Raw genomic sequence first — 72,089 nt, 5'->3', positions numbered from 1 at the left:
ATGTGAAAAAAAAAAATCCATGAATCCACATGGTAGGATTTGTAAAGAATTTATTCGTAAATCAGGGTGGAAAATAAGTATTTGGTCAATAACAAAAATACAACTCAATACTTTGTAACATAACCTTTGTTGGCAATAACAGAGGTCAAACGTTTACTATAGGTCTTTACCAGGTTTGCACACACAGTAGCTGGTATTTTGGCCCATTCCTCCATGCAGATCTTCTCGAGAGCAGTGATGTTTTGGGGCTGTCGCCGAGCAACACGGACTTTCAACTCCCACCACAGATTTTCTATGGGGTTGAGGTCTGGAGACTGGCTAGGCCACTCCAGGACTTTCAAATGCTTCTTACGGAGCCACTCCTTTGTTGCCCGGGTGGTGTGTTTTGGATCATTGTCATGTTGGAAGACCCAGCCTCGTTTCATCTTCAAAGTTCTCACTGATGGAAGGAGGTTTTGGCTCAAAATCTCACGATACATGGCCCCATTCATTCTGTCCTTAACACGGATCAGTCGTCCTGTCCCCATAGCATGATGTTTCCACCCCCATGCTTCACAGTAGGTATGGTGTTCTTGGGATGCAACTCAGTATTCTTCTTCCTCCAAACACGACGAGTTGAGTTTATACCAAAAAGTTCTACTTTGGTTTCATCTGACCACATGACATTCTCCCAATCCTCTGCTGTATCATCCATGTGCTCTCTGGCAAACTTCAGACGGGCCTGGACATGCACTGGCTTCAGCAGCGGAACACGTCTGGCACTGCGGGATTTGATTCCCTGCCGTTGTAGTGTGTTACTGATGGTGACCTTTGTTACTTTGGTCCCAGCTCTCTGCAGGTCATTCACCAGGTCCCCCCGTGTGGTTCTGGGATCTTTGCTCACCGTTCTCATGATCATTTTGAGCCCACGGGATGAGATCTTGCGTGGAGCCCCAGATCGAGGGAGATTATCAGTGGTCTTGTATGTCTTCCATTTTCTGATGATTGCTCCCACAGTTGATTTTTTCACACCAAGCTGCTTGCCTATTGTAGATTCACTCTTCCCAGTCTGGTGCAGGTTTACAATACTTTTCCTGGTGTCCTTCGAAAGCTCTTTGGTCTTGGCCATGGCGGAGTTTGGAGTCTGACTGTTTGAGGCTGTGGACAGGTGTCTTTTATACAGATGATGAGTTCAAACAGGTGCCATTCATACAGGTAACGAGTGGGTGACAGAAAAGCTTCTTACAGAAGACGTTACAGGTCTGTGAGAGCCAGAGATTTTCCTTGTTTGAGGTGACCAAATACTTATTTTCCACCCTAATTTACGAATAAATTCTTTACAAATCCTACCATGTGAATTCATGGATTTTTTTTTCACATTCTGTCTCTCACAGTTGAAGTGTACCTCTGGTGCAAATTACTGACCTCTGTCATCATTTTAAGTGGGGGAACTTGCACAATCGGTGGCTGACTAAATACTTTTTTGCCCCACTGTATTCATAGTGTTGTCAGTTAGGCAATAGACTAGATCAAAATTTCAGCATCTTTGAATATCACAGTTTTTGTAGATGTCTTTACAGTCCAAAAATTAACAGCCAAACAAAAGTACAGTTAAATGTATGTTTTTGGACTTTTTTATAGTTCCACTGCTCAAAACGTAGCATTTAGTTCTATTAATCATGAGCTCCTTATAGGTAGAGTCAGTGATGCATCTCATTAGCCCATAGTGTGTTTCACAAATGACATTGCAGATGGAACATGGATGGAATTGAGTTACCTGGAAATAAGGTTGTCATTGAAAAAGTATCATAGTATTTAACACTTGGGTATTTGGGTGGATAATCTTTCTGTCTAAATGGCTATCAATAAATAGTCTAAAAATCTGGAGAAATTTCAGTATGCATCCACAAATGCAGGTCGAAGATCTATCAAGAAAAAAAAAAGCAATGTGGGAACATGAAAAGCTTTCATCTTCTTTGGGCCAAAGCTCATTTCAAATGAGCTGAGAAAAAGTGGAAAAGCCCTGTGGGCAGACGAATTGAAATTTGAAATTCTTTCAGAAAATCATGAATGCCTTTGACCTCTGGACTAAAGAGGAGAGGAACTATCTCCATGTTATCAGTGCTCAGTTCAAAAGCCTTCATCTCAGATGGTATTGGGGTGTACCATGCCTGAAGAATTGGTGGCTTGCACATCTGGAAAGACACGATCAATTCTAAAGGGCATGTACAGCTTTTACAACCATGTATGCTGCATCTTTTTTATAGTGAATGGTCTTGCATATATAAGAGTCCAAGTGGTGAAGTGGCTTGCCTCCAGTCCAGAACATTCACCAGTTCAAAAGATTTGGATCATTATGAAACAAAAGGTAAGACAAAGAAGAGCCTGTTAAATATGTTAAATAAATATATATATATATATATATATATATATATATATATATATATATATATATATTAGGGGTGCAACAATGCTCGTATCGATATTGAACCGTTCGATACAGTGCTTTCGGTTCGGTACGCATATGTATCGAACAATACAAAATTTTTAATTTATTTTATCAACTTTTCTTCTGACGATGCTGTCTGTGTTGAGCGCTCAGTGGATCTGCGGTCGACAGTGAAGTAGTCGAACGCAGATTCACTGAGCGCAGGGCAAGCTAGCGAGACAGAAGTTAAGCTCTTGTTGCAACATGGCAAATTGAACCTCCCCCACCCTAATTCAGATGTGGCGTTTGGAACTATTTTGGTTTTCATGTGAAGTATGACCCTGAAGGTAAGTGCGTCATGGACTAAAGTAAAACAGTATGTCGAATGTGCCACACAATGCTCACTTACATTGATGGGAACTAGTGCGTTAGCGCAGTTAGCTTGTTAACGTGTTGGCCGTCCAGTCCCACGCACGGGGCGATCCGCGGTAGCTCGTTAACGTCATTTCAACAAGATTAACGCTGACAGCACTAGTGGGAACACAACGAATATGACTGCACATTTACGCCGACATCATCCTAGTGCAAAGACAAGTGGAAGCAGACAAAAACAACAAGCACGCATGCTACAAACTTTACCCAAGTCAACATATTACTTTGTTGTTTCAGCAACATTAAATTTAAAAACTGTACTTTTGAGTTAAAATATATATTTATAATTCACCGAACCGTGAATTTTGTGTATCGTTGCACCCCTAATATATATATATATATATTAGGGGTGCAACGATACACAAAATTCACGGTTCGGTTCGGTTCGATACTTTGGTGTCACGGTTCGATATTTTTTCGATACAAAAAAATGTTCATGCATTTTTAATTTGTCATTTATTAAAATTATAAATATATATTTTAACTCAAAAGTACAGTTTTTAAATTTAACCCTAACCCTTGTGCGTGTTTTTTATTTTGACAGCGAATGCGCACCTGCGGACCACTTATGTGCAGCCCTGGTTATTTAGCTCGTCATACTGCAGCCACAGAAATTCTTTTGTCCATGAAACCATAAAGCTGCACTTTCTTTTTGCCTTATTGTCTGATTTGTCATAACTTCTCCGTTTTGTGGTAAGCTTTTCTTTGGCTGTCACTTCTTCACCCTGACCTGTCTTATTTGGCTCAGCAGAACTGAAATGCTTTTACACGCTCACTCACATAAGCTCAGCGATTCTCTGCGCGATCAACCTCTCACATGTTTAAGCTGCGGGAGATTTCACTTGTCATGTTTGCATAGTAAGCTAACGATTAATAAGACGATGTCAGAGGAATTGGTGCACAAATTATCATCACTCACAGATCAGTGCTGTCGCTCTCTATACACAGTTCGCACGATTGCAAAGTGAAAGCAAAAAAACAAGCGCAAATTCAAACGCGACTTCAATATGTCACATATTAACAGTGGCTCACCGATGCCAATGACATAATTACCCAGCTACATTTCTGAAAGAATGCAAAAGCATTGACATATATTTTTCCTACAATAGCCCGACGGGCAGGGAAGAGATAGATTTTGGTAGCCCGACTGAAAAAATCGCTAGCTCCGGGACGTCGGGCTAGCGATATTGCAAGCCCTGTATCTGATTGAGGAATCACTCATCTTTGGAAAAGAGAGTTTATTACAGAGAAATGGCTCTTTCCAAAATAAAAGCTATACTATCCGCTTCTTCTGGGCTATATTCTCAGCAGCATAAGGAGAATCATGTGCTAACAGCTGTCTAAATGACTCGGCTAAAGTTAGTAGCATGCTTGCTTTTTTTGTCTGCTTCCACTTGTCTTTGCACTAGGATGATGTCGGCGTAAATGTGCAGTCATATTCGTTGTGTTCCCACTAGTGCTTTCAGGTTAATCTCGTTGAAATGACCTTAACGCCACAACACGGCAAATCTCCGTTAACGAGCTACCGCCGATCGCCCCGTGCATGGGGCTAGACGGCAAACACGTTAACGAGCTAACTGCGCTAACACACTAGTTCACACCAATGTAATTGAGCATTGCATGGCACATCCAACATACTGTTTTACTTTAGTCCATGACTCGCTTACCTTCAGGGTCATACGTCACATGAAAACCAAAATAGTTCCAAACGCCACATCTGAATTAGGGTGGGGGAGGTTCAATTTGCCATGTTGCAAGTAGAGCTTAACTTCTGTCTCGCTAGCTTGCCCTGCTCTCTTCCTTCTGACTATGCCGTCTGTGTTGAGCGCTCAGTGGATCTGCGCTCGACAGTGCAGCCTAGGCGGAGTAGTCGAACACAGATTCACTGAGCGCTCAACACAGACAGCATCGTCAGAAGGAAAATTGATAAAATAAATTACAAATGTTGTATTGTTCGATACATATGCGTACCGAACCGAAAGCACTGTATCGAACGGTTCAATATCGATACGAATATCGTTGCACCCCTAATATATATTTATATATATATATATATATATATTTCAACTACTCCTTAGAATCGAAGATGTTAAAAAACATGGTAGCTTGTTGGTATTGTGGAGAGATATTTTAGCCCCTGCTGTCTGCTTAATGACGATGTTCTGCTTTATTTGTGCATGCTGCATAATGAAAACAACCCAGGCAATCTAAAAACCTTACTCTTCCATCATCTTACAGCGCTAGCATATTTCATTTCATAGCTCAGTAGTTCACTTGCTCAGTGGTGAGATTCTTCTGAGTTCCCATGAGAAACTCTGTCACAAAGGCTCTATGGGCCTCATCATGGAGCAGAAGCCATAGATGCAGAGCAGTACTGTAGGGCCCACCCATCCAGCCTGGCAGGGCATATAATGGCTTGCCCAGAAAGGCCTATTGCCACACTTCCTGTTCCAGCAAAAGTCCATCGCTCCTCTCCCAGTCCCTAGAGACGTCTAGCTGCATCCGGCGAGAGCATAGCCTAATTTAGGCAGTTTAATCTGTTGAGATATAGAAGCCCCAGATAAGGCCAAGGTGAGACTGACTGTGAACACCAAGCCGCCTGCTTTGCCATTGTTGTTTCTCTTCTCTGAAGTTTTCCTGGCTAAGGCAAGACAGGAAAAAATGTGAGGCTGTGAGTGAAGATACATTAAGATGAAATATGAGGTGCTGAGCCCCTGGGGCTCCAGCAGGTTATAATAAATACTGTCTCCTATTCTGTCTTTATACAAAAACACCCTAATTTTTGCAGATATTGTGGAAGACGTCAAGCAGTGGAATATGTATGACTCCATGCATGTGTGTGTAGAAGTGTGCGTGTGTGTGTATGTGTATGTGAGGTACAGCTCAGTAGTGTGTTTACCTGCCCTGAGCCTGCACACACTGTTTATCTAACCTTTTCCACCATTAGCCAGCACAGTCCAGCAAAAGGTGTTAAATCCAAGCATACAGATCATCAAATCAAAAATCAAAAAAATATTCTAAATAACTTCCTGATTTTATTTTTACTTAATAACCACTTTCATACCTACTTGAACCCATCCTCATTCCAAATTAAATGTAACTGTAAATAAATGCTACAAGGTTAACTTTAGTTGGATGGCTTCACAATGGATCCTCAATATTTTGGGGAAAACTAAGTAAGTCAGTTATTGCTCAGATGAGAATCACTGCACTCTGTAATTTAAAATATCCAGCAGTGAATAATGACTCACCAGTGAGGTGTCAACAGAAAGCTCTGCCTCAGCTCAAACTGTCAGGCTGCCTCCATGACTAAATTCTCAACATCAAGGTCACAGCAGAGAAAATGTTATTCACATCCATATATTTCACATTTAATGTTATTGTGTTTACAGCATAATGTACAGTGACTACAGCTGGGGGGGGGCATTTGAAAAAAATATGACCTTTCAAATTTCATAAAATCATGAAGCCTGGAATGATATTCTCTGCTGTTCCTCCCATTCTCTTCCATTCAGTACATGCTGTACAACCGGTAATATAGTTGGCAGTTCGTCTTATAATCGGAAGGTTGCCAGTTCGAGCCCCGGCTCCGACAGTCTTGGTCGTTGTGTCCTTGGGCAAGACACTTCACCCGTTGCCTACTGGTGGTGGTCAGAGGGCTCGGTGGCGCCAGTGTTCGGCAGCCTCGCCTCTGTCAGTGCTCCCCAGGGCAGCTGTGGCTACAATGCAGCTTGCCATCACCGGTGTGTGAATGGGTGAATGACTGAATGTAGTGTAAAGCGCTTTGGGGTCCTTAGGGACTAAGTAAAGTGCTATACAAATACAGGCCATTTTACAACCGGTAACATAAAAGTCCACATGATCATCACTTTCCAATAAGGAAAGTAAGTTGTTTAAGTATTTAATGTCATTTAACATCTTTAAATATAGTTGTTGCTGTTGTATTTTGGTTGCAGTTGTTAGTTGCGTCTTCACCTCTGCTGCAATTACTTGTCAAGGATACACAGAGGAGATATCAGGAGACACAAGGTGGATGAACACTCACATTACATAATGTATGTCCAGATGTTCAAAAAAAGATGTTAAACACACATAAATAAGTACGTCAATATAAAGGATGATTATATTTTCGTTTTTTGCAAGTTGTCCGGGCAATATGCATCATTTAACAAATGCTGCATATTCACATGCATGTCCCACATGCTCCTTAAATATTAATTAATATGAAAAGTAGAATTCATGGGTGTTTTTCTCACACACAAATTCTTAATGCAAAAACAATTTCCCCCATAACATAATGAGCGGCAAAACAGCTGCATGTTACAGATAATCTACTTCATTTAACCACAATTCTACAGTTCGTAATGAGACTTCTTGAATAATAAAGCTTGATGAACTAAATACCATAACCGATTCTTTTATAAATTTAATCAGCGAATGGGTCTTTTGTCAGTATGCATTAATTGTTGCACTTGCAATATGGTGTACAATAAAAGGCATTTCTAAATGTTTTAGTATCCTCCTTATTTTCTGCTGTTTGTCATTCTGTGAACATTCCTTCATAGTTTGTGAAATCATAAAATCATAGCAGGTGTCGTACCGCTGCAGTGGAGATAACACAATTAGTAATAAGAGCACTGTTCCTGTTGCTGTGTATTCTGTTTCTGCATATAAATCAAACTATTTGGCAACTTGATGTCATGATTCCCCAACGATGCAATGAAAGGAGCTGTGTAGCTTTTATCCTTCTTATGTTTCGCTCATTTTTTCTGTAATAGAGAGAAAATGAAAAAGAAATTGTTGTCATGTTGAGCTATTTACCAAAGACATGAGGATACTCTATTTTTATGGTGTTTGGATAATACTTAGACTGGTGCTGTTACAATTCTGTTGCGTTTTTCATACATTATTTGCATTAAATATGGTATTGAAAAAGCAGCAGCAACATGCAGTACTAGGATCACTTGATCCTGAACCTCACTTTCTGAACTCATTATGCTCCTGATTATCTCAGACCTGCAGTCCATTTCCCATTATATTACAGCAGACAGAGATGGACCTCTTTCTCATTCTGAGGAGCCGGCTCAATTTCTTTCTCTCTTTTTTTCAGTAATACTCTCCATGAAGTCTGTGCTGGAACTAAAGGAATGATCAAAGGTAGAGGATCTATCTTCCATTTCCCCTTCCTTCCATCTGTAAGTTTAAACTTAAAGATAGTGTTAGACAGTGGTACGATAGCATGAACAGAGTGCAAAGCCGTGGGAGGCAATAGCAGGCAAATGTCTGAAATTGCCTACTGTGCACAGTAGGGCCAAATGGAGCGCAGCGTGCTGAAGGACATCTAAAGGCTCCATGGCACTGTATTGCTGTGTGTCACATGAACCTACTCGGAGAAAACTTTGTAGAAATGGCTGTGTGGAATTTGATTTCAGAGTGAACACGGGCTGAGATTGACACTTTGTTGAGTAAGCTCTGAAGCGGCCTGGCTGATCCCCGTTGTGTTAAGCCGCACAAGCAAACCTTTCCACAACCTTAATGTAACAGAACAGAGCAGGGAAAATGCATAAGCCAGAGTGTTTTTCTTTTAAAATTTGGGAACTCTTTTTACTGTTTTTTTTTTTCCAGCAGCATTGCACTTGGGTTATTCAATTTCTTGTCTATGCCCTTGCTTAATATTTCAATTAACCCGTTTATCCTCTTCTTCTCATGATTCTGAATTGCGCTATAGTGAATGTTCAAAGGCAACCCAGATGCATTGATTCAGAACGTTTCACAGACCAAACCTTTCTTCCGCAATCTGCCGTTTTTCCTTCTTTGCTGGCAAATCATGTGAGGCTGCTGCAGTCAGGAGCCTGACTTTGAAATAGTGTATTTGTGTGTGTGCATGTGTGTGTGAAGGTTTGTGTGTGTGTGAGGTGTATATTGAGGTATTTGTGAGGCTCAGATAAGCATATGTGTACAGTGGCTCAGCTGCGAAACAGAACTCCCGACTGTGTCGAGTTGATAAGACGTGATGTCCAGTGTTTCTTTTCTCAACCCTCTATTGTGGTTCTTGTTGATTTCATTGGACATTGTGTTGCACTTATAATAATGTGGCTGAAACTATTTTCTGGTTTAGACAATGAACACAAAACAATATATTCCAAAACCACTTAAGCAGTTTTTTTCTTCAAATTACTTAATATTTACATTTGACAGCATTTAATTGCACAGTTACTATACCAACAGTTATTAAGGTTTTATATATAAAAAAAAAACATTCAGCAAAATCTAATATACCTGTTTAATAATTTAACTTTCAACTACTCCAAACCTAAACACATTACTCTAGATAAAGATAATGCATATGTACTGTATTCCACCAAATATGAAATGAATTTAAAATATTAAATTAGCATCATAAATTAGTATCAAAACATGCTGAGAGCATCCATCGGAAGCATTCAGGGAGATCTGTGAGCCAGATGCTGGCCAGTCAAAGTGCAGCACTAGATGGAGCTCTTGAATCAGTGTACACCTGTAACATCACTCCTCATCTCTGAGATGCAGTGTGCTCGTGACACATTCCTGACAATTTTGAAAGTCTCTGCTTCATACTTGTGAGGGTGGGAAGAGCAGCTTGTGATTGACACGCTGATGGACAGACAAACAGTTAAAACCTCAAAACCAGCTGTCCTTGCCATGTGGCCATCTGCCGCTTCCTGTCTAACTGGATGATGAGTGCTCCGATTGGAATGTGCGCTTGACTGCTAAATATTTTGTCCCCATATGTTTAAATTATGTTTTTTTTAGAGTTTCTATACAGTTGCAGAAATGTAGCAGAATTGTTAATAGCCCTGTCAGTACAAGGGGTAAGAGTCAACAGATCATAGCTATAGCTATGATTTATGCCTGTGTTGAAAATATAACTTGGACTGCACAATCGTATAAAAAGCTGTGTTGCTGGCTTGGTGCTAAGCCCCTCTGACACTTTGTTCATTCAACCTTCATGCAGAATTTTCTGGCACTGACATACTGTAAAGATCCAAGATTTCACAAGTATGTAGTTACCTACAGTAATGCGGGAAAAAGCGAGCTTTGTTTACTAAACTCCGACCTGAATTTATTATATGATGGACGTCTCCATCTGGGTATCACTGTATGATCGATACCAGGAAAGATATGAATCATACAGTACAAGCAATTTGTCTCCGGGGCAAATTCATGTTTCTCATTCTACCTGTCAGTCAGATGAAAAATGAAAAATCACCTTTTTCACCATGTATTCCGGTGTAACACTGTCTTGCAGCCCCGCTGAATAATCCAGACATTTTTTTAATAATAAAGAGATTACCACAGCTTCCAATGGAAATAGTGCTTCACCAGTAACATCAAGGAGTTTCTTGCAGTGGTCTGACAGGCAAATAAAAATTCTACTAGTATTGTGTTCCAGCGGCTATAAGAATGAAGGCCATCATTCCCACTGAATAAGTAGAAACGAAAAACTTGTGAAATTCAAATGTCACTGAACATCAGCAGATGAAAAGCATTGTAAAGCTCACAAGGAGCTGCTTCCGATCACCACTTCACATTTGAGTCAAGTGGACCTGTGGCTGTCAGCACTGAACCCAACCCTGTGACATTTAAAAGGGGAAACAAGAAAGGCTTTTTCTGTCCAGTCGCACAAAATGACAGTAATATCTCCAGGTATGTGTGACAGGGATGATAACAGTAGTTGGAATTCAGAAAAAAAAAAAAAAAAAACTTTTTGGGAACATCATACTCATCACCAGGGTATAAAATGACCACATGATTACGGCCATGGGTAACAAGTCTAACAAGTTACCAATAGAGAGATAAAGACAGTGATTCTCATGTGGCTGTCATTAATCAATAACCCCCACATCCCCCCCACTCCAGAAATAAATTTGAGTTGAGAGCCCAGCCTGTAGGAGGTCCACAAGATCACCAAATGGGCAAGTTCAGCCGCCAGATCCATCAACAACAAAGATGGACGGTTGCCAGCTATTGGAGGTGTGGAAGAGGTATCTCTATTAATTCAGAGCACCAGATGATTTGTTTCACTGAATCACCTAAAAAGTCATCCTTGAAACTCTTTGGAAGAGGAAAGGCACTTTCTAAAGAAGTAACATGGGCATGAATTTCAAGTCCATGGAAGTGCAGTGCAGTTTCCATGTTTTACATCAGCCTGTGACAAAGATCTCCCAAATCATGAAAAGTCACATAATAGCTGACTTTTAAAGAGGAATAAATTTACTTACCTGCAGTGTTGGTCAAGTTACTTGAAAAAAGTAATCAGTAACTAATTACTGATTACTTCCCCAAAAAAGTAATCCCGTTACTTTACTGATTACTTATTTTCAAAATTAATTAATTACTTAGTTACTTAGTTACTTTTTAAAAACACGATTTACAACCTGAAGAGGTGATAAAGCGATAGATCTTTCAGCCCAATTCTACTTTTTCTGCATAATCCATCATACAAAATGTAATCAAATGGAAAAGTCTCTTTTTTTTAAACTTGTTTTTATCAGTTTTAATCTTTTAACTTTATGCATCAAGCAAAAATTTAATTATATGCAACATTCTCTGACTTGAATAAATTAGCTTAACATTTAAACCTATTTTCTGCACATTCCAGCACATAAAATAAAATATTTTTTGTGTTTACACTCACTCTTTTCAAATAGATGCAAGTAAAACACAGCAGAAAATAAATAAAGTCAAAGACTCAGCGGTCCTGTTGCTCTATTTTCACCTGTAAAGCAGGACTGGGGGTAGGCGGAGGTTTACCCTGGTGCAGGTGTGCCGCGGTCAGTTGAAGAATCCGCGAGTTTCTCTGTGAATTTCCCATTACGTCATAGCGCATTCGGCGCTTGCTTGGAAGTTTAGGGGGTTTTTTCGCTGTAAAAAGAAGTTTTCTTCCCACGCACGATGGACGCTAATGTTTTTGTCACTTTTTATGGAATCAAACTCAAAATAAGGTCAGTACTTCCACGCTTTAAACGCTGCACGCTCATACTCTCTCCCACAATCGATATATGATCCATTGTTGATCTGCACACAGCTGTTGTCACCAACGTCGCACTCGCTTACGTCACTGTCATGAGACATTCTCGCAAAAAAAAAATCACGGTTTTAGTAACGCAGTAACGCAGCGTTCCTACGGGAAAGTAACGGTAATCTAATTACCGATTTTGCAATAGTAATCCCTTACTTTACTCGTTACTTGAAAAAAGTAATCAGATTACACTAACGTGTTACTTATAATGCATTACTGCTCATCTCTGCTTATCTGTAATTGTTAAACCTTGGATTCATCACAGTGTATAATTCTCTCCACGATGTGATAAGCACATCCAAACAGCGGCCTGAAGGAATTTACATAAGACATGTTGGAGATATGTAAACAACAAGAAAATAGGTCATCTGACTCCTTATGCCAAAGCTGAAGAAAAGGTGATGAAAAGGTGAATCAAAGGTGCGAAAGGTTCTAAATTCTACGAGTTACAGATGTGGTGTGTGACAACCCGATAACTCATCTGCTACGAGCAGCATCAGGTGGAACAGCGGTGCTTTGCAAGCTAGTTCAATGTAGTTTGGCAGGCAAAAGAAGAAGTCTATCAGGACATTGTCCAAAGCCACAGAAAAAAAAAAAGATGATGTTGTATCCCATGAGGGAGACTCCGTGGCTACTGTTGCTGGGTAGCAAGCCAGAGAATGTTCAGCCCCCAGCTGGGTTGCCTAGGAGAGACTATATGATGTTGAAAAACCTGAAACGCCCAGTGCCTCCAGGATACGTAACTATTCCCCAGAATCAGCATCGCCAAAGGTGGATGTGTTAAATTAAAATATTTTATGCTTCATTTCTACCAGTGGCAGAGTGTACAATGATCCTAGGGTCACAGCTATATTATCAGTTTCAACAGTCCTTAGGCAAGTATTGATTTGCGCTTAATGCTAACACCATAATCATAACATCCTGAGATATAACGTTTACCACATTCAAGCAGAATCTTCCCACTTGTCATTGCTATTACAAATGTTTGGTCATAAACAAGAATACTGGGGGGAAAAAAACACAATGATGTAGCCACATTAAAAAATAAAAGTAGTCGTTCTAAAAAATCCTGAGTATCAGTACAACACTTTGTGGTAATCTGTAAAGTTTAGAGAATTGTCAAGGAAAAAACTCGACTGTGATGCAGCTGATAATTTCTGGAGTTAGTGGTTAGTGTCTCCTGGTCCTATAGAGTAGCGGTCCCCAACCCCCGGGCCCCGGGCCACGGAACCGGTCCGTGAGTCGTTTGGTACTGGGCCGCGAGAGTTGAGGCTCGGGTGTGAAATGTGTGGTTTTCAGGGTTTTTATTGGTTTTTAGCGTTATTCTGTTATCATTTTTATCATTAACTCGGTTTTCCTGGGTCTTTTCCCGTGTGTTATGAATAAATCTTTTTTTTCGGTACCGGTACTAGTTTTATTTTGTTGTATTTATCCGCGACACCTTAAAGGCCGGTCTGTGAAAATATTGTCAGGCATAAACCGGTCCGTGGCGCAAAAAAGGTTGGGGACTGCTGCTATAGAGGTCTTAAAGAGGTCACGGATTACTTAGTACCAAATGAACAAGTTTGAAATAAATAAATAGAAAACTCATTATCCCAGTATCCCTACTAGTTAGCTCACATCCATTAGAATCCATGCATTAAAACTCATTAGAACTCATTTGGTAAGGATGCAAGGTCTTTTGCACCAATCAATCAAGGTCATTGCAAAGATGAAACCACTCCAGTACTGGAGGGCTCTTAGACTGATGAGTGTCAGCGGCCTTTGGTGATCGCTGGAGGGCTAATGTTCCCCTCACTGGGGTCCCTCCTTCCCTCCTAACAGATGAGTGCTGTTCTGACAGAGAGAGCTGTAGGAGGAGGAAGGAAATAAAAGCTGACATATCAGCACCCTCTTGACATCTTGTCAGACTTGTCCTGTTTTGCCTCGATCCAGTATCCGGAACTTCTTGTTCTCCTTTTCAGTGCTTCTTTTCCAGTTCCTCTTTGCCTCTTTTCCTTGTCTCTTTCCACACTTCATTCTCTGTGCATTTTGCTTAAAGTAATGCTCCAGTAATCGTGACAGAGGAGGAGTAGGAGGGGGAAGGGTACAAAGAAGGAAGAGGAGGAGATTAGCTTAACAGTTATTTGGTGTAGAATTATTTTCCCCCCGCTTCTTTTTCGGTTCCGAGCACCACTCAGGCTTCTGTTTGACAGCTCTTATCCAGATCCTTCAGGGTGCTTCCTTCCGCAATCAACTAATCATATTCTTTACAGTGCTGCCTTGTGAGAGACTATCTATATTTGGCTCACATCCAAACAGGAAGTGGTATTAAGTGCTCGTCATTTGGGCTGAGATCTAAGAGCCCTAAATGCTTAGATGGGATTTAATTTGGATCGCAGTAATAATTGACATTATTGGGATAGAGAGTGGATTGCATGTTCTCGCCGTGTCTCCAGATGCTCCAGCTTCCTCCCACAGTCCAAAGATATGAACGTGAAGTTAAAATGGTGATTCGAAATTGGCCTGCATTTAATAGTGAATGGTTGTCTGCCTCTCTGTGTTAGCCCTGCGATAGATTGGCGACCTGTCTCACCTTATGACAGCTGAGATAGGCTCCAACCCAGAAGAAAATGGAAGGATGGATAGATCTTCATGGTCTCTTTTTTCATAGAGACCAAGCAGGTCATAACATTGGATACATGCATTGTTAATTTTAACCTCTGCGGTGTTCCCAGTAAACGTGTCACTTTGAGTGTTTTCTTTTAATAACTAGCACAATTTGCTGCCACTGCCATTAAACCTTATATGTTAATGTGAAACATTAAAAACGGAGGAGAACGAAGAGTCCACGAAAGGTAATCAACAGTGCATTTTAGGGAACTGACAATGGGTTCACACTATGCTTGATTTAGGCATTAATTATTCTAATGAAAGCAGGGAATCCACTTTAAGGTCAAGTCGAGCTACTGGCAGATACATTTGGTGTTGAAAGTCATACTGTATGTTAATTAATCCATTCGTCTGCGAGAGGTGGTGTGCAAAATGTTACTTTTTAATGACCTTGCTGATTACTTTTGGTGCGATCTCTTAATGAGGCTGCCTCATTATGATTATTTGTATGGTGTTATTATCCATGTGAAAATAGCAAACAGTCAATTAATTCTCTGTAAATTGCATTCAGTAATCAACATTCACCACTTGACAAAGAAAAGATGGCGACAATTCACGAGCGCTTTAAAATGCTTTACTTGAAATTTGGAAAAGCAAGAAGAAATGTTTAAAGTCAGAAAATATTTTGAATTTGATGGCTGTGACACATATTTAAAAATTTGGAAAAGGGTTATGTTTGTCACTGAGTAGCATCCCCGCTTTATGTAACAAAAGCCTTTGGGAGAGTAATGTTGTAACATTCTTGGATTATACCATTGTAGCTGCTGAACAGTCCCAGCTCTTTGTCATATTTTTTGTTTTATAATAATGCTCCAAATGTTTTCAGTAGGTGAAAAGTCTGAACTGCAGGCAGGCCAAAACAGAGTTTTTTGCTGCAGAGCCATGCTGTTGTAATGGATGCATTTGTGCAGTTTAGCATTGTCGTGCTGAAATGTGACAGGCCTTCCTTCAGTAGATTTCATCTGGAAGAGCATATGTTGCACTAAAACTGTACATACATTTCAGTATTGATGGTGCCTTTCTAGATATGCCAGCTTCTGGTTCATTAGGCACTAATTCATTTCCATACCATCAATGAGGCAATAAATTGACATTTTTGATTTTTTCCCCTTTGTTCTATTGTGAATAAAACATTTTACTGTGGCTACGGCTGTAGTTGTACATTTTCCTTTTTTTTTTTTTTAAGTTTCATGTAAAGTATTTTTTTTAAAGTATTTTCTCAACCTGATTCGTATCAGAAGTCATCAATCAGCTGTATTAAAGGACCTGCGCAGGTGCCCAGCCCTCACCAGATAGTAAGCTGTAACAGAGGGGTAAATGGGATCCCCAGTGTTTCTTCCTGTTCCAGTGCTTCTGTCTTCCTGTTCCCAGCCACTCCGTTCCAAGAAAAAATACGGATGACTCACCCTGGCCACTTACCTCCTTCAGCGGATCCTGTTCCTCCAGTTCGGAAAACGTTTCTTAACCACCAGTTCTCGCCATCCGCCAACCTGCAAGATTCTCCTCCCCCTCCAAAGTAGGCTGGAACATTCTCTCTCACAATCTGCTCTGCATTTTCATCAGCACTCTTCTCTCCTTGTGGAGCTTTCTCTAGACATAAATAGTTCCGTCACCCCCATGAACAAATCCTGCCCTGCCTGCCTTTTAAATTAAATAAAGATTTCAAAACTGCTATTGTTTTTCAGGTTTTTCTTGCATTTGAGTTCTTCATTCTACTCTTGTGGCAATGGTCCATAACACCCTCTCAACATTTTGGGAATTGGTGTTGTGTAACGGGGTGGTTGCAGGTCCATGAAAAGTCCCCAGATATATACATTAACTAATAATTCAGATTGGACGGGCATCATTAAGGCCGTGACATTTTTGGAATATCACCCTAACCCCCATTCGACTTCAAAGAGCAGTAGAAAAGCACCAGAAAACATTTGAAGAGGATGACCTTGATGCTAATGAAGAAGAAGGCCTTGCTATCCAGACTGCTCATTAGTCTACAGAAATGGGAAAATTCAAGTTTAACAACAAAAGGCTTGAGAATAACGATCACTCTTTGATTAAAGCCATTGTTACAAAGCTGCTCTCATTGCCCAAGGTGTTTCAAACAACGGGAGCAATGTCATAGGATTCAGGACAATAACGCTTTCAAACTGACATCAATGTGAAAGAGGGTATTATACTTTAATGAACTTTATTGAAAGTGGTTTTAAAAAAGACTTCAGCTGATTCATTACATTAAATATTCTGTAAAACTGTGCATAGGGTACATTTTGTGCCAAACTGTGTATACATGCATTTTTGTGAAATTAATAACAGATAATTATCAGAAGATATTTTTTGCTTTTTGTTTGGATTATTGACAAATATCTTATAACTATTATTTATTTATATTATTATCAATTAAATGTATGGTTCACTTCAGCCCTGTGTGACTCTGCGAGCCTGTATCCCCCTTTAAATACTCCCACAGCAACATCTTGCTGTGAGTTTCCATATTGTGGTTGTTTACCATCAGCACAATAGCATAAGCTATACTGGCTTGTTAAATGAGGGGACGGAACCAAATTTGTTGAGTGATTAAGTGACATGTTCTTGTCAGGAGCAGCTGGTATGGAAATATCCTAGTCAGAAACTTCAAGCTTAGATGTCTCTTCCCCAATCATGTCTAAAAATGGTCGTTCCCTCTTTTAGAGTTGCCTTCTACAAAAAAAGAGAATAGCTTAAAAAAACAATTAAAAAACCCAAAGCATTTACTTCTTTTCAACTATTAATATAACAGTTTATTTCAGACAGAAATGAACTATGGTGGAGTATATTGTTCCATTAGAGATTCACACCTCACTTTAAAAATGCACATTATGCCACGTCTCTAGGACTTCTTGACTTGTGAACATGAGCATATGTGCTGCTGTCAACACTGGAGTGCTCCTGCATCAACTAGAGAAAGTATGTATGAACTTTGTGAACTTGCAAAAATGTTGGTTTGAACTTTTGCACCACTTACTCCGGCGCTAACAGCTTTGAACCAGAATGCAGACCTACAACCCATGCTCTTCCTCAGCCACCTTTTCCATCTTTTCTAATTAATTCTCCGTGGAGCTTCACACCTGCGGGGGCCAGAGCGACTCTGCTCTCTTGTTTCAGGCTACAAGAGACAGTAATGGATGTTCATCTATACAAAAAGAAGTATCCCAGGTCGCAGGGATGGGGGACAAAATGAAAACTGAAGCTCGCTGTAGAGCTGTTTTTACTGTGGATTCATTTGTTAGAGTCCAGAATTGAACTGTAACCAAACCCCCCCTCCCCCATGACCTATCCCTACTGGTCTGCTTTTTGGACTTGTTTGTCAACAAAGACTTGTTGTTAGCCTGTGTTGCCAAGGAATAAAATTGGCACGAATTTCGAGAGAGCCACACAAATAGCTAGGATAAGAGCCTGACCACTCATGGGCAACCGAAAAGGGGGGGGAAGCAACCAAAAACAAAGCAGGTATCCGAAGCGTAAGTGTTTACACCTGTCGCAAATAGCCACCTGGCATCATAGAAAGGGAGAAGTGCAACAATTATGCAAATAACTGTGCAAACTTTCTTTTCCAAGGCATTCATATGGTACATATATTTGCCTCAGTGGATTAGGTGTGTGAAGAATAAAAACAAACCAGAACTTAACTTAAAAAAAAAAAAGAGTTGAAATCCTGAATGATTTTGTTCATGTAAAGTGTAATCACCAGATTGTTGGTTCTGCAAAGCTGCTAGCTCAAATTCCGATGTCGTGAAGGTGTAGTGTAGTGGCCTCTTTTTCAGTACCACTCGAGAAAACACAGTAAACGTTTGCATGCTGTTGTCCTGGAAGGTTTCTTTTTTTCCTAACCAGACATAAGAGACATTTTTATCCATCATGTTTTGTTCCTAACTGTGCCATTCAAAATGCAGAGAGGACTTTATTTTCTACATGAGTGGAAGCACAGTCTGACTGCACATGTAACCTGCTGTGACATGAGCAGAGCTAATCTTGTGCCACTGTGTTTCCGGAAAAAAAACACTTTTGCCCTTTTACCAACGTTTCAGGCAAGCTCATCACAGATTCGGGTGTGCCAGCCAGCGTGAAAGTGCCCTAAATTTCATCCCCTTAAACTGCTGGCTAAAGATGCCACCTTGGCCACTCACACTTGGCACCCAGTTGTTTCTGATTGGGGGCCACATAGAGCGGAGCCAATGAAGCGGAGCGTCTCATTTGATCTGCCCGGGCTCCATTCCCTCATCCAAACAGAACAGTGTGAAAAAGAAAGGCAAAGCTAAAAAAGACATCTATAATTAGTGAGTCAGTCAGGCTTCGCCTCTCTCCAGCAACACTCTCAGCTGGCCGAGACCCCCAGTACAAACACGCAGTCACTCACACCCACTCTGTCCACCCCACGCCTTAGATTCATCTAGACTCATACTCTGGTTTGTAATTGCTTCACAAGCCTGGTTATTGAGAGCCAGCCTATTAGGAGGGCACCGGAGTGGAACATAACATTTTCAGTTTCAATTAGGTCCACGAGGGCACACATAATCCACGGGGGAGGTTTGGTCCCCTCGGAATGGTGAACTGATGAACTCGTGGGGAAATGACGCAGCAGCGGTTGAAAGAACTGAGCTGAGCTGACTGTTTCCCTTGCATATGGCTGCGAGATTTGTCAGCCTTAAGTGAATTAGTGTGTGTGCTCATTGGGATGTGGAGATAAGTTTGGAGGGAGCGTTTCTGTGTGCAGTGAGAGAGCTAAGCCATAAGAAGGAGGAAATTGCACCAGTCTGAACAAACTGAATTACATTTACGCTCATGAGGCTACAATTACCTTGTGTGGCCTTTTTTTTATGTGTCTAACGTGCAGCAAACCCCTACAGATTGGGACTCCTATGTCATTCAATCTATCCTGTTCTATTGCCTTTAAGTATAATGCTAAAAATGACAAAAATCACTTATTCTTCTGTGATATTTTTAAAGCTAATAATCCATGAGTCAGAAGTGCTTAAACAAGTCTTCAATCAATCCCTGAAGTGTATTGATTTCTACTATATTTGCTATACGAACAAAGTCAGTGGCAAGGACTCTGAAATAAGTTGAAGCTCAGTTAGTTTCATGCTTTTTATTGTGGTGCCTACTTTATGTGTTCAGATAAGTAACATTAGCAGCATTAGAGGACACAGGTTTGAGGGTCGGGTTCTTGAAAAGGGAGAATTAAATTTGTGCAGAGCAATAGGGTATATTGCTCTGCACAAATTTGGCCTAAACCTAACTCTCTATGCAACAATAACTGTGTGCCCTAGTGTACCTCTTGCATCCATTCATGGCCTTCTTTTCTCCAAGAGTAAACCTTCTTGGGTTTCTGTATTAATGAATTCCCCTTGTAAATTCCAAGCGCTTGCATGAAGTTTTGTAGACTTAGGAGACAGATGCTCTGATTAAATCTGAGTGCGTAACAGCCCCTGGTGCTCAGATAGTTTCTGTTTCCCCCCCTTTTTTGATAATGTGCACCCTCCGGCTTCTAACCTTCATATCTGTGCCATCCTTGCTGCCTGCCAGTTAACTAACTTCGCAGTATCTGAACTCCTTGGCTTTCCTTCACCTTGCAGTCCCTCGTAGCCAAAAAGTCTTCTGAATCACTCCACCGGCTTCCTCCTTCTTGCACTCTCACATTCATTCTTCCTCCTTACAAGCATGATGTGTCAGCCTGCAGCAGTGTTGTATACCATTATAAAACTTTTCACCAGAGTTGAGCCAGTGCCCATAGCGGAATATCTCTTACCTGTACTATGTAGACTTTAACATTTACAGATCTGCTCCCAGGAGGCTGCTTTCACATGTAACGCTGTGAAAGGAGGAGGTAGCTAAACTAGCAATTGTCTGGTGAGGCTAGGCTACACTTTAATTAGCATAAACTGTACTCACAGAAACATGATAGGCCGTGTTATCCATTACACCATCATCTTTTATATCATTATTGTCTCGGACTGTGTTATTTTGTGCTTGTAAATGATTGCGAGGTAAAATACTTTCAGCTCTGCGTGCCAGTGCTGCAGTTGGGTATCGCTTTACATATAAATACAGAAAAAAAATTCCAGAACAGCAATTATCTTTAAGTTATGCGCATAGTGTTTTGACAAATTGAAGCTCCACCCCCTGAAAAAAGCCCCCAAAACAGTATACTGAAATTCCCCAGTACAAAAACCAAACTGTTTCACATGGGTGAAAACAAGGAGTAATCATTTCTCACATTTGAGGCTGCACAAAAAATATGTGGATCTATTTTTTTTTTTTTTACTCCTGTCTAGCAAACCTCTGTTTGGCAGATCTTATGTCACTCTTGGCATGAGTGCCCAGTAGAAGTTCACTTATGCAAATAAGCATTTCTTTTTTTTTTTTTTTGGAAAAAGAAAGAATACATTTAAAAAAAAAAAAAGCAAAATAAAGCAGTAGCTTGTTTTTGTAAAAGCATGCTACAGAGAAATGACTCTGCAAAGAAAGTTCTGCTTGAAAAACAGCAATTACTACATACAAGCCCACGGCAGTGAATATGCGCGTAACCCCCTGCCCCCCACCCAAACAAACCCCAAACAAACAAAAAACTGCTTCGCCACTGTTTTTTTTTTTTGTTTTGTTTTTTTTCAGAGGCATGGCTAGTGGCCTCTGGCTACCCCTGAGCTCTGTCCCTGGACAGCCCTAATATATAAACATAATGTTTGAGCAGGATTGATTAAGAAAAAGTAATTAAGCATTACAAAACAATGAAGTAGGTGGTAAGGAGAAGAAGGCTGTTTAATTAGATGAGTGTCAGGAGGTTGACATGATTTAAGCTTCTTCCCATGGGCCATCAGGCCACTCAATACCCACAATAAACTTTAAGCAGTCACTGAACATTGCTGATCCCTGTGCAATATCTATGTAAGTGCAATAAGCAATAGTCAAAATACCTCCATTGGCTACCTATGTTATTGTTAAAGCTGCTATCATTAGAATTACAACATTCATAGTTTTTATTCATAATAAAATTAAACATGTTCGTTTTTTTTTTTTTTTTTTTTAAATCTCTTATTCTAACTGTATTTGTTAAAGAGTATGTTTATAATTCTCTTTAAAGATTAGCAGGGCTTCCAATTTCATTGTATGTTTGTGCTTATAATGACAATAAAGATTTTCTTACCTTCTGATTTTTAAAAAGAGGGGCAAAATAGGGGAATTTTGCACAGGTACTAATGAAGGGTTAAGCTTGGCAAGGTGTCTGATGCTGTGTTGAATATTTTCAGTGTTGTCCCACTACCATTTTGTCAGACTTCTTGAAAGCCCAGATTTTTCAAATTTTGCTGTTTCTCTTTTTGTGACAGACAAACAAACAAACCCTCACTTTAAATGGCATTGTGTTGTGTGACCAGCCGCAGAAAGCAATTGACTCTAGCAAAGACTGACAGCGGGCAGCAGGCCCACTCACCAACGAAGGCGAGCTCTTTTATGTGTGTATTTATGTGATCGGTCAGGCCAGAGAGGCCAAGCGTGGCCGGGTGCCCGCCTCGGCCGGAGCAAACGAGACAGGACAGAACGAGCCATTTTCTCAAAACCCCCTCTGGTTAAAGTCCCTATTTTCACACCAGTCACCCTGGGATTGCTCTGTCTCTCTCTATGAGCGACATCCTGATGGCATAGAGGGCAGCAAACCCAGAAGGCAAAGAGGGGGGAAGCCAGGGGCAAGGCAGCAGCAGAGAAATGTGCGTGATTAAATTAAAACTTGAGGCCACAGAGAATATTTTTGTTTGAATTGTTCTGTTTGGGCTTCTTCGTCAGCTTTTAGTAGAGACCAGCAGACATAGCTCTCCGGGGCACTAAGATCATGTTGACATCTATCATGCTTATGTTCATCAGGCGTTGTTTACTCAAGTTAAACACAAATGGAGCCAGGTTGGATGTTGTTGTCTTGTCAGGACTCATAGGTGTGTGTGTGACCTTTCCCTGACCCCAGTCTGAGCCTGACTGACCACGGGGCGCACTTTAACTCAGCAAGTTGAGCCTCTCTCCCCCAGGTCCTCTTCACCACCGGAGCGGAGGGTCAAAGAGCTTGGCTTTTCTTTAGGTTCAGACTGAATGTCCCGAGGGCTAAATTGTTAAGAACACATTGCCTTGTGTGTACCACTGATTGCTTGGGAAGCTTTCCAGGTATTACAGCACAGGGCATGAAGTTTGTTCTTTGATAACTTATCCACTGTTTTGCGTTTATTTGTTCAGTATTTCATGCACTGTTGTTTCTTTGTAGTTTCTTTGCCACTGCTATGGGTATTTGCATTTTAAATATGTTTGTATTGCATATATTGCACTCACCCTGAGAATGCATAGGACTGCAGCTTCAGGAAACACAGAAAATAGAGAATAAAAAAAAAACCCTACACAACACAATTAAGAAAAAATCTTTATTAGGTGGAAAATGCATAACAAAACCACATAGACAAACACACTGCAAATACAACATAACCAAATACAAAGAAACACTCTTTTGAAGTGAGTCAAAAAGGTAATGAACTTGTTGTTAGACCTGGCAGCCACAAACAGTACAATTTAACAATTTAGTGCCATACTTGATTAATGTAGTGCGATTCACATGCGATACTGCTAATCATGTTATCCTGTGTTCGTTTGTCTATGTGGTGTCACTGTTCTGTGTTTATGTGTGTGTGCGTGCACCTCTCCACTCTACACAAATAGGAGAGAAGAGAAAGACAGAGAGAGATGACATGAGGGAGTTCATTTCCCTCTCCCTGCCTGAAGAGAAAGTAACATGTCTATATACCAGTGGGAGATCACCAAATCATATTTCACCTCATTAAGTGATGAATGGTTTACCCCTCCTCGATTAGTGGATATTGTTATATTGTTTAATCAGCTGAACAGGTACAACAGTTTAGTCATATGTTCATCATAACTTTCCCTTTTTATTAATTCCCATTTAAAGTATGTTTTAACTGAAAAAAAATGATTCCCTCTTACTTCTTACTTCCTAAAAGCAATCCAGTTATGTTACTTAATCTATATTTTTGGAGAAAGCAATACGTTACACGCCTAATTATATGACTTTTGTTTATCACAAATCACAAAGCCTAAAATGCACTGTCAAGAATTATCAGTTAACAATGTCAACCTTTGACTACAATCCCACACACCAACACAAATTTGTATCCTAATGAGGACACATACAGCATGCAATCTTTGTTTTATTTTTTATGTATGCACAAAACTGACAACAAAAGCAACGTTGAAAAATTGGCTGAAGAGACTTTAAAGCGATTATCAGTCAAAACTCCTCGGATTTCCGTCAAGGCTGTTGGAAAACCATTTCAGGTGACGACCTCATGAAGCTCATTGAGAGAATGCCAAGAGTGTGCAAAGCAGTAATCAGAGCAAAGGGTGGCTGTTTTGAAGAATCTAAAATATAAAACATGTTCTGAGTTATTTTACACTTCTTTGTTTACTACATAATTCCATATGTTTTCATTCATAGTTTCGATACCTTTAGTAAGAATCTACAATGTAAAGAGTAATAACAATAAAGAAAATCCATTAAATGTGAAGGTACCAAACTTTTGACTGGTTGTGTATACGTAGAAATGGAGGCTGGATTCTTACAAGCCTGAATGCTCATCACAGCCTTTGTGACCTGTTAAAGTTCAGGCTCGGGCTGCTTGGCTGGGGTCTGCATTCATCCAGCTTTAACGTTACTCTTTGTTCTTCGCTAGGTTTGTGTTAGCATACATATTTTTGTTCAGGTGTTAGCACAGACCTGCACAGCTGACACTATGTTAACAGTATAATGCAGTTGTTCTTGACCTACGCACAGTTTGCATTTTATCATTTCGCTTTTGTGCTTTCATGCATTAAAAATAAAAGTAATTGTTTTTATCTTCACCTCTGAAAAGTTTTAAAATATCACTGACATCAGCTGATTGTAGTGCAAGTGTGCAGGAAGATAAAGACATTATAAAATGTTTATGTTTTTCTATTCACCTGTCATTCAGATAACAACATAGCTGTAACTGTAATGTAATTATTGAATTTAGTACAGTGTTTACATAACTGCTTTACTGAAAAATGTAACGTTATTACAGTAACATGTTACTTTGAAACAACTGTAGAGAACCTGTTACTGATGGAGATGTAAAGGGATAAGCTAACAAAACAAAAGATGATTTGTAACTAGAAGTCAAGTGATGAATTACTTGATCAAATGGAAATTAATACTATCATCACTGCTTACAGGTAAATGTAGATTACAAACAGTGCAGGTTTACCAGAACTGTCCAAGTACGCACTTATTAGACAGCTTACTAGTGACTTCACGTGCCTAAGACAGATATAAAAGATTCAGTAATCTACTGAATCTACCAAGGCTAAGAGGCTTCATCCACTGACTTTAAGAATGTGGAAGTCCTCATAAATAATTGCTGTCCAACAGTAAATCGATCTTTATGTAGGCTGACTTGAGAAAGAGAGAGTATTCTGTCTTCTTCCTTAACTTAAGCTGCACAACCAATATTGAGTGTAGGAATTAACACGTTACAGTCTGCAGGCATTTCATGTAAATAAATAATTTCTCTTGAGGACCAAAAGCAGTAACAGTAACACAGGGCTGCAAACTGTTTGATTAAAAGGAGTGCGGGATTCTGCTCTCTGATGAATCAAACAGCTATTTGTTTGAGCTTATGTGTTATGTTAATTGATTTTGCTATGTGGTATCTGCAGTCCCCTGTAGTCCACACCGAGCCTGGATTTTAATCAGTGCAAAGCATTGATCTTTGTGTTTTGTACTAATACGTTTCCACATTCACTGCAAAATCAAACATGTTAGGAGAGGCACACACGGATAACATAAAAAACATACACACACATAATCATTGTCACACATATACACACAAACCCCACAAGCCCCATGTTTAGATCACCGGAACATTTGCGCAATAAATATGAAAAGTAATCACATACATATTAGCCGTTTATGAATTATCAGTGATTTTTCTAACAAGCCACCAGAGCCACGTTAATAAAGTCTTATTGACCGATATGATTGTTTTAATGCTGTATTTAATGTGTTCTCTGGTGAACTTGGAACTATGAAAACCCATGCGTCTACTCACATTCGTTTAGTCATGCTTCCTTACTGTATATGCAAAGGGCAGACAGGAGTCACATTATGTGCAATAACACAATATGATGAATAATTGATTCCAGGCTCTTGGGTGACAGAAGGAAGATGTTGCTAGGACAACCATTTAAGCACTGCTCTCTGTCTCTCTCTCTCACACACACACACGTGCGCACAAACACATTTCTACAATAAGGCCCTCTAACTTGCTCTGTCTTGTCTATCTCTGCAGGTTCCCATCCAATGGATGTCATTTAATTCTTTAACTTCCTGTACTCATGGACACACACACACACGAACAATATCCTCTGTTTTTGCCATACAACCTAAATATGTCACCAATGTGTGAAGATGCATATGCTTTGTACTGTCTCCTTTTATCTGCAGAATTTTATTTCATTACCAGTGTGAACTTTTTTAAAACCCTACACAGTATGCCTCGCAGTTCCATCAGCATTTCATCAGTAAGACTTGCTAAGAATTTTAATTATGGTGCCCGTATTTTTATAATTATACAGCAATTAGCCATCAGGACGATACAGTGTGCATAACTGCAATGTTTCTAAACTGAAAACTGGAAGCTGGGCACTTATTTTTTTTTTAAAACTCTAGAATCAACCAAATCCCTATGTTGAACAGCAGATATTCCCGGTGGGTCAGTGACAAGTTTATTAGTACAGTAACAAAATACTCTAAATGAATTACCCCTGTGTAACACTCTAATTACAAAAGAGATTCAATCTAAAGCATCAGAAAAAACAGCTAATTGCCTCTCAAATCCAATTCGTGGCTAGTCATTGCTTCTGAGAAACTACCAGGTTTGGTAATACAGAGATTTAAATGCAGCAAATGAAGAAGAAAGTTTCATATAGCTCCCAGCCCATAATGTAACACACACACACAACCTGTGAGGGCATGGAGGAAGTGAAAAGTTGCAGTTATTCTTGGAATGTAGTGATTCTGACATCCTTTTCAGAGAGTGCACTGGTGCTGGAAGTTAGTATGTTATTAATTAGTGAGCTTAAAGAAGTCTTAAGAAAACAGCGTTATGCTGTTATGCAAGAGACGCTTTTGTCTTGCAGTGAACACTTTGATCTGATCGGCTGAAAAATGTACTTAATGGATAAAGGCGATGGGTCCAATAGAGAGAGAGCAAAAAATGTCTTCCTCTTTCCTATGGTGAAAAACTCGTCTGCTCAAAGCACCAGATTCCTTTGATGCTTAATAAAAAAAGAAAGAAAAAAAATCCTAGGTGCAGCTGAATGATGCAATGTCGAGCCGTGCCTGCTCCTGTCAGACTAAAAAAAAAAAAAAAACAGATGGAGAAAATGAGCCTTTAATTCACACAAAACTAGACGGGGACCTTCCACATATTCATGTGTGTAGAAGGGGAAGAGACGGCAGATGCTCTGACTCTTCGCATGAGTCCTTCTTTCCCCGTCTCTATCTTCCTTTTTACCTCTGTTGCTTCATTCATTAATCAGCCTTTTATTAAACAAAAGTAGCTTCCAGCACTGCCTAAAAGCTGCATAGATAATCTTGACATAAAGACAGTGTATTTACCCTCCTTACCCTCTACCTCTGCGTCGCATTCGGCATGGTAATGGAGGGAAAAGCTCTTGCAGTACATGAAGACTGATTGAAAATACCAACCTTTGTAAATATTACATACAATTCCATTTAATGGTCTGTGAGCTATTTTGCCTCAGAAAGCTGAACATCTGCTGCCAAGTACAGTCTGTGCAGAAAGAGGTGATGTGCATGGACAAAATGAATGGGGAGGTGAATTATCCACTGCGGAGAGAGGCTGGAATTTAATTACCGCTGTTTGACACTGACTTTAAGGACGCGGGCAATTTTCGAGGGCCATTGTCTAACTACTCACAGGAAAAGCGATACAGCCGAGCAGGACAATAAAGCATTGCACAGCAGAGAAAACTGGGCCAGGGTGTACTTCCTTTGAACAACAGACAATTTAGAAGTTCGAGTTTACTAGTCTATGGCTGAGGCAAAGGCACTCAAAGGGGTGGCGGGGGATGGTGGGGAGTGTAGTGTGTAAAGGTTTGATGTGTATAACAATGACAATGAGCAGTCGAGCTGGAAAGGAGCCCTTAATAGGTACCTGTCTGCCCTGGGGACCGTACTCTCCTCTTATTGGTCATCCATTCACAAGACAGCGGCACATTCTCCTCACCGCCAATCAGCCAATTACAGGCTCTATAACAGGAGGCCTGCTGGCAGAAAGGCAGTCTTTACAAGCCCTGCATCTCAGGCAGGGGAGACGACCCTGTCACCGGATCATAACTATGATGAATATGGCCGTAGGTTTATGGCAAAGCCACTGTTTCTGGTAATGTGAGGAGGGTGTGAAATGGCCATTCATTGGGACCAGTCAGCATGACCCTATCTGAGACACTGGAAAAACTATGTCAAATACTGTAAGGTGATGAGACGGGTAGGAGGAGAAGTGATGCTAATCCAGACATGGGGAACACTTTGTAGTATTAGAAGAAAGTGGCTTTATTCGTTTTGCTTCTCAATTCCTGCTAATGAAGGCAGTAATGAGAAAGACGCTCGTTAGGTGCTGAGCAGAAGGGCAGAGAGAGAGGTTATATGTTGCTACCCTTGCTTTTAACATTCAGCTTTTTATAGAGTAGCGGCAGTCCATTTCATCCTGCAATTATTAATCTGTCCATTTCAACAAGGACTCTGATTCCAATCAGCATTAGCTGCTTGCCTATTTCGCTCGAGTCTATGTCTCTTTGATTGCTAGTGAGTCCCAATAACTCTGCAGCACATTATCTACCCTGCAAGTGATGCCATTCGTTTAGTGAGTAGGCAGATTTTGATGTCGGAAATTACAGCATCTTCTGACACTGCAACATTTGGAAAGTATGGCCTGCAAATTCTATATTTGATATATACTCTGTGTTATTGAGTATCAACTCCTAAATAGTACACACGTTTGCTTCCAGCACAACAACGAATTTCTTCATCTATATCTTCATCTATATCTATCTATCTATCTATCTATCTATCTATCTATACATATATATAGATATATGCTGACAACATAGGAACACTCACCTTCTAATCAGGCATCTGAAGTCTTTGAAATAGTTGCCTACAGAGCCAAATCCATAAACATGTTGTTGTTTACATGCACTTAATTAACGTGCAAACATTTTGGGTAACTAGGACAAAACAGACTTTCTATACTATTTTTGTCCAAGCGAAAACAGAGCAAAGACTTCAAACGGGAAAACAGCAATGGCTCTGACAGCGGTGTGGGGAAATGAAAGGAGGGATCATTACGCCCAAGCGTCCTTACATTCGACATAATTTTCAATTTAGAGCAAAACTGAGGTTAGGAGGAAGATTGGATTTCGCCCAACCAATCAAATCAAGTAATAGAGAACAAAGCATCGTGTTCAAAGAGCGACGATAGACCAATCTTTTCATACGTCAGTGATATTAGTGTAACTTTTTACAGCAGGACATTTTTCTTAGAAAGACCTTGATACGGAAATTTGGAAAAAAGGTTGTGAAAGGTAAAAATGCAATTCAGTTTATTTCAGTTTATTTATTTATTTCCCGAGGATTCACAGCCTCAACTCAAGGCGTTTTGCATTGTAGGGTAAAGACGATACAATATTACACACATATAAATGATCCACAGAATGAATAACTGGCCCGTATGTCACATTTCACAACAACATGTATAAAGTGTCCCATGTGTTTACTGTTTACGTTTCTTTAGTTCTGTTTGTGGTTTCACATGTTTATGTTGCCATTTATAGTTGTTGAGAAAAAAAATGTAAGCTCGATATCATTACTGTATGTATTACAGTATCTCTGTATTTCCAGATAGCTTAATATTTGTAATTTTTTTTCTCTTCTGCTTGATTTGGTTTTGAATCACTTATGTGAGGCTATCTATTGATTTGTTACTGATAAATGTGAAGCCCTGGACATCAATATGGCCATATATTATGAAAATAATTCATTATGTTAGAAAGAAAATTAAATCTATGTAGCACAATGCAATGTTTATGTAGCCTAATATATGAGTCAAACTGTAATAATGTTATGGTTTTGGATTTTTGCCATAACTGCTGTTTAAGTCTTTGGCCTCGATTTGGCTTCTTTTGTCATTGCAGTTCTGAATATTAAGCTTTTCCACCAACACAGGTCCATGAAAATCACAGAGAACATGTCCCGAGGTGCACAGACCTGTCTGCACAAGAATACCCAGCAGAAGGTAATCTGTGTTTGATGATATCATCGTGAGATATCATCACCGTTGCTCTTTGTGGGAGTGTTTCCTTTGACTGTCTTAATTAACTGCAGTTTCATAGGGTTACCTACAGGGTCCATATGGACATCACCAAAGAGAAAACACTTGCATTTATTTGAGCATGTTGCACAGCAGGCTATGAATATTAATTATTCATTGTAATATTTTATTGTTCAAAAACAGAATGACTCAGTATTTGCAGTTATTGCCACCTCTCTAAACACCTCCATCTGCAGTGCTGCTTTAAAAGTTGTTGAGTGCAAATCCATGAAGATGTGTCCACAGAGAACCTCTTGCACTGAGTTGTATGTTCTCATTAGTATTAAGTACACCCCCCCACAGGGATCTGCTGCTAGTTAGTTAACCAAGCTCATTTTAAATTAGCAAGATGACACAACCATCTTAGTATCTGTGCATATATGTTATCAGCGATAATAGCCTGCTTTTCCTCATACATTATTCAAGCAGCACACAAAAGATATGTAACTCTGTGTTGCTTGAACACCATATTTCTGGATATGTACTGTACATGATAGTATTGGCACAAATTTCCTGTGCTTAAGTCTACTGAGAACTTCTTCTCTGATATTTTGCTTGAGCAGTTTTTAATGCGGTTGGTGGACTGGTCAACACAGTTGGAGAGAGATGAAAACTGAAGATTACTTCACTATCAGCTGAGGGGGTTTAACCACTGGCCACTGTGAATAGTGCAGAGCAGAGATACACTGGACCTCTGTTGACACAGGTATAAACTTGCAGCTCTTATCTGTTTAAGTCGAATGGAGCAGAAGATGATAATGCATTATGCATTTTACAAAAGAATTCTGCAGATGCAATGTTCTATGCATCACAAAATTCTCCTACACAATATATAAATTCTAGCAGCATGGCTCTGCCTGCGCATACATTTGTCAATCTATCGGGTCAAGACCAATAGTATAAAAGGTCTTAAAAGACCTTAAACATTTTGCAACTAGTAGTGACTTGAAATTACAAGTCTCATATAAACTGTGTACTGTTTTTTTTTTTTTTTAGCTTTATTTTATGTGGGTGGTTGTAACTTCGGAGGTAAAGCAGGCTATCTACTAATTAGAAGATTGGTGTTTGAGACTAGTCCCGAATATCCTTGGGCAAGATTACTAACTTCAAGTTGCTCTTTGGCACTTACACATAGAAAGAATTGCTTGTGTGAAATGAGGCATATTGTATAAAGTGATTTGAGTGTAAGTCACAGGCCTGAATATGTACTTGAAGCCATTTATAATTCTTAACTTGTTTGATCTGCTGATTGCCACAAACAAGCACAAGCAGAGATTTTGGGCTTTTAACTGTTTTTTCATAAGTTTTACACATGATAAAAATCTCCCTTATGGCCATCCATACTACACTAAGTAATTAGGAAATAACAATTAACCTGTTGAACCCCAATGCCCCCGATATCGGGAGGAATAGGGAGAACATCTGGTTTAACGGGATGTACCACCAGATGTCTTATTTAATTATAGACATGTGTGGTATCCACAGAAATGTCAGAATCTCAGCTAAAGGTCACAAAAACATTTCAAAAACCACCAAACAGCTAAAACAGCAAACGATTAAAGAGCAGGTTAACGGGTTCGGCACAAATGCGTGGATCTTCCTGTTTACCTGACGGCACGTACACAGATATGTGAACATTGAGCTATTAAGAACTCTTAATTTAAGTCCACATTGTCACATCAGGTGTTTCTTTATCATGTAGAAAATCAGTTAAATATGTAACTTCTTTACACTGACAGAAAGGGGAGTTTCACTGGTTTGGCCCTTTTAAGAACAAAGTTAGATGTATGTGACCCACCATGTAAAATGAATTTGACACCCCTGATGTAAAGAAACCAGGAGTGACTTGAATCTTGAGGCACAGTACCTTACAATAATAATAATAACTTTATTTATATAGCACTCTTCACAGGATAAGAACCACAAAGCGCTTCACAATAATATAAAACTGATATACATGAAACAACACAATCGACTGCTCATCCCCCTTGGGGACCCCTCACTTCTTCACATATGTCTGAGTGACGGTGATCTCAAGTTAAGATCCCAACTTAACATTTGTCAGTGACGTGGAGTTCTATTGCTTTTCCTGGGTACTTTAGTGCCAGACTGGATGTCATACGAGGACAGTCTCAAAAATGTGGATGACAAAACTATCACCAAAATGTAAGTGTTGACAGATGTCAACATCTGCTCGCTCTTTGGGGAACTGCCTCATGTAGCTCAGAACTGCACTAAGTAAAATCTGGCGTTTTCTCAAATCACAAAATAAAAAGTGTGATTTGAAATACAGCAATACGAGGAACTTGCTGTGGGTTAAGTAAAAATCTAAGTAAATGCCCTTTTTGGTCAAATAATGGAAGCTTGTTATAACCGTGAAGCACCTCATAAAATATGACTCTTGGAGTCCATCTGGTGACTTTAATATCATAAAAATAATCATTCTTCCTCGCGCCGCACCTTTTTGACTACTTTTTTTATTACTTCCATCACTTGTCACCAGAGACAAGAGCGATGCATGCAGTGTATCCCTGGCTCTGTAATCATCCCACTCTCCTTTTTTTCCTGAGTGAGATGTGCTTCCCCTTTTGCCATCAGTCTCCCGCCTAACTCAACCCAGCCCAAAAGCCCTTTGATGTGTCACTCCACATCTCACCCTCAAAGCTGTGAAATCTCAATTTTCTGATAAGAGCAACCTCAATTTGTCAGAAGATACTATTTATAGATCTGACAGAGATAGAGCTGCATGAGCTGCAATAATTCTTAGCAAGCACTTAGAGGCCATTGTCACTTCTTCTGTGAAGCAAAAGCAACGCTGCCCCAGTCGATTCACCCGATAAAGATGCATTGAGGAAGTAGATTTAAAACGATGCTCAGCAGCACTTTTATTTTGCCCCGTTATTAGACACGGGTCCAGCGTGGCCCAGCTTCCTGTTTGAACTCGTGCCTCCTGAGGATTGGAGCTCTTTTAATATCTCGTTCAACCCACTTTGTGGTTAGATAGTTCTGCTCCTTCCACACACCAGTCAAGAGAAAAGGTAGTAGTTTCAGCAGCCTTTGGCATAGGGCAGGCACATAGTTTCACACATATGCACACACACCACTTCTGGGACAGCTACTCTGAAATTCCTAAAACTTGCCATTACTCATACAGAACAACAAAATCTGGCACTAATTATAGGTAAAATGGAGACATATTTCAGTTGGTATGCTCCCAATTAATTCTACCTAAATCCTACAATAGGGTAAGCCTGACAGGCTTTTCAGAATCTGACGGGAAGGTGAACATGCAGGGTGCCAAAGCTAGAACGTATTTATCGAATCCTTGCTCGTTTACAGCACTGGCACAAAAATACAATACATACACAGATGGGAGAGCAATGCATTCTTCAAACTCTTGCTTAACGTGTCTTCACATCACTGATGACCATCCTCCGAAGTACACCGTAAAGTACAAGATTCTAAGAGATTTTCCTGATCCTTCTCCAATCCCCGCAGGGAGCTTGTAGTGAAAGAGACTTAACAAGAGACTTAACAAGTACCGGCTGATTAGCAAGTAGGCTGTGTACATTTGACATCACGGTGGTGAAAGCGAGCGAGTTCTTACCGAGTTCTTTTCAATGCTTGGAAGAACTAGAAATGTGTGGAAAATTGATAGTGTGGGATAAAATGATTTTGTGTGTCATACAGATGCATACATAAAACAGATGATTTAAGTAAGAAAAACTTTTTTTGTATTCATACGGTGGGGACACAAACCAACTTGCAAACTGCAAAAAGCTGCCTTGTGAAAGCAAAAAAAGGAAGAAGAAGAAGAAAAAGTCATGCAACTGCGTGATAATGGGCCCTAATCTGAAGTAAGACATGAATATGAATAAGCATGTTTGCTTGAATAATAATCACAAAAATTGAGTGCCTTTCATTAAGTCATTATTTTGAAGATTTCAAATGACAAACTTTCAAAAGCTGTCTAATTATAATTCTGATCATTCACACTGCAACACAGACATTAAATTTCACTTTGGGCGAGATGTGCTCATGCAGATTAAAGTAATTTACAAACATTAATATTTTAATACACAACTCTGTTGATGGTTGTCCAGATGAGTACTAGCCTGGAGGTGTAAAATAAATGAATAAAATCATAAATGATCTAGTGGTGCCAGAAATGTTTGTCAGCGGTTAAATGATTATTATGTGATGAGGGAGTCCTTCAATTTTCAAATTAAGAACTAGAGAAAAAGTCTCCGTCTCCTTGGAGGAGCTATGAATCCAGACTGCATGCTTCCAGTTTCTCCTCCTCAGTTTAAGGTTACTGCCACACAAGGGGGACAGTGTGTAAATACCCATGAAAGCCTTAAAAGCATTGACTTGACAAAGGAGAAACAGAGTGCTGTGATTTACAATACAAGTCATGTTGGTTGTTGGTTAAAGCTAGGGAAGCTCATTTCCATATGCCACTGAAAAAAAAGTGTCCATAACTCAAAAATTTGAGTTATTTTCTCAGAATTTTGACTTATTAACTCAAAATTCTGAGAAAAGTAGCTTGAAATTTCGAGTTAGCTCTGCAATGTCAGTAATAAAGTGAATGACGCCACTTTTTTGTTACCCTGAAGGATATCGCGCAGAGGAATGCGCACTCAAAACTGGATCGCAACAAACCGGCGCTTTTGAGAGTATGTTTGCTGATAGTAATGCCATGTGATTCAGCTACAAGGATTTCATCATTTGTGAAGCTAGGCTGAAAATACTCAGCAATTTGTGCATTCATGCCCAGCTGTAATACTGGTAGCTTAGCTGTAGCATGTGTAGCTGAGGGCTTTAGCTTCTGGGTAACAAGGAAATGATGTCATTCACGTAGATTCCTGATTGGCAGTGCTAACTCAAAATTTTGAGTTACTTTTCTCGCAATTTCGAGTTAATAAATCAAATTTTTGAATTAATAAGTCAAAATTTGGAGAAAGATAACTCAAAATTTTGAGTTATAGATGCTTTTGTTGTGTGTGGCTGAAACGGGCTACCATAGAAACATGTGCAGACCAAGAATGCATAGATTTGCAGCAGTACATCAGCTGTCTGCTCTCTTATAGAGACGGTTCAAGATGGTTCAGAAAGGTCGTGTTCCATATTTACACTGTAAAAAAAAATTGTAATATAAAAGTATTGTACGGTGTATTTTACAGTTTTGTACTGTTTTTCTAGAATATCATTAAATTTACATAAATAGACTGTGATTTCACAATCACTGTAAATCTAATAAAACATAATTTTCTTGTTTTTTAAATATATTTGTCTGTACATATGCATATTTAGATTGTTAAAATACATTCACAAATGTATCATAATTTCATAAATATTTGTCCGTTATTTGAAAGATTGAACTGTTAAATTCAAATGTAATACTTTGGAAAAATATATAAAATGATTCTTATAAACTTTTTTTTACATCAAATATTTAGGGTGATCGTGGCTCAAGAGTTGACAGTTCGTCTTGTAATCAGAAGGTTGCCGGTTCGAGCTCCGGCTTGGACATTCGTCGTCGTTGTGTCCTTGGGCAAGATGGCAGCCTCACTTCTGTCAGTCTGCCCCAGAGCAGCTGTGGCTACAACTGTAGCTTGCCTCCACCAGTAAGTGAATGAATAGTGGAATTGTAAAGCACCTTTGAAGGTCTCGAAAAGCGCTATATAAATGCAATCCATTATTATTAATGAGGCTAAATGAACCAATTTAAAGATTGGCTAAATTGTTGTTTTTGCCATAAAAAAAGTTTTATTTTACCCAGAAATTGCTAGAATTCAGCTAATGCATGATGACTGGTGAGTTAATGATTTACAATGGGACATATTCCTTTGATGGCACCAGTTTATACATTTACAAATATACAGTACAAACCAGTCAACAACAGAAGCTTACATGATTGTGTATATGTGTATATGTGTATAATGAATAGTGGAATTGTAAAGCACCTTTGAAGGTCTCGAAAAGCGCTATATAAATGCAATCCATTATTATTATTATTTAAACCAACTGTTAACTGTATATTTCTGTACATTTAAGTATTATTATTCATATTGCCACATTCATTGACCTTGTTTATAGGTAATTTCATTGTTTAATCACATTAAAATGTTCCTAATTTAATGTTTAAAAGCACTTGAACAAGGCAAAATCCCATGTAAAATTAGGGCAACAAACTGTATTGTCATTACTGAAAATAACCGTATTTCTATGAGAAAGTTATTTTCTGGTATTATTTTGGCGCCCCAGCTGCCGGAATATTACTGTTTTTTAAGGATTTTTTTTTTTAACAGTGTAACCTAAGAAAACCTAGAACCTTAACATTTAAATAGTCTGCCAGTATTATATTGGGGTGGTCTTAGTAGACACAGAAATGCTTGAAACTAGGTAAAATGTAGGGTTACCATAGGAGGCATTCCACTGCTTTCACTTCATAGGTACAAGAATTGACTTCAACTGGAAAAGGTGACACAGATAATCATGAAGACAATGCAATGCCAGTGAACCAAGCCTGTGGTTCTCTTCAGTTGAATATGACTGGAAAATGTTTCTGAGTGGCCTGGAGTTGGATAGATATTGTCTTCATTTTGTCTTCGGCGGCGGCCTAGAGGGAAGCGAGCCGGCGTCAGGAACAGGCTGAGAGCTCGTGCACACCGCACACCTCTGCCTAGCATCCTGCTCGCCAACGTCCAGTCACTGGAGAACAAGCTTGACGACCTCAGGGCCAGGGTAAAGTTCCAGAGAGACATTCGGGACTGCAATCTCCTCTGCTTCACCGAGACATGGCTGAACCCAGCGGTGCCGGACCACGCCATCCAGCCGGCCGAGTTCTTCTCGGTTCACCGCATGGACAGGACACGGGACTCGGGGAAGTCAAGGGGAGGCGGCGTGTGTTTAATGGTGAACAACAACTGGTGCAACAGTGCGAACGTTGTTCCTCTCACACGCTCCTGCACACCAAATCTGGAACTACTGTCCATCATGTGTCGTCCTTTTTATCTACCTCGGGAATTTACATCGGTCATTATAAGTGCCGTTTATATTCCACCACAAGCGGACACGGTCACCGCCTTATGCGAGCTGCATGAGGCACTCACACAGCACCAGACACAACACCGGGACGCTGCGCTTATTGTGACGGGGGACTTTAATAGCGCCAACCTCAAACGCGCAGCGCCGAACTTTTATCAACACATCTCCTGCCCCACCAGAGGTGAAAGGACACTGGACCACTGCTACACTACGGTCAAGGACGGCTACAAGGCACAATCCCGCCCTCCTTTTGGCAAATCTGATCACGCCGCCATCTTCCTCATCCCAAAATACAAACAAAGGCTGAAACAGGAAGTTCCGGTTCAGAGGAAGGTCGCGCGCTGGACGGATCAATCGGTGGCCGCATTACAGGACGCACTCGATGACGCAGACTGGGACATGTTCAGAAACAGCTCCGATGATGATGTCAACGTGTTTACGGAAGCGGTTGTGGGATTCATCGGGAAACTAGCGAATGATACCGTGGAGACAAAGACTATCACAACGTTTCCCAACCAGAAGCCGTGGGTGGATAAAACCATCCGCGACGCTCTGAGATCCCGCACCGCTGCCTACAACACGGGACTCATGACGGGGGACATGGACCCGTACAAAGCCGCGTCATATAACGTGCGGAGGGCGGTGAAAGAGGCGAAGCAGCGCTACGGGAGGAAACTAGAGTCATAACTCCAACAGAGTGACTCTAGGAGCCTGTGGCGGGGACTAAGGACAATAACGGACTATAAAGCACCAACAACCGGTATGACGAACGCGGCCGTGACTCTGGCAGACGAGCTGAACACTTTCTACGCTCGCTTCGAAGCTGCAGCTAAGGACTCCAACAATGCTAGTGCTAGCGGCGCTAACGGCTGCAGACAGGAAGATACTGCCAGCACCGGAAACGTGCTCGTCATCTCCGAGCATGAAGTAAGGAGAGCCTTCAAGAGAGTGAACACCAGGAAAGCAGCAGGACCAGACGGCATCCCAGGTCGTATCCTAAGAGACTGCGCATACCAGCTAGCTCCTGTGTTCACTGAGATATTCAACATCTCTTTATCTCAGTCGGTGATCCCCACATGCTTCAAAGAGTCCATCATTGTTCCTGTCCCGAAGAAACCCCACCCTGCTTCTCTCAATGACTATCGCCCTGTAGCCCTCACCTCAGTAGTGATGAAGTGCTTTGAACGCCTGGTCAGAGACTTCATCATTTCTTCACTACCAGACACACTGGACCCACTACAGTTTGCTTACCGTCCAAATCGTTCCACAGACGATGCCATCTCTCATCTCCTCCACACATCACTCACTCACTTGGACACTAGAAGGGGGAATTATGTTAAAATGCTCTTCATAGACTACAGCTCTGCATTTAACACCATAATTCCCTCCACACTCACCACCAAGCTGGAGCATCTGGGACTCAGCTCATCTATGTGTCTGTGGATCTCCAACTTCCTAACTGGCAGACCACAGGCAGTAAGGATGGGCGGACATGTCTCAGCCTCCACCACTCTCAGCACTGGAGCCCCCCAGGGGTGTGTTCTGAGCCCCCTGCTGTACTCTTTGTACACATATGACTGTGTGGCCACTACCAGCTCCACCACCATCATCAAGTTTGCTGACGACACCGTCGTGGTGGGCCTGATCTCTGATAACAACGAGACGGCCTACCTGAAGGAGATTAGGAATCTGGAGAACTGGTGCCAGAGGAACAACCTCCTTCTAAACGTCAGTAAGACAAAGGAGCTGATAGTGGACTTCAGCACTAAGCAGGAGAGGAACTACCAGACCCCTGTCATCAACGAGTGCCCAGTGGAGAGAGTGGGCAGCTTCAAATATCTCGGAGTTCACATCACGCAGGACCTGTCATGGTCCTGTCACATCAACACCGTGGTGAAAAAGGCCCGTCAGCGTCTCTACCACCTCAGACGCTTGAGAGACTTCCAACTGCCCTCCAAGGTGCTCAGGAACTTTTACTCCTGCACCATAGAGAGCATCCTGACGGGAAACATCTTAACCTGGTTCGGGAACAGCACCATGCAGGACAGACGAGCTCTACAGAGGGTTGTGCGGTCAGCTGAGCGCACCATCCGCTCCGAGCTCCCTGACCTGCACTCAATCTACAGCAGGCGGTGCTGGACCAAGGCCAGGAAGATCGTGAAGGACCTCAGCCATCCCAACAACAGACTGTTCTCTCTGTTGAGGTCAGGAAAGCGATTCCGCTCCCTGAAGACCAACACAGAGAGACTGAGGAGGAGCTTCTTCCCGCAGGCGATACGGTCTCTCAATCACACCACCACACAGTACTGACCCACACATACAGTTCTTACACACACTGGACATTGTTTTCACTTCATTACTTAAATCACGCTGCTGTTATTGTGTATATGCTGCTGTTATTGTGTATATATTTATTTATATTTCTTCATACATTCTTATATAGTTCTATATTGTGTATTTTGTTGTACAGTTATTTTATTTTCAACTTTAATTTATATATTTATCTTATTCTTCCCAGTTAAATTTACCCTTCATTCTAATTTGTGTTGTACAGTTATTTCATTTTTAACCTTAATTTATATTTTATTCCTTCCTAGTTAAATTTACCCTTTTTAATTTTTCATATTTATTTCCTATCTTATTCATAGCCTTTTCCTTTTTTGTTTTCTTTAGGTCACGAGCAGTTGTCCAAGCATTTCACTACATATCGTACTGTGTATGACTGTGTACGTGACAAATAAAATTTGAATTTGAATTTGAATTTGAATTTGAATTTACTGTGAGGGTTGCAAAACTGAACTGCTTGTCTCCATTGAGTCTCTCCTCACATATTCTCTATGCATGGATATTCTTTAAGAGCCTGAGAATAACAAACAGACCCAGCTGGTAATGCAGGATCATGAAAAAGCAGTTTAAATCAATTAAATGTTTACATTCCAGAGCAGTAACCCATATACTATATAAAAGAGTGGCCATAGCTCATTGATTTTCTCTGGAGCCAAATGGACCAAGATCTGAATGAGATGGTGGAGCTGGTGTATCAGTAACATGATAACACTGGTTTATTTGAGGTTAATTTGAAAAAAGAAAGCATTTTGAGGATTAACATCTGATAAATGATGGTACCTCCAGCATATTTTCGAGAAGTGTGTTGGAGATTCCCTGTTAAACCTGGAATAGATCCTGAATGAGCAGGGCCTATAATATCTTAAAGACCTTTTGGTATTAGATTATCCCAACAGAGCATGGCGCTCACAGACTGCAGGATTACCTGTTTCTAAAAGCAGAATGGGAGGAATGCCTGCAGCTTTCAAGCAGCTCCAAGTTTGAGTCTTAGAGACAGACACCCTTTCTCCTTTTAAAATTAGGGTCCAAACTATTCTTTTTCCTTCTTTCTTTCTGTTTTTATAAAGCGTATAGTTAGGGCTGGACCAGGTGACTATGAATCATCCCTTATTTATGCTGCTATAGGCCCAGGCTGCTGGAGGTCTTCTCATGGTGCACTAAGGACTCCACCACTGCATGTCATTAACTTTTGTCTAGTCTCTCCCATTGTCTGGATTTTGTCCTTGTTCACACAAGGAACATTCTATCTATTCTTACTGTAATTCAAGCCAAATCCTTAAAAAGTTCATCTAAAACCATTGATCAACATCAGACATAATCATCAGCAAAACAGAAGCGAAGCAGCAAGTCACCAGTGAGTGCAAACTTTGCAGGTAAAATGAAACAAGCTTCCTTCGGCCTTCACCACAACACGAGGGCAGTCAGTTTTGGGACCCATAACTTTTCCCAGAGGTGCCTTACTCTGTAATAATCGCCAGCTACACCACACAGCAGGGAACCCCTGCTTTTAATGGAATGGTAGCTAAAGTAGACAGGCACAGCATAATTTAACAAAAAAACAGCTTAACTTTTATGGTGTATATGTATTGATTTTGGTCACTTTGATCAAGTTTTGATATTAAATAAAAAACAAAAGTCTGTTTAGTTTATTTAAAATCCCATGATGTCAACGTCTTTATCCAGAACTCCAAAATAAGTTTTGTTATTACTAGTTAATTATATGGTCTCCCAGGTTAACCCTGCAAAAAATTTAAATGTGAAGAATACCTGAAAACATATATTTTATTGTTGCTGATGTTATTGGGGGTTTTTTTTTGCAGGTAATTGTTTTTGCCATCTGAAGTGTGTTATCCTTGCACAGTGTGCAACACCACAGTCCAATTAAACAAAGTGGTATCACAGATGTAACGGCTTACTTTACTGTAACAAACACAATGACAGTTCAGATTTAACCCCCTCTGGCTTATAATTTGCAAAAATCAGGAATAAAAAAACAGATATGTGAGAATTTAACACTTTGTTATATTTTACATTTTTACCTTGGCTCTTGCCACCGTTCATCTTGTTCAGGGGATTAATTGGCTGATTAAAGTAATTGATCCTCGTTTCCAATTCGCTAATCACAAATAATTTCTATCTACACAGGACTATAGAGATCTTTCACAATTTCACAATTGAGTGACTATGTCAGTGTTGTTTATGTTCTCCTTTGTTTACATTTAATGATTCTTGAATTCTTATTGAGGGCATATACACAATATATAAAATAAAAATGATATATTTCATTTTGTATTAGTTTTAAGGTACATTTATTATGTTCAGCTTCTGACAATAAAGATATAATACTGAATTCAAAATTAACCCTATATTTTCACTCATGAGTAAAAATTTGCATTTAAACTGGACATAAATGATTTGATTTATATTGTGACTATATATATATCAGTGTCCACGGATGTGAAAAAGGAAAAAAAATGTGGTTTGGTTTTTCATGTATTGCTTAGCTCGTTCTAATATCTATCCATTAGAGTCCGAAGAGGCCTGGCTCTATTTGTTTGTAGAAAATGCTTCATATCGTAGGCTAATGCATGTCAATATGCTTTTTACATGCCCTTTGTAAGTAGAAACTTGAATATTGTTGTGATTGTGACATTGTGTGTGTGTCTATGTATTTCCAGGGGTTGTTTTTCTAATCTAGTTCTAATCCAACTGTATGTTGCCCACTTCCAATAATTTGTCCTAAATTGCAACATGTAACTCCAAGAAGTTTTTGAAGATGTTTAGTCAGATTGTTTCTTTCTATAATTGTGACCTAGAGGTATGACATTTTGGATAGGGTTGTCTCTGCAGCTGCGCTATAGGACACAAATTGGTCAAATTTGTCATAGCACAAGCAAATACACAAGATAAGCACGGGCTGGGAACACCAGGGTCAGGGCCGCGACGGCTGGCCGGCTGGCCGGCTACTCGCTCGTTCCACTCTCTCTCTCCCCCTCTCGGAGCTGTCAGAGCGGCATTTTGAAAGTAGTCAACCGCTCCATGGTCAATCAGTCGCTCACGACTCCTCAGTAGGGGAGGGACTGGAAAAGTCCTTAAGCAGCAGTACAGAAAACACAGACAGAAAACAGCCCACACATGGCCACAGCCGTAACAATTACGTGAAAATCATTTTAGACCATAAATGTGTGCATTAAAAAATGATCAGGCATCTTTATCCCACAACCAAAATAGGTGTGTTACAGTGGCTTGCTAGTTTCTGAAGAAATGATGAAAGTATGCACCTTTTTTGTCACAGTGAACATGGAGTGAACATGGAGTACATCCACACTTGTTTGCAACTAGGAAGAAAGCATGCTCACTGACTTCACCAGTCAAAGGCAGTCCAGAGAGGGACCTGTGGGCCAGCTCTCTTCTTACTTGGTAAGCAGACAGCGCTGATGTCAGTGCATAACATCACCATTCAATGCCAAGATAAACAAACAGCAGCTTGACTCAAAGGAAATCAAGGAATTCAAGAGGCTTTGCCAATCACTGCCCCCACACAAGCTGTGTTTTACAGAACAACAACTTCAGCTGGCCTCTTGGGGGTCACATAGAGAATACACATAGGGTGGAGAGAAAGAACATATATGATTTCTTAGTTACTTTCTCATCTTCCCTTTTGACAGATTACTCTCTTTAATGGCACCACTGTAGATCAGAGGGAATAGAGAATGTTTAGTTTTCATTTGATTTTTTTTTCACTACAACTGTGTCGCAATTTACCTTGTACATGCAGCAGAAATATTTTTTATACAAGACTGACTGCAAATGATCTACAATAATAAACCTAAACTTTAAAGCCCAAGATGCGGTGGCAATATTTTTCTGCTGAAGGTTTATAGTAATTTAAAATCGCATACTTTTACTATGATGGCTTATGTCTCCAGATATTGCACTTTTATAGTTATCATTGCTACCTTACCGCAATGTTTCACAGGCAATATTGTGAAATAGATATTAACATAAACTGTTTTTCTGCCAATAAATGAAAATAGCATTCTTAAATGAATAAGGGTGATGACAAATATGACATTAAAGTACCAAACCACACCAGTCTATATCTCAGTGGAAAAACTAATATTAATGCCGCAATGCTGGACTGACGTTTTATTGTTATATATATATAACACATCTATTGTGTGTTGGATAGTTTCCTCTATTTTTATGAACAGGGATGCAAAGGGATGAGTCAAACATGTGGTCAGAGGGTCATCTTCAAATTTTAGTACCTGTTTTGGAAATAGCTCTATTTTAGGCTTTAATGAGCTTTACCTTGCATGAGTACACTGCGCCAAAATGTGATGCAGCCTTGTTTGGGGGCGGGTTATGTAAATGGCACAAAAGTAATTCACTGCAGTGAGTCTGAGAAGTGGGGTGAGTCTGAGTACAGGGTTTCACCTATGCCTCTAGTTCTTTAGAGAATATTACACTATGCCATGAGAGGAGATGATTTGACCAGAGGGAACAGCAGAATGATGCACGTGTACCAGCTTTCCCACTTTCAGTAATATACAGGGTGTGGGATTGGGCACTTCTGACGCACTGTGCCTGTGTTTGAATAGTGGCACCAGCATGGCTGAATGAACTTTTTCCATAACCAGTCGTGGAATTGAAATGTCATTTTTAAGGACAAAAGCATGCTTTGCCTAACCTTTGGGCTATAGCTGGCCCAATTTGTCTGAAATGGTAATGTGTGTCCATCAATGAGGAAAGACCTGTTTTTACGCTGTCGTCACACAACTCAGATACTGTACATTTTCGTAGTGTACACAGCTGCTCACTAAGAAAATGTTTCTGTGTAGATCAAAATATTCAAATTGTATTTTGATGATGCTGTTGTGGAAAATAATCTAATCTTTAGGCTGTTAATCATTTACACGAAAAACATATTCAAGTTCATTCAAAGGCTTTGCTGGGGACAAAAAAGAAGTGACTTCTACTAAACTTCAGCAAAGTTTTAGAATTACAAGGTTTTTGCAGTTTGAATGTAACTTTTAAATAAATGTCTCTTTAAATGCTTTTGAATCGTCACAGGTGAAACAAAATGATGCTCTGTGACTTTTTATATGTAAACAATGCCAACATCCATCCCCATGATAAGAGTATGTAAACATTTGATATAAAGACGTGAGAAATGCTTCACAGGATCACTGTAACGGGAAAAGGTGCTTGTGTATGCTTGTCCGCATGCATGTGTGGTGTCCCTACTGTGTCCCTGAATGGGATTTGCAGTGACAGGCAGGTGGATTTTGAGATGAAGTCCCGTATGCATTTTTAATGAATCAAAGATAATGCATGCTGGACTACTGGTTTGTTTTGTTTTTTACTTTTTGTTGTGCCTCTGTGCTTATTTTAAAAGAGGAAAGAAAATGGCAGAAAGACACGAAGACAAATAAAAAAAAGAGAGAGAGAGAGAAGGAGAGCGAGAGGCAATGCAGCCCGGGGGCAACATCATATTACCTTCTCAACGTGATGCAGCATTCAAAACATTGGACTCACATTCCACTCGAGAAAGCATGGTGCTATTATGCCATGTATAGAAACATGCTGTCGTCATGTATCAATTTACCAGTGAACCATAAAAAATGCCTCAGCAGCAAGAACTGACCCAGAAATGTCAAACGACTCTCGCACAATGTCCTAAGATGGGAAGAAATTATGCAAGGAACAAACCTGCTGGCAGAAGTGATCAACTACAAATTATTCTATTCAGATTCACAAAGCACTGGCTAATTTGAAGGAGTGACACCAATTTCCCACAGGCCAACCGGCATGCCTTTTTTCCGCCTGTATTTACTATTAAATACCAAAGAGTGCATCTAGCGATTGAGCACGAGGGAGATATTAATGAAGGATGGATTCCATCAAGGCCCCCACACCACCCCCAGCCTTTCTTACCCACTCATGATAGTTACGCAGCCTTTACAGATTTGGCACATATCTCCTAGCAACCACAGCTCATGCCAATAACCATAGAGTGTCTCTGCATAATAACTAGAATAAGAATCCATATCTATCCAGATCGTTGAGCTTATATATCGGCACAGTGATCTTTTGATCATAATGCTAATGCCTAATGCTTACAATGACACTGTTAAGTTTGTGATGCTTTCTATGTTAACTTGTTCTTAATTCAGGAAAGAGTCAAATGAAAATTGCTATTTTATCTGGCAGTGTGGCTGTGTCTTCAGACCTGTACAGCTATGACACTAAGTCAGATGAAATGGGGTGGAGGCAGGTTGCAAAGAGGCTTGCCCGTTTCCAAGTGCTGTGGTAAGCAAAAGCACCTTAAAAAGCAGATATCCAAGTGAAGTGAGTTCAGCTGATGTAGGAATATGACCAAGTGGGAGTATGTGGTATACCTGAGCTAATGCCATGCTTGGTTTTTGCATCGGGGTGGCTGTAGCTCAGAGTGGGTCACCTACTAACCGGAAGGTTGTTGGTTTGATCCCTGCTGCAGTCTGCATGCCAAATGTTCTTGAGCAAGATACTAACCCCAAGTTGCTCTCCGATGATATACGATGATACTATATGAAAGAGTAATAATATAGCACCCTGAACAGCATTGCTTCGCAGAATGACTTCTGTTCAGTAAATCTAAACGAACTTTAAGTCAAATAATAATTCAATAGCAATTCAGTTAGCAAATAAATTGATTATTTCTTATATTATTACTTGCTTTCTTACTATTACTATTACAGCTAGTTATTCTAGCATTTCACTTTGAAATATTAGTTCACCTACAGTTTGCCTTGGAATCTTCCTCTAAGACAAATAACAAGGAGTTTCCTGTGTTCAATTTTTAATTAATTTTTAAAAGCAACAGTTTGACATTTTTAAAAGTAGGATTATTTGCTTTCCTGTCTAGAGTCAGAGGGCAAAATCAATCCTACTGACATGCCTGCACTAAATATGAAGCAAAAGTCAAAATATAGCTCACCTCAGCATAAAGGCTGTGGGTAAGAAGACATAAGGAACCTGCTACAGATAACAAAATTGTCTTGTTTGTTTGTTTTCAGCAAAAATGTAAAAGTTGCTGTGGATCAGACATGCACAATACACCACTCACCACTGAGTGCAATGATCAGATTTCCAGCATGTAAATTCAGGGCCTGTTCTGCTCTTTCTGCTGCTTAACATGTCTTTACCTTCACATGCACAAGTACGTCTACAAATATGATGATAGGTTTTGGAACAAGAGACTATAGCCAATAATGCTCATTCAGTTCCTTAGACCACTGTTACAGCACGATCAGCGGGGCCTATCGTGCGGTGCCCCGCGCTTCACTCGGACTTTCTGACCACGTCATGATCCACCTGATCCCCGCGTACAGACAGAGGCTGAAGCTCTCCAAACCTGTCGTGAGGACTAAAAAACTGTGGAGCAACGAGGCTGTGGAGGAGCTTCGCACGTGTTTGGAGTCTACAGACTGGGACACAATGAAGGCTGCTTCTAACAGCTTGGACGAGTTTACGGACACTGTCACCTCCTATATCCACTTCTGTGAGGACAGCATTGTGCCATCACGCACCAGGGTGAGTTATAACAATGACAAACCCTGGTTTACTCCTAAACTCAAAAAGCTGTGGCTGGAAAAGAGAAAGGCGTTCAGAAGCGGAGACAGGGACTGCTACAAAGAGGCCAAGTACAGGTTCACTAAAGAAGTGGACATTGCTAAACATCAGCACTCTGAGAAGATGCAGCAGCAGATCTCAGAGAATGACTCGGCCTCTGTGTGGAAAGGTTTTAGGAATATCACAAACTACAAGCCTAAAACCCCCCACTCCACTGACGACTTGCTCTTAGCCAACACCCTAAACGACTTCTACTGCCGTTTTGACGAGCCATCAGGCAGCCTTCACACCTCCAACGGCCCCAACAATAGAGACACTTTGGACACTCATTCCCCCACCTCTCCCCCCTCCATAGAGCCATCACCACCATCAAACACTTCACCTACAACACCCCCCTCCTCACCCCACACAAAGGAGGATTTCACACCACCTCCTCCCACCACAACTCTTCATATTCATGAAGCAGATGTGAGGAAGCAGTTTAAGAACCTGAATGCTCGGAAAGCTCCCGGCCCAGACGGTGTGTCTCCTGCCACCCTCAGACACTGTGCAAACGAGCTGGCCCCAGTGTTTTCTGGCATTTTCAACTCCTCACTGCAGGCATGTCATGTGCCTGCCTGCTTCAAGTCCTCTACCATAACCCCTGTCCCCAAGAAACCTAGGATCACTGGACTAAATGACTACAGACCTGTGGCTCTGACATCTGTGGTCATGAAGTCATTTGAGCGCCTGGTTCTCTCCTACCTCAAGACCCTCACGGCCCCCCTCCTGGACGCCCTGCAGTTTGCATACAGAGCCAACAGGTCTGTAGATGACGCCATCAACATGGCCCTACACTTCATCCTGCAGCATCTGGACTCCCCAGGAACCTATGCCAGGATCCTGTTTGTGGACTTCAGCTCTGCCTTCAACACCATCCTTCCAGACCATCTCCAAGGCAAGCTTTCCAAGATGAATGTGCCTGATCCCATCTGCCGGTGGATCACTGACTTCCTGACGGACAGGAAGCAGCATGTGAGGCTGGGAAAGAATGTCTCGGACTCCCGGACCATCAGCACCGGCTCCCCTCAGGGCTGTGTTCTTTCTCCTCTGCTCTTCTCCCTGTACACCAACTGCTGCACCTCCACCTACCAGTCTGTCAAGCTAATCAAGTTTGCAGATGACACCACCGTTATTGGACTCATCTCGGACGGGGATGAGTCTGCTTACAGGAGGGAGGTTGAACGTCTGGTGTCTGGTGCAGCCACAACAACCTGGTGCTGAATGCCCAGAAGACAGTGGAGATTATTGTGGACTTCAGGAAGCACACAGCTCCACTCCCCCCCATCATCCTGACTGACACCCCCATCACCTCTGTGGACTCATTCCGCTTCCTGGGTACCACCATCACCCAGGACCTGAAGTGGGAGCCCACCATCACCTCCGTCATCAAGAAAGCCCAGCAGAGGATGTACTTCCTGAGGCAGCTGAAGAAATTCAACCTGCCAACACGGACGATGATGCAATTCTACACCTGCAATCATCGAGTCCATCCTCACCTCCTCCATCACCGTGTGGTACGCTGGAGCCACTATCAGGGACAAACAGAGACTGCAGCATGTTGTGCGCTCCGCTGAGAAGGTGATTGGCTGCAGACTCCCATCTCTGCAGGACCTGTACACCTCCAGGACACTGGGGCGTGCAGCTCGGATCTCAGCTGACCCTTCTCACCCTGGACATAGTCTGTTTGACCTGCTCCCCTCAGGCAGGAGGCTCCGGTCCATTCGCACCAGAACCTCTCGCCATAAGAACAGTTTCTTCCCCTCTGCTGTTGGACTCATGAACAATAACCATATGACTGTTCCCACCACTAACACATGACCCTACGCTGTGTTCACTGCATCATTCCATGTTTGGCATTGATCACCACCTGCACTCATGTATACATCTATCTACTTAGCACTTTTAATTCTTATTCTTATTTTTATTTTTATATCTATTTAAGTGTTTATGACAGTATGTTTGCACTGAAGCACCGCAGCAATTTCCTAATGTTGTAAACCTGCTCAACATTTGGCAATAAAACCCTTTCTGATTCTGATTCTGATTCTGATTAAACTAGCCTGTATATTGCGCCATATAGCACAAGAGTTTAGAGCACCCGCCACACATTTCCTCAACATTTTATCTCTCTCTTCTTCTATCTTGCTTTCAGCATCTCACTCTTTTTTGCACACTATATAAATGAAAAGTGTGACAGCACTCCAGGGATCATTTTACAGCAATTTCACTTCACATCAGATGTGACGATGTTCATAAGAGGGCAGCAAATGCATATTCACTGCATCCACTGCTTTTTGATTTAGTGTCTTGGTCAAGGACACTCCAGCTAGTACATTAGAGATGTGCATAGAGCTTTTACATTTGTATTTTTTCAAACAGCAAAGCATTCTGGGTTTTTTGTGTGCATGTGTGTTCATTTGTTTTAGTAACAGATGAATCTGGCAAAGACAATCCAATTGTTGTTTTCATTAACTTCTAATTTAAAGACATTTAATTAATATTAATCTCCCTGAAAAACTATTATAATTCACACTAATGTCATATTAAATATTAAATTGGCACTAATATTGGTTTACAGTTTTAATAAAAAAGGGATTTAACAAGTTAAACTGTAAACAACATGAAAATAAAATCACTTTAAACGGCACTCAATTTCTCCCACGTGAAACCTGCATCTGTGTGACACACAGCCCAACCAAGCAGTAAACATAATGTGATGGTTAATTAGCTAGTAACTACATGCCCAGACTTAATGTGGGCTAAGATAAGGAAATACCTCAGCAAACAGGCATAAAGTATCGCAAATAACAGAAACAAAGACTTTTGAACGCAATGTTTTTAATCCAGTTTAGGTTTCTGGTTTTTAGAAGTGGTTAGAACATCCTACTGCTTCCACCAGCTTGCCTTTTTCCCGTACATGCACACGGCTGTCAGTGATGTAAAGAAAAGATGACTCAACGAGGCCACTTTCTTCTATTTCTCCACGGTCCAGTTCTGATGGTCACATCCTCATTGCATCACAACCAGCATTAAGGTTTTCCACTAATTCGAGCTGCAGCAGTTTTTTTTTTTATTGGACCAGACCACACAGCCATCCTTTGTTCTCCACAAGCATCCATGAATGCTGGGCACTCAAGACCCTGCTGCCCGTTCGCCAGTTACCTGTACCAGTTGTTTGGTATCATTTTGGTGCTAACTGCTGGATAATGGGAACACCCTCAAGAGCCACTGTTCTGGAGCAAGCAGTAACCTCTGTAGCTGAAAAATAAAGCCAAAGCACAAGTACAAAAAAACTGCACGTAGAATTCTTGTATTGACAAGTTGAGGATGGCTCTTAAAGAGGCAATCCCCGCACAAGCTCATATGACTACAAGGATTACATAGATTAAGTCATTTAGTTTGTGGGTTTAAGATTGTCTTCTTTGATTGACAGACACCTGTAGCTTGTCCTTGTCTGATTAGGCCTCTCCTCTGCTAATGTAAGTTGCACTTTGACTGTATGCATGGTGCTGGTAGTTTTTTGAAAGATTTTTCAATTAATTATATGACTAACAAGGAAACCAATCATGTGCATTTATTTTACTTTTGGTATGTGACATCCTTTATTTCTTTCTTATTTATTACTCATTAACAGATCTGCAACTTATGGATGGAGCTTGCTAACCAAATTGGCTATAGTTAGTTAAAAACTCCACTCATTTTTTTGTGCATAAGACACAAAAAATGCCTGGAGAACGACAGCAGGGAGAGAACAAACTTTAGATGACAGAGAACTGGATGCTGTGCTTGTTGAGGCGGTCGACTAGTGTGGTCTTTGCAAACGCAGCTCCTGGAGTATATACTCAAAACAAATTGCCCAGTTTATAGCATCATACTAAAAATACTGTATGTATGTAATTATAAAGGCTGTAATTGCCAAAAATGCTCTGGATACTTTCTGGATGAACTGTAAAATCTCTTCTCCCAGAAATGTTTCATTGTGGTCAGTGCAACTACTTGTAGCAAATGATTGAGTGCAACAAGATTAAGAGTGTAACTGGAATTACGTGACCTATATGACAATATGTTTTGAGCTCACTAGCTGAATTGGCAAAATAGCACAACAAAGATCCTGCATATAGAGCTTAGTTTAGGCTTAGGCTTTAGGTTATGGTGGGCAAGTTCAAGCAGAGTCAAGTTTTAAGGCCTGCTAAACGAGTCCTTGCACCACAGTGCCGACTGCGGTCTTCTGCAATGTTGTGATTTGATTGTGGTTTGCTATTAAAGCTCTCTTTGCTCATAATGGCTCTTCTTTATCCACTATAATATTATTCAAATGAGAGCCCAATGGCACACTTCTCTAGGGTATAGAAAAATCCACCCAGGCTTCAGATTAGTTCGAGGGCCCCATGAGAAATAGGCTGGCTAAATGGAAAGCCGTTAAGTTTTTAATTTCTATACTTTCTGAAAGAGTAAGAAGAGAAGGGAGAGCTGTTACAATGGAGGAGAATCTTAATATAGAAATATAATGACATTTGAGCAAGTTGTGAGCAGTGGTGCCTGTCTGCGTGCAAATAAAAAGATCAATTTGGAGGGAAATGATTTGTTATGCTAATTTGTATTTTGTGAAGTCTCAGCTGAGATAGGTCCCTAATTAGTAGGAGAAACGGCAGCAGCAAATAGCCTAAAACAAATGTGCTTTTAGCTTAATCCATGCACATGTACACAGCTTTACAGATGGCTTGAAATGATAAGATTCAGTGGGAATGATGTCACCTTTACATTTGCTGTTTTGCCACCAATGACCAGTTATTACCAATAGGTGGCAATCTGTCCTTGTCACTCAATGTGTGCTGTGCTGGAGCATATCTGAGGAACTTTAATGTATCCCAACTGAGATTTTTATAGCCATGTTTCAGGGAGAATAGGTGAGGACATGGAGAGGGGGAAAAGCCAGAGAATGGTTCAGAGGAATGAAGGAAAGACGACAGGGGTGCTGAGTGGTCAAAAACTACACCGTCTCCACCTGCTACACCTTCTGCCAGAGTAAGACCTAACCCCTTTGGTGTTTTAAGATTCCTCATGAGGGACTAACCCTCAATGAATGCCTCGCCTCTTTGTGATTCCTTGTCACACTGTATGTCAGAAGTTCGTCTATTCTGCATAAAGGTTAGCGGCAAGGACGCAATGGGTATAAGTCGTTTTGGCTTGTTCCTCATTAAAAGGCTACAATCAAATGAGGACTCGGGGGCACAGAGATATGGCTTATGATTGCATATTTTAATGAGGCAGTGGTTGTGCCTGCACAGCTGGCTGGCACAACACACCAGGGTCTCAGTCAAAGCCCATGCAAAACAAACAACGCCAGTCAACCTTATGCCTCTGGATGCCTCTCTGTGTGAAGTCAACTCAACTCAGCACAGGCGGGGTCTTAAAAGTCTTCTCCTTGGCGTTGCTGGCTCCCATGTTACTGCACTGACCTGAAAGCAGACAGAGGGCAAAGCAATATAGCCAGTGTCTGCTTGAAAATAACAGTCTAGTAACTCCACTTACAAGCAATTATGCAAACACTGAATCTCTGGTTCCTATTTTTAATGTGGAAGGAGAGACACCACACGGCTTTCAAACCACACGGAGAACTGCCAATCCCACATGGGATGTTAATAAGACTATTTTCTGCCACTGACTATAAAAGTAAGACTTTGAATTCGAAGTGAACTGTAGGGAAGGGCACTCGAAATTGCATTTTTTTGGGGGATTTTTTTTCAAGCACGTAGCAGTATACTTGATGAAGACTCAGTACATCTTAGATTTCTTTCGGAAGGATTCCCTTTGTATTACATCAGCATATCTAATTGTCTATTTAACCTTTTATTCATCAGAATTTGTAATGAGATGCAAAGTAAAACCTATCTTTACCTACTATAGAATTGTTCTTTTTTCAAGTGTGTCAAAGGCCTGCGGTAAAGGTTAAAATAGTTGAGACATTCTCCTCACAAAGATGCTGTTAACAGTGAGGGGCCAAAAAAACCTGCTCTTTAGGCTTTACGCTCTCACAGGAAGGGCTGCATGTTCTCCAATGAGTACATATGCACGATGACGTAGACTGTTAGGAGAAATGCAGCACGAGTTCTCGCCTACATTCAAACATTGACATGAATGAATATTGACAGAGATAAGGTGGTTTGTCATTTATGTCCTACACAGAGCTATACGTATCAGAGATATATGTTTAACCTGATGAAATGAGACAAAAAAACAAAACAAAATTGTATAACAAAATATGCACTGATCAAATACATCTCAAAGGCCTTACTCACAGTCTCTCTCCTGACTAAACCCAGCATACTAGAATGAGTTGTATTTACATCCAAAAGATAATATTATGTACAGTCAATCACTGTAGGGATTATATCTTTAATATTACATTATCGTTCACCATCGCAAACAACGTTCCACGGCAGATACGCCAGCGCAAAACATGATATGGCAGTAACATGCTATGCTGATTAAGCCATCTGTTATCTTCATATCGAACATATCGGGCAAACGTTAACTTCCTTACAGCTGTATTCTGAACACAAGTAAATTAGATTAAGATCTGGGAAGATTAGAGCTTTGCTATACAGTATGACACATTTAGCTGATACGGTTTTATCTAGAACATCGGTTAATGACAAAAAAAAAAAAAGACAATGTGACTTATTACCTCCTGACAAAGATGACTGATTAAGTGTTTTTCGCATTACAACCATGAAGGTTGAGGACCTTTCTGTTGAGGACACATTCAAACTACAGTCTAATTAATTCAGCATTAACACATAGCTTGTAACAGGAAAACTGCATTTATTATATTTCTTGCAAACAATCACTTATAACATTTGCAATTTTACAGTATTTCAAAAACATTTTAAAAACACATGAAATGTACTGGGTCAGGCAAAGTACTGAAGTAAAGCTCTGGTGTTTTAGTGCACTGGCTCTTTTGCTGTCAGCTGTTAGTTATATTCATGCAGGTGTACAATATGGCCACTGTAACGTCACACTTCTCATTTTCAGCTAATTCCTTCCCTTTTCACCCTCCACAAAGTACAAACAAATTGAATTTTGAAATACGCAGGGCACGTTATGTCCTTGTTTATGTAATTCCTGCGTGCCTGTATGGCAAAACGACACGAGCAGCACAGAAGAATGGGTGTCGCTCGACTGGAAAGAGGTTAATGACTGTAATGTGTCTGAAAATGTGGGTTGTTACTTACAGCTTGCTGTTGTTAGCCTGCTCCTAGCCATGTTGGCTCCCATGGGATGCGCTTACAATATTACCCACACCTTTTCCTGACCCACCTGCTTTTTGCTCATATCACATAGGTAAATTTTGCCTGAAGAAATCGAGTGTGAGGGCACCTTTACTGTTTCGTTACATTGCATGCCACTACATTTTGCTGCCACAGCTCCCTCCATCACCTTGACCTTCTCTGTTAAGCTTTTAGTGTACTCAAATAGGTTTTGTTTTTTCAAGAGTAGTTTTGTTAAAGGAGGGTTAGTTCTCCTACAGTATAGTTTTCCTCTCATACACCAAGAGTTTTTACCACAAAATGAAGCTAGAGTATGCAACTGTTCGCAAATAATACATGTTCAAGTTTTCGTGCATTTGTTTCTGCCTGATATACTCGGAAGCTACCAAATAGCTGTTTCTCCTACATGCACAGATGTACATCAATATTAATTTCACACACACAGTTACACAATAACTACGGATCAAAAACACAGGGCTGTGTTTTTTTTAAATCTGAAAACATTACCATGAATGTCTTAGTGATGCTCTTGAAATGAAGCACATAACACACATTTTCTGTTGATACAAATCTGCCTAATAATATCATAATTCATCTCACCCTCGTCATCTACTGTTTGAACTGTTACCATCAGGGAGATATGGCACAGAACAATTAAAACAAAGACAATCAGAGCAAAAAAAAAAACCAAAAAAAGAAAACCAAAACAGGTTTTATCACAGAGCTATACAAGCTTTAAATGCTGCAATGTCCACTTGAATGTGTTCTGTGCATTTTGGCAGAATGGAGCAAGGTTGTTTTTGTCTGTTTTTGCCTCTTACATAATTTTATAACATTTGTATGACTGCACTGTTGAAGTTGCACTTAATTTTGCTATAAATGTTACAATGTCAATAATACATATAATCATATATAATTATATATTTAGACATATATAATTCTATGTCATTACATACAAGGAGCTTGGAAAGAAGTGACTGCACATCTTTAATTTCTTGAAGACCTTTCCCCTCTCATCCAAGAGGCTTCAGTTTATTAACTTCAGTTGTAAACCCAAATGGTGGAGAGTCCCAGGTATTTAAATGCTAGCGGGTGTTTTCCCCTAAGGAGGTTCTTTGACCCACTATTTATCATTTGACCCATCACATCAGCCAAGGTGTGAAAAACAATACCTGGAGCTCCCCATTATTTGGTTATAGAACTGAACTTGATGAGAGGTGAAACATCACCTAGTCACTTTCTTTCTGAGCTCCTTAGAGTACCATGACCTGGGTGACTGAGAACCTACACAGATATTCTGTTATATTAGTCACACAGGCCTAGAAAACAGCTAGCAACCCAGTATTCTCTAACAGGGTGTCCCCAACGACAATGGAAGTTCCGTAACTGGTTGTCGAGTGGTTGCTGGATCTTTAGGTTGAAACGGTTGCAAAGAAGGTAAGGTGTAGCGATTGCTTTGTTGGCCATCTGATCACGAAACACAAGGGAAAAAATGTGTATTTCTTGAACAGATCGTGAATTGTTTCTAGAGGTTGTTAACGGTTGCTGCGAATTAAGTCATTCTCTGCAGTCCCTTAGCAAACATTCAGCAACATATCTGTGTGACTGGGGCCTAAATACATAGTTTCTTTTTTTTTTTGACATGAGAAAAATACTCCAAAGCAGTTCTGTTAGTGGCAAGCGTACTGAATAGTAAAAGTAGCCAAGTGAAATATTGTGTTTTTTTGCATAGATGGCCACAACTTTCATTATAGACAGCATGTCTGTGCAATTAATCTAGAAAATAATACAAAATGTGTTTCGTGCCTGCCCATGTATAAAGCAAATCAAGTGTTTTTGGTGCCTGTTTTTTGCAGTAATATACCTGAGTAGTTCTGGTGCCTAACTGCAACCAAAGAGTAAATAAAAATCCATCTGAAGCTCGATGAAAGAAAGTGTAAAACCTATGGAGCAGAATGATCTATGCCATCTCCAACCAGCTCAACCTCAAAAATGGACTTTTTCATGCTCCACAGACAAATTTGTCTGCATGTTTAAGAGTAAATTAAATTTGACCAGCATTTCACAAACTGCGTTGCATTATCAAATGTTACTGACTTGATGATGCTTTTAATATTCTGACTTAAACAAACTCATTCTCTACCAGTTGTAATGAAAACTTTTTTTTTTCCTTAGATAGCCCTTGCTTTAAATCTGTACTAGACTTTTTTTTCAGTAACTCACATGAACCCAGCAGCACACTTCAGGATATTCTTTGCTGTGATTAAGGGCATTTCAGTGCCACTGACACTGCCTCGGCTGTTCTTCATGCTTACTGTATCGCTAGTATGTTAGGTAACTTTCACTTGCTTACTGCATTTATTAAAAGCGCCATTTCATCCCAAGATGTCAGAGTAGAAACTAAAACTCGGTGAAACTATAATTCAGTACTCCATAATCCTCTGAGCCTTTCGGACCAGGTTGTCAAGCCTTTCACTGTTGCAATTTTATGATTTCTAAGAAGTGACCCTGTATGTGTCAGTTTGCCTTTACATGCTTTGCTTGATGGAGCAATTAAGTGAAAAAATGCTTGTCACTTCCAAGCTGACTGGTCAATAAGGCTTGGAAACAAATCTTAGTGGACAGCGTGCTGACACTTATGACTGTAGTGGAGCTATAGCTCACACTACAGCACTGCCACCTAATTCCAAGTCATGACCAGAGCATACACAGACAATGGGGGGGGTGGAGGACTGTCATTGTCATCCATGCGCCACACAGTATCTCCATATAATGAGCAGTGGTGAGTTGCTTGTCTCCACACCATTGAATGTTTCTGGCCTGGGCACAAAAGTCAGTTAAAGTAGTGACAGGACTTGAGGGTACTGGATGAATGCCTGAGCAGCTGCTGTGACCCCATGTATTTGACAGTTTTCTTTTCTTGCAGAGGAAAAATGGGGCATGTGAACTAGGCAGTTCCTTTTAGATTGTCTTCATAAGATGGCATGGGTATGTGTAGTATATATACAACTGGAATTCCCCACAACACAATGCCATCTATTAAAAAAGCGTTTTGTATTGTTCGACCAGGCTTAAAACTTGAAACTGAAAATCTTGATTTCCATATGAGGTGTGCAAGTTGAAACAGACAGTGAGGGAGCAGACAGGGAAGCAGAGAGAATGTGATTGGATCATCATGTAACATAATACTAAGATCAGCTGACATTGTCATTCTAAGGTAGCTGTGCGCTGAAGATAATGAGGAAATGAGAGCAGTAGGAACATCATCGGCTAATGAGCACATTGAAACCGTCTGGTGGACAGGTAAGGAATGTCAGGTCTCCAGGGAAGTGCATAAAAAAAGTATAGTGAACAATGAAGAACATTAAATTCCAGTGTTCTGAAGATAAATACTACATAATAACCTATAAACCTCTATGATCTTGAAACTCCTCATTTCAAAAATTTTTTCTAAATAACTTTAAATTTTGATTAGTGATTCATTATAATTTACTCGTGAATAGTTAGAGAACAAAAACATCCTCGGCCATTAGTAATTAGAGATTAAGTATCGGAATTTCAGGAGCGGGACCACGCCTCCAAACACGCTCCTTCTGGTTCTCATCTATATAGGTTCCCCCACTTCTACAAGCTGTTCATTCTCTTTTACGTGCCCCACCCTCACTCCGCTTTGCAATTCTTTAACTTCTTCACTTCTATTTAGTAAATGGGGATCTGCCAGGCCCGGGAGCCGCCGCCAGTCCCCTTCGAGGCCTTCCCTAAACCGCAGCTCAATTCATGTCCAAGACATTCACCTTTACCACTAAAACGCTGTCAAACCTCAAATGAGGACGTGGACCCAGCTAGTGAATTAGCTGGTGAGTCTAACACTCAACTAACTTTCTTTATCAAGGTGTATGACATAAATGACAATCAACCACATAAACATAAGATTTTGATTAATATTTAATGAAGTTTTGAATTATGTACAACAATACGGTCTCTATATGTGTTTTGTGCTGTTGCCTCACATTATGAAGGTCCCGAGTTCAGCTCCACCATCTGGCTTGATTTGCATGTTCTCCCCATGTTTGAGTGGGCTCTCTCCAGGCACTCTGATTTCCTCCCACATTCCAGCATTAGGTTAACTGGTGAATCCAAATAGCCCATAGGTGGGAATAGTTGTCTGTCTATCTGTGTTTTTATATATATATATATATATATTAGGGGTGCAACAATACTCATATCGATATTGAACCGTTCGATACAGTGCTTTCGGTTCGGTACGCATATGTATCGAACAATACAAAATTTTTAATTTATTTTATCAACTTTCCTTCTGACGATGCTGTCTGTGTTGAGCGCTCAGTGGATCTGCGCTCGACAGTGCAACCTAGGCGGAGTAGTCGAACGCAGATTCACTGAGCGCAGGGTAAGCTAGCGAGACAGAAGTTAAGCTCTTGTTGCAACATGGCAAATTGAACCTCCCCCACCCTAATTCAGATCTGGTGTTTGGAACAATTTTGGTCTTCATGTGAAGTATGACCTTGAAGGTAAGCGCGTCATGGACAAAAGTAAAACAGTATGTCGGATGTGTCATGCAATGCTCAATTACATTGGTGGGAACTAGTGCGTTAGCGCAGTTTGCTCGTTAACGTGTTGGCCGTCCAGCCCCACGCACGGGGCGATCGGCGGTAGCTCGTTAACGGAGATTTGCCGTGTTGTGGCGTTAACGTAATTTCAACGAGATTTGCGCTGACAGCACTAGTGGGAACACAACGAATATGACTGCATATTTACTCCGACATCATCCTAGTGCAAAGACAAGTGGAAGCAGACAAAAACAACAAGCACGCATGCTACAAACTTTACCCGAGTCATTTAGACAGCCGTTAGCACATGATTCTCCTTATGGGGACCTGTTATGTTTAAAATGCTGCTGAGAATATAGCCCAGAAGAAGCGTATAGTATAGCTTTTATTTTGGAAAGAGACATTTCTCTGTAATAAACTCTCTTTTCCAAAGATGAGTGATTTCTCGATCAGATAGATTTATTATTTTATCCCTTTTGTTTCAGCAACATTAAATTTAAAAACTGTACTTTTGAGTTAAAATGTATATTTATAATTTTAATAAATGACAAATGAAAAAAGCATGAACATTTTATGTATCGAAAAAATATTGAACCGCGACACAAAAGTATCGAACCGAACTGAACCGTGAATTTTGTGTATCGTTGCACCCCTAATATATATATATATATATATATATTTATATATTTTATTTTATTGTTTACTCTATTTAATTTGTAAAATATGTATACACACACACACACACACACACACACACATACATATATATACACACACGTAGATATACATATTTATTTAGTATGCACATTCAGTAACATGCATACACTCTTATATTGTACATATATTTATTCATATAATTCTCAGATTTCGCCATCCTTATATTTTGCTTGTTCTTATGTTATTGTATTTTTGCACAACTCTGTTGCTTGTGAAGCTCGCACACAAGAATTTCACTCACATGTACTGTACCAGTGTACCTGCACATGTGATGTGACAATACAAGGGATTTGATTTGATTTGTGTTACCCCATGACAGACTGGTGATTTTTCTAGAGTCTACCATGCCGCTTGCCCTGTGGTCACTGGGACAGGCTCCACTGCTGCCACGACAATGACAAGCACATGAGATTGAATGTAGGATCTTTGCTAACTGAGCTAGCTAGCAGCTAACAATTTGACTTGATCCACAAAACCATGTCAGATGAATGTAAATATTTGGTTTGTTTGAAGATTTTGATTGATGGTATGAATTCATGTAGTGTGCATTCTTATTTTTTAAAACAAATATAATAGAATAGGATAGAATAACTTTATTATTCACATCAATGGAAAATTGTCTGTGGTTCACCAAGCCATAAACAAATCATCAACACACATTCATACATACACACATACAAAACTTAAATACAACAACAATAAAAACACATCACATCATCTCTTATTCAGTATACCAATTGCTCTTAGCACAAATGATCCCTTCCACACCTTCTAGCTAGAGACGTCTTAGATGAAACTTTATTAATCCCTTGGGTGGGTTCCTCCAGGAAATTCGGTTTCCAATAGCACAGCACCGACAGAAGTTACAAAATGTGAGCAGAAATATACCATATATACATATATATAAATACAGAGACATATATAAATACAGAGTATACAAAAGGGATAAATAGAATAAATAGGAATAAGAATACAAGGGCATTGCACATTTCAAGTATTGTGAGTCTATTGCACCGTTGGATATTAACAATTAAAGTATTGCACAGTGAAAAGGCACTACAGCTTAGTTGTTCCCCCCTCCTTTGTCCTCCTGTTTCCCCTCCCTCTCCCATCCAGAGAGAAGTTAGACAGTTTGATGGTGTGTGGGACAAAGACGTTTTTAAGTTCTTTACTTTGGGAGAAGCAACCTGTCACTGAACAGACTCCTCTGGTTGTTTATGGCCATGTGCAGAGGATGCCCAGCATTGTCCACAATGTCCAGCAGTTTCTTTAATGTCCTTTTCTCTGCCACTGTCACCAGAGTGTCCAGCTTCATGCCGACCACAGAGCCAGTCTTCCTGATCAGTTTTTCCAGCCTGGATGAGTCCTTCTTTGCTGTGCTGCTCCCCCAGTACACCACAGCATAGAACAGTACTCCATAAACCACTGACTGGTAAAACATCCTCAGGAGCTTCCTGCAGTTGTTAAAAGACCTCAGCCTCCTGAGGAAATACAGTCTGGTTTGGCCTTATAATGGTCTATAATGGTCTTATAATGTCGTCCTGAGAGCATTAATTCAAATTCAGAATAAAGAGGGTGCTCACGGTCAGCAACAATAGACTGGTCTTCCTTCAAAACAGCCTGATGATACAGCTCATCCAATAATTTGTCCAGTGGTTCTGACAATCCTTTTCAATTTGTTCGTAATTGCCACAGTTAGGTTACCATACCAGACTGAAATATTGAACATAAGGATGCTTTCAATCAAGCCGACATAAACTCTTTCCAAAACATTGTGACCAGCTCAAAAGCCTTTTAACATCCTCATAAGAAACAATCTCTGATTAGTCAACATTAACCTTAAAATTAAACTTGTCATCAATATATGTTCCCAAATACTTAAAGCTACTAATGACTTCCACATACTGACCAGAAAGTGAAAGACCTGTTATGGGGCCTTGGAAAGTTATTTAGAAGCAGTGATTCTGATAACAGGTCAGGTAAAGCGCATACATTCTGAAAGCTATTGATACATTTAAACACAGAGACCAACAGAATACAGCACAAGCACATGAACACAAGTTGAACTGAGTCAGGAACCATACGAAGAGCACATGAATGCAGGGTTAGTCACCAGTGCTTCAAAAAGAATGCTTGTCATACTCCCACAATGATAATAAAATAATGGCTTTGCGTGTAGAAATCCAATTAGTGCTGACTGTAATCCCTGAGGTATTTTACATAGTTAAGTCCATTGGGTAAATGTTATTTTATGTTATGCTCTAATTGACACTGATTGTTGTCGTAGGTTGAACTGCCATTATGTAATAATATTTTTCTGTTGTTCAAACGGTGTCATTTTAGATTTTGACCTACGGTACCATTAAATCTGTTCAGGGAATACCCCCTTTAGATTTTCTAACCTTTCAAGGAGAGCCACAGCTTAGAAATTGGCTCCACATCCTCAGTAAGCACTTCACCACCTGTAAGTAACATCCTCTGTGGAATAAATGTGCAAAAACCCAGTAAGTGAGATGGGTTTGAGTGGAGAAATGAAGGGTTTTGGATGATGAAAATAGAAATGCTAATGTGTAATGTCTAATTGCTATTTGCTTAAATTGGCTGACACAAGCACCCATCTGCCGAAGGTGTGCAATGCTGCAAAGTGCTTGCTAATTAAAATACTTGAAAGATAATTTGGGGAATTGAAAATTATTTAATGCTCATTTGTTTAATTCCAGTGGATTAGGAGAAAACGGCATGAAAACATGAGCTGTGTTATTATTGGATGCTATTGTGCATGTAAGAAGAAAGGTAACAGAGGAAGTTGGGGTGAAAAGGGATAGATGGTGGAGAGAAATGCACAATATTTATGAAGCACTGCCAGGTTAATGTCATGCAACATTTATTGATGCAGTAATGTTTAATTTAGCATACGCTCCTGTAATAAGCCATTAGGTGTTGTGCTATGATTAAGAGTTTGGTGCTGCTGTAATGACAATCAGATGCCCTTGAATATCTCACTAACACCGTGTCTGCTGCGTTTAGAGGCAGAAAATAAACATAAATCAAACGGAAAATGGACTTAGATGCAGTGCAGTTGTGCTGGCTATCGATACCACGAGGATCTGTCATTCAGTGACTGGCTATAAAATATTCAAAATTTCAGGCAGGAACATCATTGGATTAGCTTTGATAATGGATGCCATAAAATCCAGCAGCGCCATTTTAATAAATCTGTCACATTGTCAGAGGGTTGAAATTATAAAAGCATCCTGTAGAGCAACAGAAGAATTCTTTCTGGCCAAAACTCTCACTCACACACAACAAAGAGAGGTCTTGGTTACGACGTTATAGTTAGATTTGTGGAGGATCTAAGTTTACCACCTATCACAGCCTTACAGCAACAACAAAATGACCAGTGTCAGCTCAAGGAGGGTTGACCTTGCAGATAAACCAGCAGACTTTCCAGCGTTGGCTGTGATTGCATGGCAGTGTGTAAATGGCCCGGTGTCCTTTTGTCCTCTGTGATAAATGCCCTTCATTTGCTTTTAGTTGACCTGACAGATTGTATATGTTTCAGTTGTCTCTGCTGGGATATTCCGGAGCATCTCTTTTGACACTCAGAATGGCTGACAGTGATTTACATCAGGATTAAAGAATAGATTATCATATCAGACACTGAGACGGGTCGCTGAAATAACTCAAGGAAAACAGAGCTGGATCAGCTGGATATGATTCTATGCTATGCTATGACAAAAAAAAGGGACACATTTCAGTATCTCCATCCATATGGATGGAGATACTGAAATGTGTCCCTTTTTTTTGTCTGCTCTGCAAGAAGGCTTTCTGTTGGAGGCAAGCTGACCCAAAGCTATTTCTAGAAGGACTTTAAAGTTTGTTCTGATCATCATTTTCAATGGCTGTCACTGCAACAGCTCAATCACTGCATAAGGATAGGACTCCAAGGGGTCACATTGTTAGCATCGATTTCCTCGCCAATGACACGACAATAAATGGCCATTGTGCAGAGAAGCCACCATTGTTGCTTAAGGGAGTTGTCCTTCTCCTTTTTGGGTCTTTTGTATTTAAGAAGCATGCCCAAACAAAAAAGAAAAAAAAAAAGCCACTGGTTTGATGATGGCATCTTTGTGTAATGAAGTACTAAATTTATCTTATAGATCCTTATGCATCTTCCACGGTGTAATTGCAACAACGTAACAATAATGCTGCTTGATTTACGTCAATAACTCATCCATTACATTTAGGTCTGGCAAATTAGCACAAAGGAGGACTGCAGAACAGATGAGCTGAGAGATGGAGAACATATGCACTGTAAAATTGCCCCATTATTAAAGTTACATCAGAGGGACATTATAAACAACCCCTGCCAGGGGATTTATTAGTCCCGAGAAAAACAGCAGAGGGTAGTAGCAGGAACAATGTCCTTTCTCACTCCTTCAAAAGCCATTACTGTGCTGGTTTGTGTAGCTGCATGAAGCAATAGAACCACGCAGGGACACAACGTGTGGAGAAACTTTAAAAATGGACTTTAAAAATGTGCCATTTGGGATACTGTGCCTCGTTTTCAAATTTATATAATAAATGACATGTCTTGGAGATTGAGAGTCTGTTGTGGTGAAGCCAAAGCTGAGCATGAAGGTGTTGCTTCACTGGTCGGTGTGTGTTTCTAGTCTCACCTTTGGGCCATGAACTGTGGAAGGGGATCTGGGCTCACTCTTACATATACTAGGTTAAGGCCCTTGGTCAGAACACAGAAAATGCCCCTCCGCAACAAATGGAGCCAGTTGAGGTGGTTGTCTCTTAGGTGAGGTGTTTCAGGTTAGAGGGAGGACCCTCTAGTGTGAATCCAGGAGAGGGAGGAGTAATATTTATTTCGGGTGGCTTGGAAACGCCTGAAGAAATGCCTTTTATGAGAAAGAGGTTTGGGGATCTCTGCTTAGACTGCTGCCCTGGGACTTGGACCCTGACAAGCTTTTGAAAATGAATGAGGGTATAGATGAATGGACTATGATTTACACATCATATTGCATTAAATAAAAGTTGAAATGATTCAACATGGATTCATTAGGAATGTTTACTGAAGTATTAAATCAAGTTTGAAGTCATTTATTTATAGAAGTCAAAAAATGCCCTGCTCGAACCATTAAGGCAACACACCAAGTTACCCCCTGCTGGTCATTAGAGATAATACAGGAGAATTTTAGCACTTCTAATTGACTTCATTTTTTAGGCCCTGTCTTTATACAGTTTATATAGTTAAGGGTTCTTTTGAGGGCCAGACCTTTGTCTTTTTTGATCTTCAAGTTATTTTCAAAGCCCAAAGTTATCCTGTTACGGTGTGTTTCCTTCACACAAAATCAGAGGATGGAGCATAGCTCTGAAGAATGAAGCATCTTTGCTTCTCTTGAGTTAATCGAATACTACTATAAAAATGGATTACTGAGATCTAGTACAAAATATTATATAATTCTTCATTTTCAAATGTTAGTAAATTTTACACTTTGTGATTTCCTGGTTTAAATATCATGCATTTCTTCAGTAATGTGTATATACATGTTTTACCACAAAGGTTTTTAGTATGTTTAGAAAAAAAAGTCATAATTAAATGCAGATATAAACCCTATATATAAGTAGCCATCATGGTAATGTTTTGAAACGGGGGACAAGTGCATTTTAATGAGAAAACTGACATGATTGCCAGGCTCATTGTATCTTAATGTATGATTCATAATGACCTAAAGTGACATGGAACCTCGATCTTCTCTGACAGCTAAGAAAGCAGTTGTGGCATAACCCAGGGAAAGACAATGACCCCACTAACTTCAACACAGATTGGCAGCACATGCTTCCCAAGGTCGACAGACCACTAGAGCAACAGCAAAGGTTATTTCATTGTATTTAGCCACTGACTACATTGCTTTTCGCACAGGCTCTAGGCTGCTTTCAACAAGCCTGTCCTGCTGAATTCCTTTGAAACGTTTTCCGAGTGCAGTCTGACATTTGTTGTTTTCTCGGGGAATTTAATGCTGTTTCCCTTTTTCACTACCACAAGTGTCTTGTGTAGATTAGAAAAAGCACAGGCTAACAAAACCGAAAACCACTCCAGTCCAAAATGTAAGGGCAAATTCCCCATCACTTCATTGTGCTGTCACTTTGACAGGGCATAATACTTATTAAGCTGACAATGCCATAATGACTTGAGCCTCAAAGAGAAAAGCATTTCATAAGGGCCTGAGCTGTGGCATTGGTTAGAGCAGTTGTGGAGATAGTTAGAGTGAGCTTTTTCTGACCTTGTGAGGGGTTTTATTAGTAGAAGTATATATAACTTAACTTATATATATATAAGTTATAAGTTATAAGTTATATATACGTCTATATAACTTTTGTCAGCATAAAGTTATTGTGCTTGTTCCTGTAACAGGATGATATCCTGACTCGGCACTGTCTGGAACACACACCTTTCTCTGGTAAATTTCATCTCTTTATCCGATGAAGGGGGAGGGCAGACACCCAGAATACACTTCCCATGGTTAAAAGAGGGAGATTAGGGAGCTCTTCATGTGCACAGCTGTATGCACGAAAGTGGTTTTCTTATGTTGATGGAGTGAGACAATTTGTCAAGAATGACCTTATCCTTTTTGGCATTCGCATTCCATCAGAGTGGCGAGCACTGATGGAGCGAAGGATTCCAAAATGTGCTTTGTTAGGATGCCACTGGCTGACACCAAGCAGAAAAACAAGAACATTGCATCATCTCTTCTATCACTCAAAAGCATTTGAAGCTCTTAAATCATGTTGCAGTGCACCAAATTGCACTGACAACCACAAGTAAATTGCAACTGAGTTTTAAATGGATTAATGTGTGTAAGAAATGCTCTTTTCCAACCAAATTGGCAAAGGCTTCACAAATTACAGGAATGCATTTCACTTCTGAAGAGATCACATTAGGGCTAAAAAAAACAATACACAGCACAGTTTCCAAAAAGTTTGCAGGCTATGTTAAAAGTAAATAAAACAGAAGGCAGTAATGCAAAATTGAACAACTGAAACCCTTTAATTAAGCCAAAAAAGACAACCATTAAAATGCTGAAGTGGAGAAACTGTACAGCTTTTTAAAAGCTGTCTAATCATTTCTGAGAATGATGCCCGTTTTACATAACTTGCTAATGCTGTATATAACAGTGAAACACTGAAAATACTGAAAATACAGTTTTTGCAGCATTAACCACACTTACACAGCCACTAACTATGTGGAATGTATTACATTGGAATGCAATTTAAAAGCAATTCAAAAATAACCTTTAACAACACAAAAACACAGTATCAAGAAAATAAAGAGAATTCCTTATTTTTACAGGACAAAGCCAAAATCCAGTCTTATGTTAATGAAGTGAAATCCTGAAGTGGCCCTATGTTAAAATAAAATGGCAATCACTGTATGGGTTCATGGAAACACTTTTGGAAATGAATGTAAGTGAACTCAATTTGTCACTGCATCCACAAATCCACAAAAGTGCCAATGCACTTAAAAAGTTGGCTTGTTTGGTTACTGACTGATCTAGTAGAAATTATGCCATTGGCTTTCATTTTTGAACCCTCTTAAGTCTGGGAGTTTCCTCTATTAAGTTTGTGGCAGTTTCGACAGACTTAATATCATATTAGTTTGGATTAAGTTATAACTGCAATGTTAGTTAACATTAGCGGCAGCTTTTTTTTCTTTGAGGCAGCAACCACAAACTTTGTAGAATGTGATTACATGTCACTGTGTTTGATCTGTTTGGTTATTTGGCTACGTGATCCTTGTTTGATTACACAGCCAACATCCAACTGCATATTTTCTACATAAAAGATGACAGTTTTGTTTGTTGGCAAAACTTTCATCTGCTTATTTTCCACCTTCATCTCTCAGAAAGAGATAGGTGCCACTCACTGTCAGGGCTGTGATGTTAAGGCCGAGCGAATAGTGACCCCGGCCGAGTCTCCAGACTCTGAACTTCAACATAGAACAAAAGCAGTGATGAGCAGACAGGCTGCAGGCCTGCCTGTTGCCGTTTCTAAAGTAGAAACACTGTGGTGATCGCTTTAATGTCTCTTTGTGCGGTCGGCTTTATGTCTATACCTAAATATTAAGAGAAAAATCATACCGTATGTATGTCCTCATTAGGGTAGGGATTTGTGGTGGTGCGTTGGACGGAAAATAGGTTTACATTTTTGAGACAATGTGTTTTTGGTCATTTTGTGGAGAAACATGGAAGTAATGTAATGAGTAGAGTAACAAATGACTTTCTCCTGGAAGTAATTAAGTAACATACTGCTTTGTTTTTAATAAAAGTGTAATATAGTACTTTTTTGAGTACTAACCCCAACAATAAGAGGGGGAATACCTTCAGCGTGCACGTTTGATTACACGGCATGTAGTTAATTAGCATGAATGTAATGTCTTTGATATGCTGCTTAGTGATGGTGGTGACTCTCAAAGCGGAGCCAATGAGAGCCCAGAGATATTGACAATGGAATTGCTGAATTCCTATTAATTAGGATCCTTATTTGCAATCGATTAGTGAGAAAACCAGACTATAGGAGTAGTCTGTCAGCTTATACTGTAGTTTAAAGCCCAGCATCTGTGATCTTACTGTTGAGTCCAATGAAAAATGATTTTGATTCATGACTGATTCATATTTGACTGCCTGCTTTTGCTTTTTGTTTGGGTGACTGTGGCTCAGGCGGCAGCCCAGGTCCTCAGGTAATCAGAAAGTACAATCCCTGGCTGCTCCAGTGTTCACGCCAAAGCACCTTGTACAAGGTACTGAACTCTGAGTTTCTCTTAGTGTTCATCGCTGTGTGTAAATGTTAAGCTGACAGCACAGATGTAGCGCTTGCGGGAATGAGACAAGTTGCGTAAAGCAGTTTTGAAAGATCGACTAGAGAAGCATTGTATAAGAACTAGTCCATTTAGCGTTTACTTTTTGTGCAGGCACAGATGTTAAAGCAGGTGGTCCATTGAACGTTGGTGGTTTGAACTCCTGTCCTTCCACTCTGTATTGTTAAAGGATTACAACAGCACATGTCTTAAGTAAATAAAGTCTGGATACTAAACGGATCTTGTTACAGTACTTACCTGTCACCTATTGAAAACAATTTGATGGAATGAAAAATAAGACACTGGTGACACAGGGCTTAGGAGCATTAACCAAGGTAAACAAGGGAAATTTGACAATCTCACCATGGGAATTCCACTAAAAAATATGGTACAAGGTTCCATTTAAATGTTTCCATCAACCAGTTGTTAGGTATAAACAACAGCAAGAGAATAATATTACACAACTTTAAATACAGAGTGCACACATAGATATATCTGAGAGTTACAGTTCCAACTAACAGTGGGCAACTAGGTGTAAAAGTATAAAGAGAGAATACAGGGACAAAGAAGCATGCATGCTGCAGTGATGGAAGTCCGCTGAAGATCTGCATTCTGTTGGCATGAGAGGTAATCCATGTAAGCTGTTTCAGCCTACACACATTTGCTTCTGCAAGTGGCTTTGCAACCCATTTATTTGCTCTATTTCATGCTGTTTTTTATAACTTCAGCAATATCGTGCATGTTGTCACTCATGCTTGTTCTGCTCCTTGGTTTTTGGCATCCCACATATGCACATGCAAGGTCCACCGCAAGTGATTTAGTATCCATGAGAGAAATACACTTATATAGGATGATTGGTTAAAGGGTGTCGATTTAAAGCACACCAACGCTTCACAATATTTATCAGACCAAAAAGATATGCACTAAACACTCCTTCTTCTACACAAAGGAGGCAAACTGTTCCACAGTTGAAATCCTATTATAAGCAAGAATGGAAAGAATTTTGGACACACAAATATTTTGATCAACAGTCATGAATTACATCCAGCCTGAGTTGGCCTTGTTCACGTAAAAATCAAGCAAACAAACAAACAAAAAACCCCAAAATCCAAAAACAAGCTGTTAATGACATCACTAAGCACACAGAAACAAAAGGTAATAAAAAGTAACAAGTGTTACGTTAGATTCCATAACCACAAGTCACTTCAAGTTCACTCAACTTGTGTATGTTGATAAAGATGGGATAAAATCTTTTAATATCAAGCATCAAAGTCAGCTAAGTCCCAATGACTATATGTAGCACTGTCTTTTCAGGAAGCCAGCAGTGCTCACACACTTTATACCCTGAAAGAAAGCATTAGGATTCCTGGGAGAGGGCTTCCTAATTAGAAGTATAGCTAACAACACACAATACAGCTGCTTTGGAGACAGTCTTCTTTTGTTTTGGCAGAAGCTGCCCTATCCCCTGAACCTCCCACCCTTACATCAAACTAATATATACAGGAATGGTCTGGAATTGGAAACTGTTATGCTTGAAGAAACTGTTTGCAGTATGTGAGCTTTTTGCACTACAATCAAATAATAGAAGTATCCTTATAATTTAATTCAAAAAGAAAGGTTATTGCCAGCCTTCAGCATGAATATTGTCACATTACTCTCGTTAAGACCACCAGTGAGACAGAGATATACCATCGGGGGGAAGAAAAATCAGCGTGGTTCCAATTCTATACTACCCAGTGCATCAAGATAAAAGAGTAACTCTGGCAATTATTTCCTACCTTAGAGGGGCTGGTGATATATCTGCATATGCTGTAAAATTCATGAAGAAAGCCAGTGGTCCAAACAGCCTTTAATTCGATGATTATGTGATTTCTGTGCTCTTTGCCCTAGATGGCAAATCTTCTTTTATTAAATCGTCAGATTTCTGATGCAGCTGAGTATGCAGTCAGTGTTTGTGAGCACCATGTGCTGCTCTCTGACCCCTTCTGGACAGGTTGAAAGGTCACTTAATCTAGCTCCTATTCAGCCCGTCTTCATCGCTTCAGCAGACCTCTCATGTTAGCTGCCACAGCCCAAAGCTTAGCATGACATACAGCCACTAAATCCCCTCTCCCTTTCTTTCCTCGCTGCTCCACACCTTCCAGTTCAAAATTAGATCCATGCTTCTAAACACACCTGCCTCTACTGACATCCTGCGTGGAATAAAATGAGCATATTTATCTTATGAGCTGAGTTTATCTCGAGCATGTGCTATATTCAATTTCGATGTGTCTCTGTTTTTTCTTTCTTTTTTTTTTGCCACAGTGACAAATGAGATGGAAAGTTCGCACATCAAAAACAGACTTGCAGAAAGCTCCCGCACAGCTGTCTTCCACCGTGGTGTCAGAACTGAACAGAACAGCGAGAAGAGACGCTATATCAAAAAGTGGGAGGTTTAGGCTGTCACAGAATGGTGACATTTTGTGTAGAACGTCATTATGATAATGAACAGTCATTCTCTATCATCAGCACCTCTCGGGCAACCTTCCCTTTAATGTACTTCTCTAAAGGTAACGCTCTCTGACAGTCTTATTTATTGCATTGCACAGCAGGGCTATTTCTGGAAGTCACTTTTTAAAAAAAATCATCTTCAGAGAATATCTGTGCAAATCTATATCAAAGCAACTTCCACAATGTATTATTGGGTGTTATGGGAAATAAACTTTGTGTTGAAAGCAATAACATCCACCGACGTCCCCTGGTTAGGCCTGTTTGCTGGTTTTGAATATGCATGATTGCATGCTTTCTGACTGAAAGATGACGAATCCTGAAAAATTAAAAGCACAAAAAAAGATGCAGTTGTGCATGACATCTTTAAATGAGCTGAACAGCCTGCTTAAATCTAGCATGAAATAAAGTATTCATTCCATGATTGCATATCTCCTCATACGTAGAGTGACTGGGCCACCACTGCACCTTAACAACCCTGTAATGATCCAAAACCACTGCAATCTTATGGCACTGATGCATGACAATATTATCATTTTTATTTCAAAAAAAAAAAAAAAAAGCCTGTTGAGCCACCATGCGCTCATCTTAGGTAGGAACAAATGACAGCTACTGTCATCTCTGGAGATATAAGAATTCATAGAATTCACACTAAGAGATTTTTAACAAAAGCTGCTACGCTGTAGGCGCCGCTGCCAAAATTACAAATTCTTTCAGGGGAAATGATTTAATGACTTTCATTTACAGTGGCTTTAAAACTTCGGTGTACGTGCAAATCTAGCCTCCACAGAGACCAGCGCGGTAAAAGCTTTCCTCTGTTACTGCGCTTTAGCGAACTGATCCCAGAACACATTCGCACCTGCCAACACGCACGCCGACATGCAGACAAGCACTGCATGCAGACTGTGCATATACAAACCTGTCATTCACCTGCTTACCCCCGTGCTCCAGTTTGCCATAGTTGCCATAGCAACGCATTTGAAAAACACCGCACAGATTATTATTTGCTTCTTCCCATGATCATGTCACTGACGATGTAATGGCCAACACAAATTTCTGTATCTTAGCAACACTTTACG

The 72,089-nt window shown here is 40.2% G+C and overlaps 1 long non-coding RNA gene across 1 annotated transcript; it reads right to left on the bottom strand.

The window, feature by feature from the left end:
• Nucleotides 1-50,825: 50,825 nt before the first annotated feature.
• LOC120742820 lies at nucleotides 50,826-68,733 on the bottom strand. The gene is made up of 3 exons (XR_005697970.1): nucleotides 68,723-68,733; nucleotides 54,748-54,754; nucleotides 50,826-50,939 (listed from the first exon to the last, which is right to left on the bottom strand). It is a non-coding gene; the product is annotated as an uncharacterized LOC120742820 (long non-coding RNA).
• Between the last annotated feature and the right edge of the window lie 3,356 nt (nucleotides 68,734-72,089).

Source organism: Simochromis diagramma, unplaced genomic scaffold (genome assembly GCF_900408965.1).
Source record: "Simochromis diagramma unplaced genomic scaffold, fSimDia1.1 OVJJ01000553.1, whole genome shotgun sequence".
Lineage (NCBI taxonomy): Eukaryota > Metazoa > Chordata > Actinopteri > Cichliformes > Cichlidae > Simochromis > Simochromis diagramma.
This window is presented reverse-complemented; position numbering and strand designations above follow the sequence as displayed.